The sequence below is a fragment of the Coenobita brevimanus genome, chromosome 26 (genome assembly GCF_032717465.1).
Source record: "Coenobita brevimanus isolate Jiangsu-jjx chromosome 26, ASM3271746v2, whole genome shotgun sequence".
In the NCBI taxonomy this organism is placed as follows: domain Eukaryota; kingdom Metazoa; phylum Arthropoda; class Malacostraca; order Decapoda; family Coenobitidae; genus Coenobita; species Coenobita brevimanus.
This window is the reverse complement of record NC_136979.1, coordinates 12,126,061-12,198,149: the sequence shown is the minus strand read 5'-3', so window position 1 is coordinate 12,198,149 and position 72,089 is coordinate 12,126,061. Positions and strand designations below refer to the sequence as shown.

The following is a 72,089-nucleotide window of genomic DNA, read 5'->3' as shown; positions in this document are numbered from 1 at the left end:
CACAGACAGGTATATGAGGCTGATTAACATCCAGGTAGCCAGTTTACTGATAACAGAGTTGCGTCACATTCTCATACAAAGCTGGTCTCCCCAGTGAAACATTGGCTAAAGAGTCACTCAGAAGTTCTAGTTCATTTGCATTGTCTGTAGTTTTTTCTTTTTTTATGCCAGGAAGAAGGAACCAAAGGCCACGAGCCCGCAATAATGTTCCTTCCAAGAGAAAAACAAAATACAAGAGAGAGCCAAATTTAAGATCCGATCATTTTGAGATGCCTGGACACACTGCATTTGAAAGACTGGAGATCACAGGAAGCAGGAAATACAGACAGAGGGAGACAGTTCCAGAGTTGACCTGTTGCATAAATGAAGGACTGGGAGTAACGGTTAACTCTTGCATTAGAGTGACGAATAGAAAAGGGATGAGAGTGTGCTGTTAGATGGGTGCTGTGCGCCCGTCGTAGAGGTGGAGGAATGCAAGCAGACAGTTCAGAGGAGCAGTGACCATTGAAGTAACGATAGAAAAGAGATAAAGATGCAACAGTGCGGCAAAGAGACAGAGGTTGAAGGGAGCCAGTAAGAGGAGGAGAGTTAATGAGATGAAAAAGGGGGATTTAATCCCCGAGCTAGGCAACTATGGCCATAGAGCCCAGCTAGGTTCCAGGAGCACGCTACCACTCCCGGCACGACAGTCCCGGGCGAGGCTCGAACTCGCAATCCCCCGATCACGATTCAGATGCTCTACCACTGAGCCACCGTGTCCCCAATGAGATGGAAAACATTTGACTCCACCCTATTGAGAAGAGCTGTATGTGGGGAACCTCCCCACACATGCGAGTTGTACTCCACACAGGGGCAGATAAAACCCGTGTGTAGAGTCAACAACTGTGCAGGGGTAAAGAAGGTACGGAGCCGGCTTAGCACACCTTCTTAGAAACAGATTTTACAAGAAATGTAATATGATCTTTCCAAGATAAGTCCCGAGTGAATGAAACCCCAAGCATGTTCAAGAATGATGCAGGATTAAGCTGAATATTATTAAACATTAGTGGGTACACCTGTGGAAGATTTTGTCTGGTTGATAGGTGTAAGAACTGAGTCTTTGATGCATTAAATACAAGATTATTTTTACCCCAGTCAGAGATACGAGCCAAGTCAGACATTAGGTGTACCATAGCCTCATCCCTTGTTTGCTGAAGTAACTGCTGAGATGGACGTTGCAGGAACCGAATGGAAAGGTGAAGGGTGGAGTCATCAGCGAACGAGTTTTATAGGATTAGACGTACAGCTTAGAAGGTCATTGATGAATAAAATGAAGAGAGTTGGTGATAGGACAGAGCCCTGAGGAACACTACTGTTGATAGATCTAGGAGAAGAATGATGGCCGCCTACAACAGCGGCTATAGAACGACCAGAGAAGAAGCTATAGATGAAGGCACAGATAGAAGGATAGAAACAGATAGAGGGCAGTTTGGAAAGTAAAGATTTATCCCAGACTCGATCGAAAGCCTTTGAGATGTCAAGTGCAATGGCAAAGCTTTCGCCAAAGTCCCGAAAGGAGGATGACCAGGAGTCTGAAAGGTTGGTGAGAAGATCGCCTGTGGAGCGTCCCTGACGGACCCCACACTACGATTAGAAAGAAGGTTGTGATAGGAAAGATGCTTTAAAATTTTTCTATTAAGAATTGACTCGAAAACTTTTGAGATACAGGATGTTAAAGCAATTGGACAATAAAAAGAGGGTCGGGAATGGTCACCCTTCTTTGAGGCCGGCTGAATGAGAGCAAACTTCCAGCAAGAAGGAAAGGTACAAGTTGATGGACAAAGGCGAAAGAGTTTGCCTAGGCAGGGTGTAAGCACAGAAGCACAGTTCTTGAGAACAACAGGAAGAACTCCATCAGGGCCATATGCCTTGTTAGTATTGAGGCCTGTGATGGCAGAAAATACATCAGCTGAAGAAATTTTAATGTCAGCCATGAGGAAGTCAGAGGGAGGAGGTGATGGAGGAACAGCACCGGAATCATCTATCTATCTATCTATTGCCAGACGCCACAATCCCGTAAGGGGTGGCCATTTGACTTTGAGTTAGTTGTTTTACGGGGAGGGGCACTAACCCTCCACCAACCCACTTGTTGACACGTAGGGAACACGTATGGTTTGGTTATATGGTTACCACCCAGCGTTGTAAGTGGTTTCCTGGCTTACAGGAAACCATTTGGCTTGTCACTCAATGTAAAGCTCCTGTAAAGGAAAGAAAAGCAATAAGAAGTGACAGGAAAGATGGGAGAAATAGGAAGAGAGGTGGACAGGCACAGAATAAGGTGGAATTGGAGGAGAAAGTCTGAGTGAAGAGATCTGCTTTATCAGTAGAAGAAATAGCTACAGAACCATCAGAGTAGAAAATTGGAGGGAAGGATGATGAGGTAAAGTTGTTAGGAAGGTTTTTGGCAAGGTGCCAGAAGGAGCGGGAAGAATTCGAGTTGGAGAGTTGAGAGCATTTAGTAGAAATGAAATTATTTTTAGCAGAGTGAAGAACAGACTTAGTACGATTCTGGGCAGAAACATAAAGATGATGTGATTCAGGGGTGGGTTGGCTCCGGTACCTTTTATAGGCCCTCTCCTTGATGTGGACAGCATTAGAATAAGCGTGATTAAACCAAGACTTTCTTGCGTTAGACAAAGGATATGAGAAAGAAATGTCTGCTTCCATGCCTGAGAGAATAACCTTCGTAATGTGCAAGGCACACTCAGATGGCTCCCGGCCATGGAAACAATAATTATTCCGAGGAAAATCAAAGTAGTACTACCTGAGGGCCTCCCAATCCGCAGCTCCAAAGTGCCACAGACGACGTTTCTTTGGAGGGTCCACAGGCCGTACCAGAGCGATAGGACAGGTTAAAGTGATAAGGTTGTGATCGGAGGAGCCCAATGGAGAGAAAAGATTAACAGTGTAAGCAGAAGGATTAGTTGTGAGAAAGAGGTCAAATATGTTGGAGCTCTCTCCAAGGCGATCAGAGATACGGGTAGGGTGCTGTACAAGCTGCTCTAGGTCATTAAGGATAGAAAAGATGTAGGCTTGTTCACCAGGTGGATCAGTGAAAGGAGAGGAGAGCCAAAGGTGGTGGTGAACATTGAAATCTCCTAAAATGGGTATTTCAGAGATAGGAAAAATGGATAGAATGTCTTCCATCGTAGAAGTAAGATAGTCGAAGAATTTTTGATAGTCAGTAGAATTAGGGGATAAGTAAACAGCACAGATATATTTAGTCAGAGAATGACAGGAAAGCCGAAGCCAGAGTGTAGAAAATTCAGAAGAATCGAGTTCAGGAACACGAGCAAGATAAGTTGTTGCGTATATATACACAACAGCCACCTTCGGCTTTGAAATGAGTATAGAGAAAGTAGGAGGATACAGAAAGGGGTTTGCTGTCAGTTGCCTCAGACAGCTGAATCTCAGTTAGAAAGAGGTGAGGTTTAGAGGAGGAGAGGTGGTGCTCAACAGAGCGAAAGTTAGAGAAAAGACAGCGAATGTTGCAGAAATGAAGAAGTCAGACAGTGGTTCCAGGCAGCTCAAGTCGTCACCGGGAGAGGGGCGGATGGTGGGGGCATTTATGGTCCCTCCCCCTGGGGACTCCGAGGCTGAGTGTTGAATACCCATGATTTTTATTTATGAATTTTGGAAAAGGAAGTGAAGTGTGTACTGTGCATGTAGTTTGGTTTAGATAGAGAAACTAGTATTGGAGAGCATGCTGGCCTACTCTCTGTTACTGAGACACTGAAAAGGTTCAGCATAGGGGGATAGTCAGGAACTAGTCCTGATGGCTGATGAAACGGGAGCTCCAGCACTCCCTGTCATCATCTTTCCATCCACCTCAGGAGTACTGCCCTCCGCACGATATAATTAATGAAATTATTCCTCAGATATCTGGTCTAAGGAAAATTATTGTGAAATTGTGTCGCCAGCCACTCGATATACCTCAGATTACCCCATTGCCCTGCTGGGAAACACGCCAAGGCCATGAGGCCACGGTCCCTTTTACGAACCACTGGTTTAGGATTAAATGATTTGTGGCGTCCACCCTTCTTTCACCTCGTCATTGACAAACATTAATATGAACTATAAGGTGCTACCTGGACTTGCGCACTGCTTCAGCACTGAGGTGATAGAGACAGCAGCCACGCAAAAAAAAAAAAAAAAAAAGTAGAAGCAAAAAGAAAATTACATTATCACTTTACCAACATTCCAACCGATCGTCCTCCTTTTCCTACATATCCTCCACACCTCTCAGGTCGATGGTTGTCACCCACCACACCAAGCCACCCACCACAACCAAGCCACCCACCACAACCAAGCCACACACCACAACCAAGCCACACACCACAACCAAGCCACACACCACAACCAAGCCACCCACCACAACCAAGCCACACACCACAACCAAGCCACACACCACAACCAAGCCACACACCACAACCAAGCCACCCATCACAACCAAGCCACCCATCACAACCAAGCCACCCATCACAACCAAGCCACACATCACAACCAAGCCACACACCACAACCAAGCCACCCATCACAACCAAGCCACCCATCACAACCAAGCCACACACCACAACCAAGCCACACACCAATCAACCCACTGCAACCAAGCTAGCCACTGCATTAAGACTTCAATGACAGGGCATGTGTTTGGTGGAGACTCGATGGCTTGGCATTCCGTCTGGATATGAATGTCCATCTCGCAACAATGTGTGTGTGTGTGTGTGTGTGTGTGTGTGTGTGTGTGTGTGTGTGTGTGTGTGTGTGGATAATAGAATCGGCCAATCAGTGGCGGCTATTACGCCAGAACTGGTCCAGGGGGTGGGGGAACGATAGCATCCACCTTTGAGTCATACAGATAGATAGATAAAAACAAAGACATACAGATCTTTTAAAACTATATTCCTGCTGTTTTCTCTACGTCTAAAATACATCTTTAATGAAACATATTTATTAGAAGTGTCTTCATCAACTGAGTTGAAGAACACATGGAAGAGGAGGAATATGAAGGGAATACAGAGACTGGGATGTATGGCGTGTGAGGCTAACTGGAGGCTCTTCGGCCATGTAGATACCTCTTGGAGGGAGTTCCCTTGAGGACTAATTCATCAGAACTAGAAATATAAAGTAATTGGGCTCCATCTACATCACCCTAGTATTTATCTGGAGATTCTTCACGTGTAAATGGTGACGACCCTAAAATCTGACAAATTGTCCTCATTCATTTTATTTTTTTGAAATATATCCAGTTACATATAGCTGAAATAATTATTTCGGCATATTACGTAAGCAGTTACTTGATTGATTATTACAGGAAAACTTTTTGTGGAGATTAACAGACCGCAGCATATGTATTCAGATTCATTTCATGTTGCCAGTGTTGCATAGTATACTTATAATGAGTTCACGACGAATTACTGGGAGGACAGGATACTCGGTTGCACAAAAAAAAAAAAAAAAAAAAAATCGAGAGCGAAAACTGCCCCCCATGCCCCACACTTGGCGCGCCCTTGGTGGCGTGGCAAGAATAAAATGGCTTAGATTTTTGTTGTCACGGGGTGAGATATGCAATGTTGTGTTGGGTGACGTAGAAGGGATCAACCCATCCACATAAATACATACATGCTAACTGTAATACATCTTGATAAATTGGTGTAACAGCATACGCTTTACATAGCATTAAATAAAAGACATTTTAATGAAGAACGTTAGGCCACCTTCTTGAATTTGATGATGTATTTTACTGATTTTTTTCTCACTACTTTCAAACTTTTTTTTTTTTTTTTTTTTTTTTCAACTTGGGAAAGACCTCTCTCACTGAAGGTGTTAATTAGGGCATTACTAACCTCTCCAGTTCGAGAAAGTTTCTCCTAAGATAAGGAAAACAGTTTGGAGGTAACCAAAATAATGGAAGGCATTAATATATATATATATATATATATATATATATATATATATATATATATATATATATATATATATATATATATATATATTTGCTCCAGGGTTATGATTTAAATATATCAGTTTAAAAAAAGAGTAAAAGTCATGATATAATTTTTAAACATTGTAACCTATAAATAAAATTCGTCAATTTTGTTTCGAGATTTTTGTGGGCAATATGGTTCACGTGGATATTACACACTTACTTAGGATGTAACATACTAGGCCTGTTTCATTTTAACTACTGTACTATTATACCGGTACATTTTAACACTGCCGGGTCAGTATTTTTAAACTGCCGGGCATGTATACAAATGGCCTTCTGCCCTGCCTGCAGTTTTTCTGTACCGATCGTGTCACACAGTTGCATCATGTGTATTTTTTTCTTGCACTGGTCTTGTCACGAGGTTATGTCATGTTTAGCTGCTCTAACCTAAAAGAAAATGTAATGAATGTTCATGGGCAATTATTTACAGCTACTGTATCATCAGCAGGAATTAAAGAATGTCAGTTTTTGCCTTTGTACACTAACGTAAGAAATCGCCTAGGATGAAAAGGCATCAAAACTAGTTACTGTACGTAAACATTTTATCAATCTTTCACCTCGGGGGCGTGGGATTTCCAAATTTCCCATCGAAATTAGCCTTTTACTTGTTGGTAGTATTCGCACCATATATCCTTGACAGTTGTATTATGTTACCTGTGAAAGCTTTATACAGTATACAGACTTAATAATACATACCGGGTAAGTACCCCTGAAATTTACCATTGGCACTTTGCTCCCTCTCAAAAGCTCCCAAAGCATTTTTTTTTTTTTCTAGTGGCATACCGGGGCTGTCAGATTGCTCTGGTGGAAGTGGGTGTTCTTTGCAGTAATTAGGTTATATTATAGGCTAAACTAGAGTTAGAACTGTGACTGAATTATGGCCTGATAGGTACTGGGGTTTTCGAGGTTAAATTTATGGCAAACCACTGGGGTGTCTGGAGGAGGGAAATTAATATATATAGGTGTAGCTTGCTTTTTGTCACCAAACAGAGAAATTTCTACTATAGATAGATAGACAGATAGATAGATATAGATATAGATATATGGATAGATAGATAGATATAGATAGATAGATAGATAGATAGTTAGATAGAGTGATAGATAGATAGATAGAGAGAGAGAGATGGCTGGCTGAACTATAGGCACAAACTCTGATTGTACATAGTGTACCTTACGTCCCTAAGCTGCATGTGCTGGTGCTGACGAGGGACCTACACGTGGTGGCGCTGTGCACCCTGGATGGAGCAGCTGCGGCGTCCACCCGGAAAGCCAGACCTCATTTTGCCCTACACCTCGTCTTGGGAAGGACCCAGGTTCCCATCCAGGTGATGCACTGCTTGTCACAAGGGGTCGCCGTACACTACTGTACCGGTAGGACGGTCTCACAGAAGCAGTTGCTTACCTGTGGTCGACGGGAATGCACGGCCGGACAGACCGGGGTTAAGCAACAACAACAATAGTACAGTATGTCTCTAGCTGAGACACTGTACCAGTACTGGTTGTAATGATGTAATAAGATCTGCGCATAAGATTTTAATTTACAGATTTCAAAAAATAAAGACTATTTGATTTGGAGTACAAGAATCAGTTTATTTATTTAATGATCTTAATCTAAAAAAATCAGTTCAAATTATTAAAAAAATAAAAAATAAATAAAAAAATCCAACCCTTGTACCGTCAGAGAAGTGGCTGGGAAAAGGATGAGGGGAATAGTGGACGTGTTAACCCTCTGAAGATGATGGCAATTACAGTATTGTATTCCAGTTAACATCACACGATTTTCCTCTATTAAGAATGACTCACCGGAGCTCGACAGTTACCAGTATTGTGTCCTGATGGGGGTAACTAGTATTCTGTTTCAGCTAACGCCAAACTCTTATTTTTCAGCTGACTGAGTCACAGAAGCGTCAGAGTTAACACACATAAATAACCCTCTCACTGTCGGCACAACACTCATAAATAACCCTCTCACTGTCGGCACAACACTCATAAATAACCCCCTCACTGTCGGCACAGCTGTAGTATTATGTTCCAGCTAACGTCAGACGGCTTCATGAACCTGAGTGCCGTAATAAGGTACGTGCCAGGGACGGATCCAGGAATATTTGTGAGGTGTTGTCCGTATCACTTTCCATTAGTAATGAGGGATTGGCATTATCTTTCTCTTAGCCAACTAAGTAACGTCTGTCAACCGTAGATGGTGTGCATGGCATTTGTCTATCTATCTATCTATCTATCTATCTATAGCGAGACGCCATAATCCCGTAAGGGTGGCCGTTTGACTTTGAGGTTATTGTTTTAGGGGGAGGGGCACTAGCCCATCGCCAACCAGCTTGTTGACACGTAAGGAACACGTATGGCTTGTTTTAATGGTTACTTGTCATTTAATGTAGAGCTGCCTGAAAAGGAAAGAAGAGTAATAAAAAGAGACAGGAGAGATGGGAGAAAGAGGAAGAGAGGAGGGCAGACACAGAAATAGAATGATGTAGATGAATGAACAAGTAGGCAGCACTGCATCAAGTGAGTAGATGGTGGTGAGTAACAGGAAGAGAGGAGGGCAGACACAGACGAAGAATGATAAAGGTGAAGGAAGATGTAGGCAGCACTACATCGTGAGTGGATGATGGTGAGAAGTAGGAAGAGAGGAGGACAAATACAGAAAAAGAATGATAAATGTGAGGGAAGAAGTGGGCAGCAAGCTAGTGGATGATGGTCGCCACCACCTACCACCAAATGACATTTGTATGGATGGAATAAACATGATAGCCAGTGAGGATTCAGTCTACGTATGTATAGTACAATATATTATATATTAATCTTCAGTGTGATAGAGCAGGGTTGTTGCTCGGGCATTATGGGCAACACCTCTGGATCCGCCTATCAGTGCTTGTGGGTACAGTGAGTGATGCAGGGGCAGGCGTGGGTGTGTGTTGTGGTGGAGGCTGGATGGCTTGCTGGGCCAGGCTTGGGTGTGTGTTGTGGTGGAGGCTGGATGGCTTGCTGGGCCAGGCTTGGGTGTGTGTTGTGGTGGAGGCTGGATGGCTTGCTGGGCCAGGCGTGGGTGTGTGTTGTGGTGGAGGCTGGATGGCTTGCTGGGCCAGGCGTGGGTGTGTTGTGGTGGAGGCTGGATGGCTTGCTGGGCCAGGCGTGGGTGTGTGTTGTGGTGGAGGCTGGATGGCTTGCTGGGCCAGGCTTGGGTGTGTGTTGTGGTGGAGGCTGGATGGCTTGCTGGGCCAGGCGTGGGTGTGTTGTGGTGGAGGCTGGATGGCTTGCTGGGCCAGGCGTGGGTGTGTGTTGTGGTGGAGGCTGGATGGCTTGCTGGGCCAGGCTTGGGTGTGTGTTGTGGTGGAGGCTGGATGGCTTGTTGGGCCAGGCGTTGGTGTGTTGTGGTGGAGGCTGGATGGCTTGCTGGGCCAGGCTTGGGTGTGTGTTGTGGTGGAGGCTGGATGGCTTGTTGGGCCAGGCGTTGGTGTGTTGTGGTGGAGGCTGGATGGCTTGCTGGGCCAGGCTTGGGTGTGTGTTGTGGTGGAGGCTGGATGGCTTGCTGGGCCAGGCTTGGGTGTGTGTTGTGGTGGAGGCTGGATGGCTTGCTGGGCCAGGCGTGGGTGTGTGTTGTGGTGGAGGCTGGATGGCTTGTTGGGCCAGGCGGTCATGGCTATGCTTACACGGATGTATTTTGGTCGCCGTGGATTTGAATATTTAAAAACATCTTTTCCACAGCAATTTATTCTGCACTTCACACTAATGTCCTGTTTTATGTCGTGGATGCAAACTATGTCCATATTAAAAGGATTTAAGGAGCATTCAAGAGAATGTTAAGGTGTAATATGTACAATGAATCACTAAGGATGAGGTGCTCTAGGAAGCCTCCATGTTACCTACAATACAACCTAAGCTGACGTAGGAGACTTGACAACATGTTTCTTCAGCTGTGTACTCGTATTTTGTGCATTACATCTTTTGTTCTCTTGTACCGAGGCATAAATGAGGCAAGAGAGGCCATAATAAATTGATCAGGTAAAGGCGCCACGAAGCCTGCACCGTTACCTAGAAAACGAACGTACGATAACCCCTTCCATACCACCCGCTCCTTTACTGTTGCTACCATTACACACTAGTATGCACTGTACACCCGTCAGCCAGAGGGCCTAGCATGCATTTTCTAGCTAACAATGAGCTAAATATACGCATATAATAATAATAATAACGAAAATAATAATAATAATAATAATAATAATAATGATGATGATGACGATGTTTCATAACATACATAACAATGTTATTATACGAATGTATACAGGATGATTCACAACTCTGAAGCCCCGGAATAACGCTAATATACCTGTTATTAATGTTCACATTGAATTGAAACTCCATACTTAGATAGTTCAATCCGTCACTCACGTAGTGTAGCCTGTTTGAGAAACTCACCAGCATCTGACCTTACGAAACATTATCCATGGGATAAAAAGTGTGACTTTCCCGTCCGTGCGGTGCTGCACGGACCTTGGTGATGATGCCATGATTGATAAATGAGCGCTTATCTTTCATTCGGCTTATTTAACTTCGCTGCATCATTGACTGCAGGTCACTTTAACGGAGAGCAACTGAACAACAATCCTGCCACACTTGGTTAATTAGTGCAAAACATTATTAGTGAATCTGCAGTCTTCCCAGAGGGTACTTTGCATCAAACAGTTGCTGGAAAGGTACACCGGCCTCAGTTATGTTAAAATGTTGAGGGAACTCATTTTCAGTATTTAATGGACGTACTTGTGGATAAACGGCAGTGAAATGAAGAAAGTAAGTCCTGAAAATCTATTAAGCTTGTTAATTAATAGGAGAAATATTGACATTATTTTGGTGCCTTGAAGCAGTGAATCACCCTTTTAAATGTTATTGTACTTGCCGGCATGCAGTAGTGTTGCCGTTTGTTTGCATACACACACACACACACACACACACACATATATATATATATATATATATATATATATATATATATATATATATATATATATATATATATATATATATATATTAACATGTAGGGGTGATAGTGCGCCCAGAACCAAGGAAACATGGTCGAATCAGTAAAACGATATGCAATCCCATCCCTACATTTTTTGAGTGGGGTTGGGGTACCTTTGTGCAATGCATTTTTTGCCAACAGTCAGATCATTATCATGGCACTTTTCAGATACACTTATATCACACCACAATGGCATGTACTGAATTTAAAAACAAAAAACTAGGGAAGGAATTACATGTCCTTTTACTGCCTCGACCTTGCTCCGGTGGATTTTGGCGCACTGCCATCTCTACATGATCATATACATTATGCGATGTCTTTATACTTGTTTTACTGATGTTTATAAAACCGTGTTCTGAAAAATCGTAAAGATATTTTTAAGTTATTCAACTTAGGAGCGTCATAGTAGTGAAGGGGTTAATGAAGGCTCTGACTAACCCGCTCTTGTTCGAAAATCTCTTGAGCTGAATAAAAACTAATAACAAGGAACACTGAGAGAGCAAGTTTTACCTTGCTCTGTTACCTTAATCGTTGTCAGATTTGAATTACTTTATCCTTGCATGACAATCATCCTTCTACTAAGGCTGATCTAAATTGATTTTTAAGAATTAAGCTGACCTTGCCGTCTGATCTTGACCTTTGACATATTGTTCTCAAAATCAAGTTATTGAACTGGATGACTCAAAATAGTTGTGACAAGATTATTCCGATTTGAATAAAACCTTTGAGTTAAGGGGCCCATAATTTGACACCGTCCAGTGATTTTAGATTTCGACCGATTATTCTGAAAACTGAACCACTTCACCCTTTGTTCGCCTACCAAGTTTGGTCAAAATCGGATCAAATCAGTAAACGTTAACCTACTCCCGACCTATGACTTTGGTCGTTTTCGGTCTACCGTGCTTCCGACCCAGCAGAGAATGAAATCCCTCTGTGAAAAGGGGGGGAGGGAGGGGTGATTGGTTTTGCTGTTTTGGAGCTGGAAGAGTCTAAGAAAAGAGAAGAAAGGTGGAGACATCGGGATTTTTGTCGCTTGCATTACCGTGTTGCCGTTATGTTTTAGTGACGTAAGAGATGTATTAGGCAGAGAAAAGTGGGATGTTAAGGCTGGTCGCTCAGGAAAACATAATACCTTTGTGTCTAGCAGTTGTGAAAGATTATATATGTTAAGGCTATGAGGCACGTCGGAGTTATCACTGTAGAGTCTCGACATTCTGATAATGCCATGAACATCGTGAAGCCATGGCATGAGACAGACATCGTGTGCAACAACAACAACAACAACAACAACAACCACTTCCAATATCACCACCATGATCACCATCATCATACCCATGATCACTATGATCATGGCTATGATGATGATGATGATGATGATGATGAAACAAAACATCCTTGACTGAGTATGCAGTATACGTACAGCATATAGCGAGACAACTCCAGGAAACAAAATTTTAAAATGTGTTTCCTCCTTGGCTGGAGCTGTGACGGGTAGTAATGGTAACCCAGTGTGCCAGCAGTGCGGCGTGCCACGACGGTGTTGTAATGTGTTATAGTATAGTGAAGTGTAAGAATATACCTGTGTATTGCGGTGTATAATATGAGCATAGTGTAAATGTGTGGTGCCAGAGTATAGCGTAGTGGTGTAGCAGCGTATATAGTGTAAGAGGTTATAGTGTAGTGGTGTTGCACCGGGTATAGTGTAAGAGTATAGTGTAGTGGTGTATTAGCGGGTATAGTGTAAGAGTACAGTGTAATGGTGTACCAGCATCCGATGACGTATTTTGCCAGCGTCGCACATCGCCAGACCTAAGAGACCAAAGCGGGTTTATCTTGTCATGTTGTTGGAGAGAACTTTGAGATAAGCCTTCACACCATTCCAGTAGCCATCACCACACGGTATTTTCTCAGCCCCTTGCCAGCCTCCACCAGCCTCACTTTACTTACTCCCTCTGACGGTTTCATGACGCGGCGCAGGTCAGGCGGTTGACGAGTGTGCTCTACTTTATTGCTGCCGGGCCAGACGATTTTATTCAGTGCAAGTGATATCAATAGAACAGGATGGGTCAGATACAATCACCATCAACCCTTCACAACCGCCGCGGCTGTGCTAAACTCGATAGCAAACCTCTGACACCAGCACCAATAACATAATAATAATAATAATAAAAGTAATAATAATAATAATAATAATAATATAATAATAATAATAATAATAATAATAATAATAATAATAATAATAATGATAATAATAATCCATCCATCCATCCATCCATCCATCATCCAATCTTACATTGCCCATGAGGAGCGTAGGAGCCCGGAGCTAGGCAGTTGGTCCCGACATTTAAGATGAGAGTGACCAGCCTCATTCATCCCTGAGTGGCTTTACATGAGCAATCAACACCAACCATCCCTTGGATATAAACCTTCACCGGCTCAATCCGATTGGAGCGCAATAATTACCCACTAAACCACCAGGTGCCAAAATTTGGTTATATGGTTACCGCCCAGCGTAGTAAATGGTTTCCTTGTGTACAGGAAACCATTTGGCTTGTCACTCAGTGTAGAATCACCCACAGGCTGAAAGAAGAGGAAAGAATGAAGGAAAGAAAGACAGAAGAGGGAGTGTAAAGTCATCCGTAGGCAGAAGGACAAGGAAAGAATGAAGGGAAGAAAGACAGAAGAGAATGGAATGAAAGAAGGATGGAGAGGAAAGGGTAGACACCCGAGAGCAGCCCTACATCGAGTGAGTGGATGGTGAGCGCCCCCACCTACCACAAATAATAATAATAATAATAAAAATAATAATAATAATAATAATAATAATAATAATAATAATATATTTTAACACGTCATTAAACTGAGGAGGCTACTGTAAGAGTATAAAGAATCAGCGTAGTGCAGTGCACAGTATAGCTTTATAATATAGGAGGGAAATGTTGTGTGTTGTGCTAATGTTGGCGAGAGGTAGCTTATGAATAGGGAGAATTACTGTGTACCCACATTTTAGCCAACTTGGTGATTGGCCACATACCTAAACAGTGGCCAGGTTGGGCCAAAACTGTTGTATCTCAGCTGTTAACAACTTTTACAGATGTGAATGTAGTTGTTCCAAAGGTAGACTGTGTGTGTGTGTGTGTGTGTGTGTGTGTGTGTGTGTGTGTGTGTGTGTGTGTGTGTGTGTGTGCTGTGGCAGTGTGGGGCGGGCGCAACACCACAGGCAGTGCAGACCCCACCACACACACAGTGCCGACGGTGGAGGAGCAGTGAATGTGGATCAGGAAAAACAGGACACCAGGAAAACTACCCCATTCAATCAGCCGACGTTTGTATGTTTTATTTTGCTGCCTCCTGACGTCTTTATGTGGGGGTAATTTCTTGTAAGGAGGTGGTCAGTGAAGGCTGTCATTAACCACGCCAGTAAGGAAAATCTCTCCTAAGTTCAGTAAATTTGTCTGTTGATAACAAGTATAAATGAAAATACGTCATCGGCTTGAAGGGGTCAACCGCTTCTCTCTCATGACCTATTATTTATATACCTCACTTCCTTTACATTTTGCTTGGGAAAGACGTGTTTTTCATTTGGAGGAGTTGGAAAACTCTTTCATTAACCCCTTCAGTCCGAGATTCAGCGCTGCAAATAGTATCAGACTGAAATATTGCCAAATGCAGTACATGTTAATCTCTCAATCCGTAACTTCCTCACACACAAGTATGAACGTATGTATACTGTATTTTATACTGACAAGTTAATATTGTTGAATCTACAGCGGGATCTCGCAGTAAAAGTATACAGACATTCAGTACGAAGATAGAGGTATTTTCACGTGCACCATAAAATCGAAGACCATAGGATGATCTGGTGTGGTAGTAGCGTTTTGACCAACAGGAAGGACTTGAACTGACTTGTGTGGTCACACAGAAACAAGACAGTGTGGCTGGGTGTACCGGGAAAACTGTGGGGTTTGATGATGTAGTGGCGAGCTGTGGTTGTTGTACAGATCTAGGTGCAAGCACGGACGTAACACTGCAGGTTGATATGTGGCCAAATGTTGACCCACTGAAATGTTAAAAAGAAATTACATCATCAATGAAATAATCTAATTGCTATTTGCTAATAGATTAACACGTTACCCACAGATGTGTGGGAGTGCTGACAGACATGCGGTGGCATCACAGGCACACCGAATCTCACGATACTGTATGTAAGCGTACTTATTGCAGCTGCTGATATCACATGTGTTGTACGTGCAGAATTCAGGTAGTCTACGTCCTCATTTTTTCCTACCGGCTTTGAATGGAAGGAACTTTCTTGTTTTGCTGTTCTTAACTTAGACTCACAGAAGAGATACCAGTCATATTCTCCATTGTAACAAAGAGCCTCCAAACGAGCAATAGGTCTATTATTGTTTACTTTCATTTGTAGGCCTTCGTGGTGACATGTGGCATTTACACACACACACACACACACACACACACACAGGGTAGAAAGACATAAGATGCGACTTTCTAAATATGCAAGTTCTCACTCATCTCTGACAACATACTCACACAGTCCAGTGCGGGACAGTTCTCAGTTATATCATACGGAAACTGAGCTCATCCTGTCTACACAGTACTATCAACATTTAGAAGGAACCACTCCACCATATTAAAATGTCAGTCTCTGCTTCAGTTCTCAACCTTTGCTTTGCGTTACACTTTTCTGGTCGACCGTCAAACCATCGCCATCTACCCCTTTATTGACTGTCAGCAGACGAATCTGTTTATCTCTGTAAGGCCCTGTCTTACCAAAGGGTATAACGCCTCTGTCTTCAGTCCATGTTCAGCTCCGGCTATTCCTGTACCGCAGTGTTCCATTACCTGTTTATTTCACGCCACCTTAGTCAATTTGTTCAACCTTTGTACCACACCGAATCAAATTTTTTCATGATAGACGTAACATTTTACACACACACACACACACACACACACACACACACACACACACACACGTTCCACTCCCTCTTGTATCCTCAGTTAGGAGTAATCCAGAGATCTTGAACGGTGGATAACAGAGGTTTATTCAGAGAAGAATTCGACAGGTCCAACTCACTCAGTGTTAACCCCTCAACTGCCTGAGGGCAGAGCTAGGGCAGACCCGGCTGCTTGCGTTTGCAATTTGTGAAATCAAATGATTCACTCTTGGTCACGTAGACAGGTTTACAACATTATGTATGTATGGTTATATATATAGGGTTACAAGGTATGGTTTTATATATATATATATATATATATATATATATATATATATATATATATATATATATATATATATATATATATATATATATATATACGGAGCCTCTGTGGTACAGAGGTAGAGTGTGCGTTTTCGGACACGGGTGAGCCAGGGTTCGCGCCCCGCCAATGTAATAAACTTTGGGAGTGTTCACCCGGCCGCGTACTACTTTGGCGGACACCAGGGGTGCTGTGGTTGAACCAGTGTCGCTTACTATAAAGTATGCTCGCACCCAGTCAGCTTGCGCGGGCCGACTGCACTTGGTTCACAGACTACACACACATCCAAAGCCACTGCAACACTACAAGTACACTTACAAGCACTTCTCACCTTACATACAATCTCTACTAGACAGCCTAAGCCACTTGGTAGAGATACATTGGCTGTATCGTCCCAATTTCGGTCGACATAGGCCGGTTCTGCGGTGGATACTCAAACGACTGATGATATATATATATATATATATATATATATATATATATATATATATATATATATATATATATACAGTATTACATGAGTCTGCTACGGTGTATCGATTAGTTGTACAGTGTTTAAGGCGTTAGGGTGACATTCAGGCATGTCTGCTGTCCTGTAGTGTTATAATCACCACGCTGACTGAGAGACATCTTACTTTGCGTAACATGTATATTAAATATATTATTTATTTAGTGTCCAGTCTTCAGAGCCAGTGGCATATATAGGTACCCCTAACAATAGGGCCACACTCATTGCCCTGATTCCTTTCTCGGAGACTGAGGAACCAATCACTGCAGCAGAGGTGTCCAGTGCAGCTTCACACACTCTGCTGCCCTCCGCCAACAGTGAGTTACAACATCGCCGCGCTGACTCGCTCACGCAAGGTTTCTATGCTGATAAGTACAATCCGGAGAGAGATTTCAACGTTGCTCAGGCTTAAGTAATGATCCTTTCTCTTATTATTTCAAATAATTATGTATTATCTGAAGCTTCAAATGTTAACACTGTGCTTATTAATGTATTACAACTCCCACTAGCAGTGCTAAAAACTTCTTGACCATGACCTCTAACAGTTAAGTAGTCTGATAACAGAGATGATATTCTTCGGGTGCCAGACGTGAGATCAACCAGAGGCTCTGATAGTGGCATGTACATTACCGCATAATTACAAACTGAACTTTTTCAGGAATACTGTCTCACTGAGATTCATTTTATAGCTTAGGCCAGTTTGGGGAATATACCTGAAAACATTATGTGACTGTAAAGAACATACACCGAACTTCCACTGTTAAAATGCAGCACGTTCTTTGTATGTGGTGGTAAGATTTTACGTCTGGTGTAATAAAGTGTGACCTGTGAGATAAGGTTGGTAGTGAGTGTATAAAGTGGCAAAACCATGTTGACAGTAGTACAGTGTTGATAACATAATAGTCGGTTTGCTTTCACTTGACGCAACAGGACCATTCCCACTACTTGAATAATAAGTCCTGGTTACACTAAATGATATTTTAGGAGCCTTAGCTACGAAGTACGGTTTAGTTTCCTTGGTTACTAGCCAGTCTGAAAACACTTGTTCATTAACTGAGTTGAAGAGTGTTAAGGATATCAGTGAGGTTATAAATAAAGGCGGTATAGTGTTGCTGGTGGCAGACAGGTGTGGTGTATGCTGTATAGATTTGGTGCAAGTGTTCTGTGACCCATACCTCCACCCCGCACCACCATGCCACTGACCCGCTCCCGACCCGCCCTGGCCACACTCTGCCTGCTGTCCTGCCTGCTCGTGCTCTGCTGCCCACCTACAGAAGGGGATGCACTAGATGATGTCTACCAACAGTGGCTTCACTCAGGTAACTCGCTCTATAATTACACCCGCGCTCGAGAGGCGAGCGTAGGTGTTGTGTTTTGATCAATGTGTGTGTGTGTGTGTGTGTGTGTGTGTGTGTGTGTGTGTGTGTGTGTGTGTGTGTGTGTGTGTGTGTGTGTGTGTGTGTGTGTGTGTGTGTGTGTGTGCGTGCGTGCGTGCGTGCGTGCGTTTCAAAGTAACTCAAAGTTTTTTAATTAAACCTGGTAGAACGGTTGAAGAATAGCCAATAAGGAAGCCCATTGCTTTTAAGAACAGTAAGTTAGAGGTCAGGGTGATAGGACAAGGTCAACGTTTGACCTAGTAAACTCAATTCAAATTTTTTAAAATCCAATATAGATTAAACTTGGGGGAAAGGTTTAAGGAAAAGGCAAGAATTCGGTTAATCGGATTTGAGAACAATCAGTTAAAGTTCAAGGTCACATGACAAGTTCCGAGTTTGATGTGTATGTGCGTTTGTTCACAAAATAAAGTTTTGATCTGATTTTAACCAAACTTGGTGGCATTATTAAGAGTCACCCAAGAAGTAAATTTCTTGTTAAGAACAGTAGGTCAAAGACCATGGCTGGTTTAAGATTAGTGCCACAGGACAAGGTCAAACTGCGACCAAACTTTAAGGAAAAGTTCACCATAAAATAAGGAGAATCGATTTTGAGAACAATCCGTCAAAGATTAAGGTCACAGGGAAAGGTCAAAGGTCAAAGTCACTGAACAAACTCAGTTCAAGCAACTCTGATCCTATTTGAACCAAAGTTGGTGGAAAGGTGAAGGGTTAGATAAAAATGAAAGAATTCGATTTTGAGAGTAATCTGTCGAAGGTCATGGTCATAGGGTAAAATCATATATTCGGTCCTTAGATCATTGGTCGCATGGGTGTTGAAATCTCTGAGTATCTCTTCTTGTTACTTTCTGTTTTTCTACCCCCATCTTCACCACATACAATTAGATATCCGGTACCAGGTTTTCGTGTTGTCTGTGTAACAAACCGCCTCGAAAAGGCCATTACCTTTATTGCTGTTTATTTTTCTTTGTACTTCCTTGCGTCTCACTCTCTGAACCTCAGTTTCCTCATACATTAGTTCTTTCATGATCACGAGAAATCTAGTATTTCAGTTCAGCTTCTGGTAACACCAAATGATTTTATTCAGCTAAGAGTAAGTCTTATGAATGATAACACTAATACTTTTAACGATCAAATGACTTGGAATACTTTAGTAGTGTATCTGAGCTGAGAGTGAGTTATACGAGCCTGAGAATGTTAACACCATACACGTAGCTCACTCTGCCTCAGTTCCACTTTGTTTCTTCACACCGCAGTACGATGCTTATGTTTCACTATCTCACCCTCTGTTTCTCCACACACCGGCACCATCTGTTTCTTTACTTATTATTGCCATATTTCAGCTTCACCATCAGTTGCTCCACACTTGTTTGTGTTTCACTGTCTCAGCCCCTTATTCTGCAAACATGAATACTACGCCTGTGCTTCACCCTGTACTTCACCACTACCATGCCTGTGCTTCACCCTGTACTTCACCACTACCATGCCTGTGCTTCACCCTGTACTTCACCACTATCATGCCTGTGCTTCACCCTGTACTTCACCACTGCCATGCCTGTGCTTCACCCTGTACTTCACCACTACCATGCCTGTGCTTCACCCTGTACTTCACCACTACCATGCCTGTGCTTCACCCTGTACTTCACCACTACCATGCCTGTGCTTCACCCTGTACTTCACCACTACCATGCCTGTGCTTCACCTTGTACTTCACCACTACCATGCCTGTGCTTCACCCTGTACTTCACCACTACCATGCCTGTGCTTCACCCTGCACTTCACCACTACCATGCCTGTGCTTCACCCTGTACCTCACCATTACCATGCCTGTGCTTCACCCTGTACCTCACCATTACCATGCCTGTGCTTCACCCTGTACTTCACCACTACCATGCCTGTGCTTCACCCTGTACTTCACCACTACCATGCCTGTGCTTCACCCTATACTTCACCACTACCATGTCTGTGCTTCACCCTGTACTTCACCACTACCATGCCTGTGCTTCACCCTATACTTCACCACTACCATGCCTGTGCTTCACCCTGTACTTCACCACTATCATGCCTGTGCTTCACCCTGTACTTCACCACTACCATGCCTGTGCTTCACCCTGTACTTCACCACTACCAGACCTGTACTTCACCCTGTACTTCACCACTACCATGCCTGTGCTTCATCCTGTACTTCACCACTACCATGCCTGTGCTTCACCTTGTACTTCACCACTACCAGATCTGTTTCACCCTGCACTTCACCATTACCAGACCTGTGCTTCACCCTGTACTTCACCATTACCAGACCTGTGCTTCACCCTGTACTTCACCACTACCAGACCTGTGCTTCATCCTGTACTTCACCACTATCAGACCTGTGCTTCACCCTGTACTTCACCACTACCATGTCTGTGCTTCACCCTGTACTTCACCACTACCATGCCTGTGCTTCACCCTGTACTTCACCACTACCATGCCTGTGCTTCACCCTGTACTTCACCACTACCATGCTTGTGCTTCACTCTACACTTCACCATTACCATGCCTGTGCTTCACCTTGTACTTCACCACTACCAGATCTGTGTTTCACCCTGTACTTCACCACTACCAGACCTGTGCTTCATCCTGTACTTCACCACTACCATGCCTGTGCTTCACCCTGTACTTCACCACTACCAGATCTGTGCTTCACCCTGTACTTCACCACTACCAGACCTGTGCTTCACCCTGTACTTCACCACTACCAGACCTGTGCTTCATCCTGTACTTCACCACTATCAGACCTGTGCTTCACCTTGTACTTCACCACTACCAGACCTGTGCTTCACCCTGTACTTCACAGTTACCAGACCTGTGCTTCATCCTGTACTTCACCACTACCAGACCTGTGCTTCACCCTGTACTTCACCACTACCAGACCTGTGCTTCACCCTGTACTTCACCACTACCAGACCTGTACTTCACCATTACCATGCCTGTGCTTCACCCTGTACTTCATCACACACCAATGCCATGGCCTAGGTCACCGCATACCGTACAGCTGATATCTTAACCCTTTCCTCACCACCACGCCTCTGGTGTATTCCTGCAACCACCACCTAATTTTATGCACCCTTGGAGAGAGACGCAGTGGGTGAAGGAGAGACGTTTGAAAATGCCTCCAAATCTGAGTAAGCTGGACAGAAAGCAGCACGAATAAAACAAAGCTGGTGATTCATGCTGAAGAGGTTTATATCTTCAATCCCATGACGAGTGTTGTACGAAATGCATGGTACATTAGACGATTTTATGCGGTTTAGAAAATATCTCTTCTAGTAGGGTGTTTACTGCTGACCCTGACTCGAACAGTACGCGTACTGCCAAAGATGAATACAGAGCACTGGGAGTGACAAGAATACACGCAAATCGGACGTCGCTGGCTGAGAGAGAGAGAGAGAGAGAGAGAGAGACTGTTCTAGCCACAGTAATATGTTGTCATCCCACAGGAGACAAGAGCATGAGGGCCATGGGCGAGGAGGACCTACGGCGCAGACAAGGTGAGCTCTCTCTCTCTCTCTCTCTCTCTCTCTCATATCCATAAAACTGCCTTAAGCCTCACCCTCCTGCCTCCCTCTTTCTTAATTACCGAAACTCCTAGTAATGAAATGGGCCAAAAACAGTCATTCCAAATAAGAATCCCCTCATTTGACTTAACCCCTTTAACCCAAGTACGTCTTTCTTATTTTATTCTAGTTGGTGAATGACAATTTTATTTGGGTAAATGGAGGCTTTGTACAGGAGGGATCAGTGAAAGCTTTGTCTTCCCCCTTAGTTCGGGCAAGCACTGTCTTCTGCCCTAGCCTGACAACTCTCTCCTAAGCTAAAATGAAACATCTGGGGACAGCAAGAATAGAATAAAGAAGTACATTATGGTATTCAAAGGAGTAACTGAATGTGTAAGTGTGGGTGTCTTATACAGCCTAATCACTTCCCTCTGCTCACTGCCGTCCTCAGAGCTGGCGTCGAGCACCATCAACGTGGAGGTCTTGGTCGACAGCCTTACAGCTGAGATAAAGATCGACGGGCGACAGGTGAGCTCATCCCTACAAGCAATGTTTGTGTCATATAACTTAGCCTTTTGACTACCATAGTTCCTCTCAAATGAACAAAATCGTCTGGTGGCAGACCGGTTTATACAAGCCGTGCGCGTTCGAATCCATGAGTCTCCAGAAGGTTTTTCCATAATGTAAAAGTTGCCAAGGAAGTGGTGTGATCGCTTACGGTGTTAAGGGTGTCCAGTCTCGGCCCCTCCGAAATGGGTAATATGGACTGATTGTTAACGTCATCAGTTTCCATGATGTAAATGTGTTTTAATATTACTGGCCAGTTGGACCTGTAAGTATTACCCCAGTGAGGTGGAGAGGTCACTCCTAAGCAAAATATATCCATCGGAGATACATGCAATTCGGCCTGAGAAGGGTAACTTAGTGAATTTAAGATTTCTCTCTCTAGTATGAAAGAACAGTGGTGTTTACAAAACACTCTTGACTCTTAGATGGGAAACTCAGATAAAGGTACAAAGCATTATACATTACACATTCCATTTTTTCCACAAAAAATGGACTGCCCTTGGGGATGTAGGAACCCACGTATCCCTTTCGTGTCGACAGACGTAATTAAAAACGAGGGGACAGAGGCACTGGGGATCCTATTACCATTTTACAAAGTGCTTGGTAGGCTTTTTTCGTAGTACTGTATAGATCTTATCGGTCTTTTAAAATCTTTGGAAGAGACGAATCAGACAAGGTTCAAGAGGTTTGTTACTTGTAGCCTATACACTATTTCACATTTTCTGTTCTCATTTTCTTTCCCCTTTCTTGCACAACCAAAGTTTACAAAATGATTAAAGTTTGAATGGGTTTAAGTACTTAACGAAGACAAATCTGCAGACTTTATATACAGTATATAAATGTATATACAGTATACACACACACACACACACACACACACACACACACACACACATATATATATATATATATATACCCCTGGGGGTAGGGGGGTTTCAAGAATACTCCCCCAGTATCCCTGCTTGTCGTACGAGGCGACTAAAAGGGTTGGTGGTGGGTTAGTGCCCCACCCCGTAAAAAGAACTAACTAAAAAAGCAAATAAAGCGCCTCGGACCCGGACGGACCATACGTTGACGACTAAGGAACGGACAAAGGACATTCTGAGAGTAGGAACGTGGAATGTAAGAGGAGTGAATGATGAAGTGAAAGAGAGAGAGATTGTCCAGGTGCTTGAGGATGCAAAAGTGGATATATGTGGATTGACTGAAACTAAATGGAAAGGTGAAAGGATGAGAGAATGGGAATACAGTGTAGGTATATGTGCGGGAGTCAGTGAGAATGAGAGGGCAAGAGAGGGAGTATGTCTGATGATAAGCAAGAAGTGGAAGAAGAATATAAGAGAGTATGGAACAGTGGGTGCAAGGATTGTATGGGTGAGGATGAAAGTAGGTATACAAGCATGGGCGATTGTATGTGTGTATGCTCCAACAGAGGATCGAGTGGCAAGAGCGAAAGATGAGTTTTGGGCGAGAGTAGAAGCATGTATGGACAAGTTTGAGAGGAGCGAGAGAGTGCTGTTGATTGGAGACATGAATGGCAAAGTCGGGAATGTACGAGTGGATGGAGTGGTTGGTCAGTGGGGTGTGCCAGCGGAAGTAGATGGGAATGGTAGTGCTTTGGTGGACATCTGTGCTGGTAAGGGGTTGGCAATAGCCAACACCTACTTTCGTCATAAGATGATCCACCGGTATACATGGAGAGTAATGAGGAGGATGGATGGTGAACTTGTTGAACGAAAGGCAATGATAGACTACGTGTGTGTGGATGAGCGAATGAGAAGACAAGTGTTGGATGCAAGGGTGTGGAGAGGGTGGGGGAATGGAGTCTCGGACCATCACTTAGTGATGGCCAAGGTAGAGCTGCAAAGAAAGTGGTTGAGGAGGCGAAGGGGAAGACAGGAGGAAGCAGCTCCTGTGAGAAGAGTGGAGAAATTGCAAGATAGTGAGAAGAGGACAGAGTATAAGAGCATAGTGGAAGAAAGATTGGGAAGGTATGAGCTAGAGCAGATGGAAGGGGTGGAAGACGTATGTAAGATATTCACGGAAGAGATAAGCACAGCGTGTGAGGCGGTTTGTGGAGTGAGGAGGAGATGCAAGGGTGTGCAAGGGACAGCATGGTGGAATGATGAGGTGAAACGAGCTGTGGAACAAAAGAAGAAGGCATATGGTGAATGGTTGGCGAGTAGAGGTAGGGGAGAAGATGAGAGAGAGAAGAGAGAGGTATATGTGAGCAGGAGAAGGGAGGTTAAGAGACTGGTGAAGGAGAGTAAGAAGAAAGTGGATGAAGAGTTTGGGAGGAATCTGAGTATGAAATGGAGGGAGAGTAAGAAATTGTTTTGGAAGGAGGTAAAGAAAGTAAGGCAGTGTGAAAGGGGAAATAGTAGGGGAGTGAAAGATAGGAATAACAGATTGTTGGTGGAGAAGAGAGAGAAATTGAGGAGATAGAAGGAGCACTTTGAGGATTTGTTGAATGTAGAGAGTGAGAGCAGTGTGAGTATAAGTGGTTGGGGAATGGCTGGGAGAAGAAGAGATGAGAGGAGGGAGGAAGAGATCAGTAGGTCGGAAGTAGTGGAAGCGATGAAGAAGATTAAGCTGGGAAAGGCCCCAGGAATTGATGGAGTGTGTGGTGAAATGCTTAGGTATGGGGGTGAGATTGTTGTGGAGTGGATATGGAAGTTGTGTAGATTGGCTTGGGAAGAGGGAAGGGTTCCAGAGGACTGGAAATCAGGTATAATTGTTCCTCTGTACAAAGGAAAAGGGGAGAGAGAAGTATGTGGTAACCATAGGGGTATTTGCCTTCTTAGTGTGACTGGTAAAATATATGGTAGAATACTCATTGATAGGGTTAGGCATATGACAGAGGAGCTAGTTGGAGAAGAACAAGGGGGATTTAGGAAGAGAAAAGGGTGTGTAGATCAGATATTTGTTCTAAGATGTTTAGTGGAGAAGTATCTAGAGAAAGGAAGGAAAGTGTACGCTGCCTTCATGGACTTGGAGAAAGCTTATGACAGAATAGATAGGAAAGGTATGTGGAAGGTACTAAGAATATATGGAGTGGAGGGGAAATTGTTGAGTGCTGTGAAGAGTATGTACGAGGGAGCTAGGGCTACGGTGCGAGTGGATGGTGAGCTGAGTGAGTTCTTTGATCTCAATGTGGGACTGAAACAGGGGTGTGTAATGTCTCCATGGCTGTTTAATATATATATGGATGGGGTCGTAAAGGAGGTGCAAGGTAGGGCAGTGGATGTGGGGGTGGCCCTAATGAATGAGGGTGAGATTTGGAAGCTTCCGGTGTTACTGTTTGCTGATGATACAGTATTGTTGAGTGAAGATGAATGGGAGTTGCAAGGTTTGGTGAATGAATTTGGGACAGTGTGTAGGAGGAGGAAGCTGAAAGTTAATGTAAACAAAAGTAAAGTTATGGTGTTTGAGAGGAATGAAGTCACAGAGTGTGCAGTGAGGTTGGATGGTGAGGATATGGAGAATGTGAGTGCATTCAAGTACTTGGGTAGTGTGATGAGTAAGGATGGAACTTTGGGGGATGAAGTACGTGAAAGGGTACAGCAGGGAAGGAAGGTTGTTGGCACACTGAAAGCAGTGATGAGAAATAGGGAGGTGAGTATGGAAGTTAAGAAGTCACTGCATGATGGTATTGTGATCCCTACCCTGACGTATGGAAGCGAGGCGTGGACCTTGCAAGAGGGGAACAAGTCAAGAGTGAGAGCAGTGGAAATGAGTTACTTGAGAGGAGCATGTGGAGTGACATGGAGGGACAGGTTGACGAATGAAGAAGTGAAGGAACGTTGTGGGGTAGATGTGGATGTGGTTGAAAAGATTAGGAGAAATACACTGAGGTGGTTTGGACATGTGGAGAGGATGGAGAATGAAAGACTAACTAAGAGGGTGTATGTAGGTGAGGTGGAGGGAGGGAGAGGGAGGGGTAGACCGAGGATGAGGTGGAAGGATGGAGTTGAGAGGTATATGAGGGAGGGGGGGGTGAGTTGGGGGGAGGGGAGTCAAATGGTGGGTGACAGAGTGACTTGGAGGCGTTTTGTCTGCGGCCACCCTTTGCGGGATTAGGGCGTCGGGCTATAGATAGATAGATAGATATTATGAGAGTATGAGGTGAGTGAAGTTCCCCTGACACCCCTTGTCCTTATTTTAAGATACATCCTTGAAATTTTGCAAACGGTTTACATGCTGGAGAGGGGGTGAGGGGCTCAAGGAATCCGGTACGGAGATGAGTTGTTGCAGGTGGGTTTATTAGACCTGCTGTATAAACGCTACATAATTAATGTCTTTAACTTTGCTAAGCTGAACACTGCACTCAGAGCTTGTTATTAATGTGTTGTGCTGTGGTGCAGGTGGTGCATCAACACAACGTGACGGTACAGATTGGTCCTCACGAATTCACCTCAGGTCACCGCGGCGTGCACATAGTGACGGCACACCCCGGCAGCGGCGCCACCACCCTGGTTACGTACTACCGTACCTGGCAGCCCCGCGCCGCAAAGGGACTCGTGCACACCCTTACATCATTACAGCCAGGATCACTGCTTGTCCTTGCTGCCCCTGTGAGATGCTATGTATTTTATTTAACGTGGTATAGCCTCCTTTACAGTCAAATTCCACGTGGGTTGCTGCCACTGTACGCATATCTTAATTTGTAATATAAAGTTGTATTAAATAATAAAGAGGTACTAGGTAGGGTAGTGGATGCTGGAGTGTCTCTAGTGAGAGAGGGTAGGACTTTGAACCTTACCGTACTGTACTATTGTAAGCTGACACTGCTGTACTGTTGTGTGGAGATGCATATGAGCAGCAAGGCTTGGTGAATGAGTCTGGGAGGGTATGATGGAAACGAATTCTAAAAATGAACGTAGATAAGAGTAAAGCTATGATCTTCGAGAAGAATCAAATAACAGAATCTACGGTTAGACTGAATAGTGAGGAAATGGAAAATGTGAGTGCATTCAAGTACTTGGGTGGTGTGATGAGTAAGGATGGAAATTTAGAGGAAGAAGTGCTTGGAGCGGTACAGCAGGGTTGGAAGGTTACTGGTTCACGGAAAACGGTGACTAGGATTAGGGAAGTGAACATGGAAGTAAAATACTTGTTGCTTGACAGTACTGTTATCCTCACTTTAACATGTGAAACTTTGAAGCCTGGACCTTGCTGGAAGGCCACAAGTCACGACTGGGAGCAGTGGAACTGAAATATTTGAGAGGAGCATGTACAGGTATATGGAGAGACAGACAAATGAGGACATAAAGGTGCGTTGTGACACTGATATGAATGTGAATGATGGTGTTAAAAAAAAAAAAAATGATGTGGTTTGACCATAATATGGAGAGGATGAATAATGAGAGACTGACTAAGAAAGTATGTGAATGAGGTGGAGGAGGAGAAGGGGAGGGGGAGACCAAGGATGAGCTGGAAGGATGGAATAGAGAGATTATGAGATAGGGATGTGTGAGTTGGGGGGAGGGCAGCCGAACGACAGAGGACAGAGCTTAATGCAAGCGATTTGTTTCTGGCCACCCCTTAAGGCATTGATGCGTCTGACAACAGATATATTAAATAACTGCTACAGCCTCAGAAGGTACACATACTGAAGTGACTCTCTCTCTCTCTCTTTCTCTCTCCACAGTTGCTGACGGTACGTCGGTATTTATCATTGCTGTGTGGAGTAGACCACTCATGTGTGTGTGTGTGTGTGTGTGTGTGTGTGTGTGTGTGTGTGTGTGTGTGTGTGTGTGTGTGTGTGTATTGAGAGGGGAATTGTGTGACAGGGTTATATTTAATTTATTCGTGAATATACTTTTGTGATCTAAGGGGGGGGGGTAGAATGCTTAGTGTAGTGACAGCTTTGTATAATTTCGATTCTCAAGAGGTGATTGCAGGATTTTAGATCATATATATACTGCCACCAGGGGAAGTAGGTTGGTCTCTTATTTTAAAATGCAGTGGCCAACGCTTGGTTGGTCTGGGGTGCCTAGACCTCGAAAAAGGTAAAATGGACTGGCTGTTACATTCTTCACAAAGAAACCATCCTCCCCCCCCCCCTCTGTCCAATGTCTTCTGTATTCAACCAGAAAGTATTCAAGTATCCAAGACCTTCAATCTCTGGATCGTCCAATGGGCAGGGTGGGTTATTTTGCAGGGTGACTGGCGACTGTTTTTGGACGAACGCACAAGTGAATTCCTATCGGTGTACCTGCGTGGGTGGTGGGTGGATGTGGTATGCCTGGGTGAGATGTGGGCGGCTGTAGCCACGGTGGGCGGGCGGCTGTGGGCGGAGGCGGCTGTCACCAGGAATTATAAATCTTCTGCTGCATCGCCGCTCAGGCTGACTGCTGACGTGCCGCGCAGACCACAAGGTTACAATTAAAATGCGACTTAACATCTATACATTATTTCTCTCCTACATTTAATGCTGCTTCATATGACCCTATGTTCTTAAAGGAAATGTAAACTCCTTGGTACTGGTGGTTACGGTTTTGTTTCAGTTTTAACATTTTAGGGTTCTTTGTTCACCCAAGGGTTTAATTTTGACTAACGTCAGGCGAATAAAGGAGACGCCTTGTACCCACAAATCAGTTTTTAATTTTGAAGGCTGCTATATAGTGTACAAATAATCAAACCCATGCCAGTATTACTGTAGTGCTAAATATACCGTTATGCCCTGAGACCGTCTGTGATGCTATGTTCTTAGCTAACAAATGACCCCGAGACATGCTTACACGATATCCTTTGAGGAAAGCTTGCCTTCAGATGAGGTATTACTGAGGATGTCTTTTAGAGGTGAACAGTAGCTTATTGCATAGCGCTGCTGACGGTAGGTTAGAGTATTCGAGGATAAAATTAGGCTATGGAACTGGAAAAAACTTCCCTCAAAAATAAGACAGAAAACAAAGGCTCATTTAACTATATGGTATGTTGAGTGTACTGTATATATGGCAGGGGCGCCTCGGGAGTGTGAGTGGGGCAATGAGCCAGAGCAACGGGCACGAGCAGAGTTCTGCCAGACGTACGAGGGTTATGGCGACTGGTGCAACTGTCATCGTCCCCTCACACTCTCACCACACAACGCGGTGAGCCACTCCCTCTTGTTGTCAAACCTATCCCACCATCACAGTTATTGAGTTTAATAATTATTGATGTCAAGAACTAGTATCATCTCAGCTTACCTGATTAAATGAGAACGTTCAGAATTTATATTTTAAAAATAGCCTATCTATATGGATTAGTGGGTCTGTTGTTTTTTATGCACTCAGCAACCCTCTTCAGTTACTGGAATGGAAAGCATAATGTGGAAAGTGACTGTCATATATCAAATCACTGTATACTAACTGCACCCCTTCTTTCATCAGCCGAGCCTAGTGATGAAGGAGCAGATCCCCATCGTTATTGTCACCTCCCGCCGCCAGTACAAGGTGCTCAGGTCGGTGCACACGTCATAACTTGCTACAACTGTCCTAGCTGCTGTCCCCAGCAAAAGTATTCAACTGTTAAAGTTCCTGTTTTCCTGTCCATGGAATCACACAATTATCTCATGAATTCACAACATCCGACACTGATAGCTCATTTGCTTGGCATTAAGCAGACTAATCGTTGCTCAGAGTGAAAAGGAGAGGCGGCAGTATTGCTGTGGCCCATGGTACTGTACACTCATGGCGCGGAACATCATCTCTCGACATTCATTCACACTTGCTATTGATTACACATGAGTTTGTTTTTATTATCAGCAGCATTTTGTTGTCACCTGAGATTACTTCAGTTTTTCAGTAGGATGGATACAGACGATTCTCTTCATCTTAGGAGAGATCCCTGTGATTAAAGGAGTTACAAAACTGTAGCTCCCACGAGCCTTACTGAATAATAGTATTGTCGTTGATGATTGCGCTTACAGACGTATTAAATTTCTTCTTGTAATTATTATGGCATTATATGTATATAGTCATGCAGATATGTGTGTATGTATGTGTGTGTGTATGTATGAATGTAAAGTAGGTATGTACTGTAATGGTCGGCATGTACACGCCAGACCTAAGGGCAGGATTGAGGGTAAGGAAAAAATGAGGTAGGTCAGTTTTGAGAACAATCTGGCAAAGGTCAGTGTGTGTGTGTGTGTGTGTGTGTGTGTGTGTGTGTGTGTGTGTGTGTGTGTGTGTGTGTGTCTTAAAATAACTCAAACAGTTTTGATCCCATTTTAACCAAACTTGGTGGAAGTATTTAGGATCAGGCAAGGAGTAAACTAATTCATTCTGAGGACAATAGATCAAAGGTGAAGGTCACAGGACAAAGTTAAATGTTGTTTTATCCTATTTAGACCAAGCTTGTAGGATGATTGAGGGTAAGGTAAGAATATAACGATGTAATTTTTTAAGAATCAGTCAAAGATCATGTCCACAGGGAAAGGTCAAAAGCCAATGTCACAGGACAATGTCAACTTAAAGCAGTTTTTACATGATCTGAGTCAAGCTTAGTGGAAGGGTTAAGGATTAAACAAGAACGTAGGGGTTCAATATTCAGAACAAGAAGTCAAAGGTCAAGGTCACACGGAAAGGTGAAAGTTCGACCCGTGTGTTTGTGTGATTTTTTTTTTTTTTTTTTTTTAATAATCTGATTTGGATCAAACTTTGCAGATAAGTTGAGGATCACCCAAGAGATAACCTATTCAAAGGTCAAGGTCACATGAAAAGACGAACTTAAAATGTTTTCATCTGATGTATAATGAACTTTGTAAAAAAAAAAAAAAAGGAAGGATAAAGAGATTCGATTTTAAGAACAATCTGCAAAGGCGAAAGACACGGGGAAAGGTCAAAATTCAGGGTCACTGGGGAAAGTCAACTCAAACTGTTTTGATCTTATTTGAACCAAACTTGGTGAAAGGGCTTAAGGAAGAATGAAGTGATTCGAATTGGAGAGTAATGTCGAAGATCAAGGTCACAGGGCATAGTCAAATATTCTGCTCTTAGACCAGTTGGTCGTGGGTGCTGCACTCTTGGAACGCTCCTTTTAGGTATGTGACTGGGACATTAATTTGGCATGCAGGCTGGTGACGCATTATTATCCTCTGTTCTTACTGTCTCCAAACGATTTTGTTCACCTTAAGGTATACTTTTCTTACAGTCTTCATTATTCAATTCACTTTAGCGTGTTTGTTCAAACCTGACAAATATGCCTACCTCTTTCAGCTCAGCTGATGAGCAAGTGTTGATAGACTGAGTCGATTTGACTATAATAGTTTGTCACATAACGAAGGCTCATGAAGTTAAATGTAATCAAGACTTGTATTGAAATTGTGCAGGCGGCTCAGGTTCGTCAGGTAAAAACAACCCAACTGTGACAGAAGTCCTTCCTACTCTGAATAGGTTTCTGGACGCAGAAAAACTAAATGAGAAGTACGTCATCTGTCTGAGGTGATTATCCTCCTCAGCCTGGCGATTTTGTACTTATTCTTGTTTCTATTTGATGATTTTATGCAGCTTAGGAGAACGTCTAAGTAGTGGAGAGATTAATAAAATAGATGTATTTAAGCCATCCACTTCAAAAGGTGTCTTTTGAACTGAAACCGTCTGTTCTGGACAGTATAAAAAAAAAAAAAAAAAACGGACGGAAGACGTTAACCCCTCCAATTCGGTGACAGTGCTTACTGATTTATTCTTGTAACTTCCAGACTAGGTGAGTTAAATACAGCTTTCATCAACCCCTTCACTACCTAAGGCCTCTCCTAAGCTGAATAATACTGTGTAGAGGTGGCGTGAACAAGGTAAGAAGTATGTGCTCAGGCTGAAGGCTTACTGTATGTGTGTGCAGGCTGTTGCGTCAGCTGTGGTCTCAGGCTGGCGGCGGCAACACGCCGGTGCTGTTGTCGGTGGATGGGTTCCAGCAGGAGGCGGCCGACTTCGCTCACCTGGTGGGGCTGCCCGCTGTCTTCCACCATAACCCCGCACCGCCAGGCTACAACGTCAGGATAAACGAACACATCAAGTTCTCCATCTTCCACGCCTTTAACACATTCCCGCACGCAGACAAGATTATTGTTCTCGAGGACGACCTTATCCTCTCGCCAGACTTCATCAGGTCAGCCTTCATTAAACCCCCTCATACCACGCTTGTCCCCTGGACATTTGACAATTTTTTTTTTTTTTTCAGTCTGATAAATGGAACATTTTACGTAAAAAAAAAAAAAAAAAAAAAACTATGATTCTGTTTTGTCCCTCCGACCGTCAGTCACGCTAAAAGAAAAAACGCCACTGATTCAAAGATAATATTAAGCTTAAATTCATATAACATGCAAATATAACTTGAACAATGAAAAAAACAGTCCATTCCTATTGAATATTAAATGATGTACTATTACTGGTAATTACGAAGAGGAGTCTGTATTACATGGAAGTGTACCATCAGAACACACACACACACACACACACACACACACACACACACACACACACACAAGTTGTCTCAGGTGTAGTTGATATTACCTTGTAGTCAACTGAATGACTGGAGACGAACTCTGAAACATGGAAATGAATGAAAGCCAGTCAGGTAAAAAAAAGAAAAAAAAAAAAATGGAAATCCAAAGCGGATATTTACCACAAGTACGCTCCTAAATCTCTAATATGTCTTGTCACTGACGTGTGTTCTATTTGTGACTTGGTTTCTGTTTTCATTTATTTCCATCATTCCAATGTGTTATAGTTTTTGTTTTGGTCGTCGTCTTCTTGTCACTTCCTTTGTTTCTGCATCATACCTCACCCCGTGGTGGTAGGTGGTGGCGATCATTATCCACTCACCTGATATACTGCTGCTAACTTCTTCCTTCATCTTTATCAGTTTTTTCTGTGTCTGTCCTCCTGTCATCCTATTTCTCCCATCCTTCCTCACTTTTTCTTACTACCCTATTCACTTCAGGTGACGCTATACTTAGTGACAAACCTAATGGGGGGTTCCCTGCAACCCAGGAAATCATTACAACGCTTGGTGGTAACCATACTGTATAACCAAATAACGAGGGCGATGTGGAACTTACTATGATACCCCTGTTAACTGGGTAGAGACGCAATTGTAGTATCCATCCTAAACCAAAACTTCATACTCTTCCCCTCGCCTCGCTGTGGCAAGGCGTTGTCTACCTCAAGCGAACATCAGTTTGCTGCACGGGACAGCCCTGCAGGGTCGGTTGTTTACATGCGGTAGATGGGTCTGCTCTGCCAGACAAACCGGGATTAATCAACAACCTCATTCCTTTCCTGGGAAAGGGAAAAGGTCAGCATAATGATGACGGTCATAGTTCCTGCTTACATTTATTTCCACCATCAGTGTACTGTGTTTTATTTTATTGACTGGTCTTGGTCCTGATTTCCCTTCGGTTGTTTTTGGAATCTTAAGAAGGAAGAAAGGTCAGGGTGATGATGATAATGATGATGATGATGATTTCAGCTACTTCCACCATGACTGTAATGTGTTGTTATGTTTCTTGCTTCCTGTCTGCCATTAATTCCACCAGATAGCCCTCCTGCTTGACGCTGGCAAGAGTATACTGTGCGATGATGATGATGATGATAGTTTGTCTTTCCAGTTACTTCCACCAGACAGCGCCCCTGCTTGACGCTGACGATAGCATCTTCTGTGTGAACGCGTTCAACTACAACAGCTTCCGTCCATCAGCAGTGGACGCGACACGCCTGTACCGCGAGGGTGTGCTGCCCGCGTATGGGTGGATGGTCACACGACGATGGGCTACACAAGTATTACCACAGTGGCCTAAGAGAAGTCATGTTAGTAATTTGTTTTGATTTTTACTGAACACTATTTTTCAGCCTATGACTGTGGTGTACGCGAAGTTACCTTAGTTATGTTATCTACTATCGATTTCTTTTTTTACCTGCCACTGCGACCGAAGAGGAATCATGGTGCAGGTAGTCGTTCTTTTTGTATTTCTTGCTAGCAGTAGATGATACGTATTTAGCGTTAGGGAGAGGTTTCAAGTCCTACCACCGTGACATAAGAGGAGTCATATAAGTAATTTTCACGTCTTCTTCAGTATATCGCAGTTAACGCCAGAATGTTCAATTCAGCTGTGAGATCCACTGGCGCCTGAGTAATCTGAGGGTCAGAGAAGTAAAGTTAGTTGTAGTCTTTAACTGTTACCCATTGACGACTTTTTTTTTTCTCTCTCAGGCGACACAACTGATGTAGTTAGGGAAGGCTTTGTACACAGTCTCTACAGTTATTTTCTGTACTATTGTTATCTACTGACCACTGTTTTTATCTTTTTAAGGGCGATGTCTTCAAATCTTAGCACTTACGACACAAGAGAAGGCATGTCAGTCACGTTCACCAAATTAACCCCAACAACCCTGGGACGTCAGCTTGGTATCATTCTTGCTATATCCAGTGTAGACCTGCCTTTGTTCACCAGCAGCCCTTCACCACACCTCACCTCACACTAGATTACTCTGTCTTCACCAACTTCAAAGGCAACACATAGGAAACAACTTCCAAACTCACGGCCAAAAAATATTTCTGTTCAATCTCTGTTCTTTCTTCTATTGCTCCATCCTTTACTGCCCGATGAGAAACGTAGGAGTGTAGGGCTTGACTACTCAGTTTAGACATTTAAGGCAACTGACCAGTCGCTTCTTCCTGAGTTGTATTACGTGACCGATAAACCTTATCCATTCCTTTATGGGCCACATCCTACTGGAGCACCTTAACCCACCAGACCAGCAGGCGTCCTCATGCAGTAATGAGTAGCATGGGAGATGTGTCAGATGTATGTGTGGATGGCTGGGAGTGTAAGTGCTGGGTGTACAATCTATGGTGTATGACAGACGCATGTGCAAAATTATGAGTAGGTTACTGTGCTGTAGGTCATTGTACAAAAAGGTAGCCTATACAGTGGGTGAGAATGGAAGGTAGGATGACCGATATGTGAGTATACAGAATACACTGCAGGGTAAATATGAAGTGGATTTAGCATACATGTGAACTGGGTATATACGAAGTGAACTGGATATTTAAATAAACTGAGTATACATGATATGAAGCTGGTATACAAGTGTTGAAGGTACACAGGAGGTGGACTGGGACTGGTACCTGCGGGCCATGGTACAGCCAGGTCGGGACATCATAACCCCTGAGGTGCCCCGTACCATGCATGACGGCAGCGGGGGCGTGCATGTCACCGGATGGGAGCAGGGGGGATACTTCGACAGGCGACCTCTCAACCAGCTCACCCACGTCACCCTCAATATATCATAGTAAGAAGCGAGGACTTGTTGTGGTTGTGGTTGTGGTTGTTGTTGTTGTGATGGTGGCAGCAGGGCGGGTACTTGGACAGGGTCCCTCTCAACCAACGCATACACATCACCCTCAACACACTATAAATAACTTAATGGGTGGTAATTGTGGCTGAGGCAGTGAGGTGTCGGTTATGGCAATGTCTTGGGTTGTATTCTCATGAGATTAAGAGTTGCACGTCTTCCGTAGTAATTTATATTTTAGACTGATTTAGATCTAATCTACATAAATAATATAAAATTCAAAAAATATCATCATCATCACCATTATCATCATCATCACCATTATCATCCCAATCACTTTTCCCACCTATGGATGTGGTGAGGTAGGATTCAGAAAGCAAGACAGAACCTAATAGTGGGAAAACTAACAAAACTCTGACCAACCAAATGGACCACACTCTCATTCACACGCTATTCAAGTCCTCGAAATCCTGACTTCATCCCACCGCCATAAACGTCCTCTTACCTACCTATCAGCCAAATATAATCCGAAAACACAGAGGTACCAAATCCTTGTCATTACTCCTCCGTACAAAACTCTTCCAACCATTTCGATTCAGTGACCGTTCCCTAGCCTCATCAGGTTCCACACTTCGCTTTCTCGCACATCATTTATCATATCTATTGTCCTACCACACCTCTTCCCATGTTCAGTCTCTTTCAGATTCAATCGTTTCACAACTTTATTCACACCCTTTCTCTGCACATGGCCATATCATTTAAGTACCGGTACACTCTCTTCCACTCTTGGTGTCCACAGATTTCTTTACTCACACCTATCATGAATCACATTATATATCTTATCCTATTCATTCTTCTCACTCCATACACATTCCTCAGAAATCCCATTTCCGCTGCTCGTATTTTTGAACTTTTATTTTCATGCCACACCAGTCTTACATCCAATGTTAATTTTTTCATTCATTCATTGCCAGACGCCATGTATCCCAAACGGGGTGGCAAAGGGCTTAGAGTTAATTGTTTTACAGGGAGGGGCACTAATCCTTCACCAACCCCACTTGACACGTAGGGAGAACGTTATGCCAACAGCATCTGGTGTTCCCAGGCGGTCACCCATCCAAGTACTAACCAGACCCAACGTTGCTTCATATGGGAAAAATATCAGTCTGCACTCATCCTCCATGTCACCCTTTTGATCCTCGATTTCCTACTTTAAGTGCTGAAGGTGAAACACAGTGTATTAGCAATACATTATACAGATACAGTACTGTATGTTATACATCTACTCACCAGTGAAAGATGCCAAATGCTTTACACTGTTAATGCAGGCACTAAAATTCCTTCATGCAAACTTCTAGCAGCAGCCACACCCAGACTTTTTTTTTTTTTCGTATCAAGGCCTTCATAGCACCAACCATTTTCCTTCCCTTTGCTACTCTACTTTCTACTTCTTTTGCACATTTGTCTCTCTGTCGTTGTATACTTGAACAGAACATAAGCTCCCTCACCAATTCGAATCTCGCTCCATTCACCATCACATCACACTGTCTCCTCAACATTCAACACTTTGTTCTTACCCACATTTAACTTTCAAAGCCCGACGCTCACAGACATCCACAAATACTGCATCAATAAGCCAAGCCCAAGCATGCATCAGATTTGAGATACTCCACCCTTCAGCATTCATTACCAGTCAGTAAGGAAGGGATTCTAGGCGCCTCCCAGGCCCACGTAATACAGCCCCAGCCCCTGAATTTTAAGTCAAGTTCTGAGAAATTAATAGCCGAACGCTTGATTCTGATAGAGATGAAGGTGCATGCATTCCCTCCCCCCTGCCCCATTCCCGACGTTCACTTATGGAATAGTTGTCAGCATTATGTACACCTGGACCTAGTTAGCCTGCATACCATAGTGAAGTGGTCAATCAGCGACAATGTACGATACATATAGAAACCAAACATACTCTAATTTCATCATGAGCTATGGAATGACCGTCAGAAGGCGGAGGGTTGCCGACATCTCGCCATTTTCATTTTAGGACTACAGGTGTCAGACTTCCTCCCATCTTAATCTCATCCACTGAGTATGACTGACGATTTTATATAACGGAGAAGAGACCCCCTCACACTGAATAGATTAACTGATTGAAAGGACAGCTGTTGATGACCTTATAAGCAGTGCTGATCAACCCTATAGGAACGTGGCAGGCTGCAGCACTATTTGATTATAAATATATTGTCGTTAAACTGGTATTAGCTCTCTTTTTCTTTTTCTTTTTTTTTCTCTCTCTCTAGCCTAACCTCTGAGGCCTACGAGTCGTTCTTGCAGCACGAGCTCCGTACAGCCACCTTACTCCTGATCCGCGAGCACCCCTGCACCAAGGAGTACATACCCAAGTACAAGGTGGGTCCAGTAATTATACCCATTATCGTTATCACCACCGTCATCACCATCATCATGGACTGGTGGGAGGGGGAGAGCCTACTGTATTATCCTATCATATTCTAGTAGTTTACTGCAGTTACTCATATAGGAGCTGCCTAGCATGTGCCAACTGGTCTACTGTAGTAATCCTCTCTTCTTATGTTCTTATCATTATTATTATCATCATCATCCATATTTTCGCACTGTGTGGGTGTTGACATTATCATATTACCACACACTTTTTTCATACTGCGAGTAACTTGGTGCTGGGACTGTACCACCAGTCGAACAGGGCGGTACTCCCAAGGTGGATGGGATGCTGATGATAGAGGGAGCTGGAGCTCTCGTTTTATCAGCCTTCGGAACCAGCTTCTAACCATCTGAGTTTGCTGATATTTTTCAGTGTTTCAGTAACATAGAGGGTATGCCAGCATACTTTTCTATACAATTTCCTCTAACTGCCAACACCAAACTACGTGCACATTACACGCCACGTTTCCTATTCCAAAAATCAGCAAAAAAGGCATCTTAACACCTACAGTAGCCTCGGAGTCACCCCGGGGGCGGGTCTTAAGCCCCCACCATCAGTCCTTTTCCCGGTGATGGCAAGTCAGATGCATGGAGCCACTGTATGACTCACTCCTTGTTCATTTCTGCAACATTCGTGGCGTTACCTCTAATTTTCTTTCCGTCAAACACCACCTCTCTTCCTCTAAATCTCACTTTCTCTTCCTCACTGAGACTCAGCTGTCTGAGACAACTGATAACAAACCTTTCTCTGTTTCCTTCTACTTTCTCTATACTCACTTCAAAGCCAAAAGTGGCTGTTGTGTCTACGTATGCAACAACATATCTTGCTCTTGTGTTCCTGAACTTGAATCTTCTGAACTCTTTACTGCCTGGCTTCGACTATGCTGTCATTCTCTGACTAAATATATCACTGTTCTGTACTCATCCCCTAATTTTACTGACAATGAAAAATTCCTTGACCATCTTACTTCTAAGATGGAACACATCGTATCTATTTCTCCATTCTCTGAAATCTCCATTCTAGTTGATTTCAATGTTCACCACCACCTTTGGCTCTCCTCTCTTTTCAGTGATCCACCTCATGAACGAGACTACATATTTTCTACAGCATCGTATTTGTATCCCTGACTGCCTTGAAGAGTGTTCCAACATGCTTGATCTCCTCCTTACAACTAATCCTTCAACTTACCTTGTTAATCTTTTCTCTCTGTTGGGCAACCACAACTGTATCACCTTAACCTGTCCTATTGGTTCAGTAAGGCCAGTGAACCCTGCAGAGAAGTGGCGGCTGTGACATTTTGGAGCTGCTGAGAGGGATGCCCTTAGGCAGTACTTTGATTTTCCCTGTAATGATTATTGTTTCCATGGCTGAGAGCCATCTGAATGTGCCTCACAGTGTATGAAGGTTATTCTCTCGGGCATGGACGCATGCATTCCTTTCTCTTACCCTGTGACTAACGCAAAAGCTTAGTTTGATCACACTTGTTCTAATGCTGCCCACTACAAGGAGAAAGCCTACAAAAGGTACTGGAACCAACCCACCCCTGAATCTCATCTCTTTTATGTCTGCCTGAAAACTGCACCGAGTTCATTCTTTGCTCTGCTAAGAATAATTTCAATCATACTAAATGCTCTGAACTCTCTGACTCAAATTCTTCCTGCTTCTTCTGGCACCTTGCCAAAAACCTCTCTGACAACTTTACTCGTACTTCATCATCCATCTCTCCTCATTCCTCTCTGATGGCTCTGTACCTGTTTCTTCTACTGAAAAAGCAGAACCCTTTGCTCAGACTTTCTTCTCCAATTCCACCTTAGATGATTCCTGTGCTGTTCCTCCGTCACTCCCTCCCCCTCTGACTTCCTCATGACTGATGTTAATTTTTTTCTTTTTTCAGCTGATGTACTTTCTGCTCTCACTTGCCTCAATACTCACAAGGCATTCAGGCCTGATGGGGTCCCTCCTATTGTCCTCAGGAACTGTGCTTGTGTGCTTACACCCTGCCTAGGTAATGCTTTTTCCTTGTTTGTCAACTTGTATCATTCATTCAAGCTGGTAGTTTGCTCTGATTCAGCCTGTCCCAAAGAACGATGGCCATTCCCAGCTCTCTAACTATCGCCCAGTTGATTTAACACCCTGTATTTTGTAAAGTTTTTGAATCTGTTCTTAACAAAAAATTGTAAAGCACAGTTCCTTTTAAAAGTTTTCTGATCGTCTGCACAGGTTCCGCCAGGGAATCTTCATTGGTGATCTTCTCACCATCCTTTCAGATTCCTGGTCATCCTCTTTAAGGTCAGTGGCAAAAGCCATTGCACTTGACATCTCAAAGGCTTTCGATCGAGTCTGGTATAAATCTTTAATTTCCAAACTGCCCTTTTACAGTTTTATCCTTCTGTCTGTGCCTTCATCACTAGCTTCTTTTCCGGTTGTTCAATAGCTGCTGTTGTAGACGGTCACCGTTCTTCTCCTAGGACTATCAATAGTGGTGTTCCTCAGGGTTCTAGCCTGTTACCAACTCTTTTTCTTCTATTCATCCATGATCTTCTAAGCTGCACATCTATCTCTATCCACTCATACTCTGATGATGCCACCCTTCACCTTTCCATTTGCTTCTCACAGCATCCGTCTCAGCATTTATTTCAACAAACAAAGGATGAGGCTATGACACATTTAATGTCTGACATGACTCATATCTCTGACTGTGATGAGAGTAATCTTGTTTTTAATGCATCATAAACTCAGTTCTTATATCTTCTTACCCGTCAGAATCTTCCGCAGGAGTATCCTCTAATTTTTAACAATATCCATCTCCATCTTGCATCATCTTTAAACATACTTCGGGTTTCTCGGGATTTATCTAGGCAAGATCACCTTACATTTCTTGTAAAATCAGCTTCCAAGAGATTAGGTGTGCCAAGCCGACTCCGTGCCTTCTTTATCCCTGCACTGTTGTTGACTTTGTTTATTAGTCCCTGTGTAGGGTACATCTCTCATGAGGGGAGAGGCTTCCCACATACAGCTCTTCTCAACAAGGTGGAGTCAAAGGCTTTTTATTCTGTCACTATATCAATGGTCAACGCTTCTCAGAACTGTATGCTTGGATCCCTCCACCACTACGGCGGACATGTAGCACCCGTCTGACAGCAAACTCTTATCTTTTTTTCTGTCTAACTCTCTAATGCAAAATTTAACAGTTACTCCCAGTCCTTCATATGTACAACAGGTCAGCTCTGGAACTGTCTTCTTCCATGTGTATTTCCAACTGCCAATAACCTCCAGCTTTTTAAGCACAGCGGGTCCAGGCATCACGAATTGAAGATCTTGAATTTGACTTCTTTTTTTTTCTTGGAGGGAGCAATCTTGCCAGCTTCTGGCCTTTGGTTCCTTCTTTTTTGCATGAAAAAAAGTTTCTTTCTAGCACACCGACCAGGCACTATTATCTAGCTTTTTTATGGAAGGAAATAAGAACCACGGCTAGAAGCCTGCAAACCTGTTCCTTCCCTCAGAGAGAGAGAGAGAGAGAGAGAGATAATAGTCCAATAATTTCACTCTGTCGTCTTCAAGGGAGTGGTGGATGGGGGGGACAATTATGCGCCCCCTCCCACCCCCACGAGACTACAAAGGCTGGGTGGTGAGACACCATTTTTGGAAGTTTTGGAACAGGACGTGTGTAGGTAATTTTGTATTGACAGTTATGGGAAAATGTACATGAGAGTATGATGGCCTACTCCCCGAGTTAATGAAACACTGTAAAAGTTCAGCAAAGTTGGTCCTGAGGGCTGTTGAATCGAAAGCTCTAGCTCTTCCTGTCATCAATTTTCCATCCATGTCGGGAGTACTGCCCTGTTTAACTGGTGCAAGGAAGAAAGATCCAAAATCTAGAAGCCTGTAAAGTTGTTCTTTCCAAGAAAAAAATAAACAAAAGAGAGTCAAACTCAAGACCTGTTAATTTCGAGATGCCTAGACACATTGCATTTGAGAAACTGGGAGTCAGAGAACAGAGGGAAGTACAGATTGAGGAAGACAGTACCAGAGATGACCTGTTGCCTACATGAGGATATGAGATGTATCGGTTAACTTTTGCATTAAGGAGTTGAACAAACAAGAGGTAAGCGTGTGCTGCCATATGGATGCTATAAGCTTGTCATAATGGAGGAAGAATGCAAGCAAACCGTTTAAAAGAGCTGTGGCTACATGACGTAACAATTGCAAAAAGAGATAAAGATGCAACAGAGCGGCGGGAGGACAGAAGTGGTGGGGAGTAATTGAGAGGAGTTAGGCTGATGAAAAGAGAAACCTATGATTCATATTGTTCAGAAGAGATGTATGTACTGTACGTGGAGAGCCACCACACGCATGAAAGCTGTACACGCAGAAGCAAACAGGCCCCCTGCCCAAAGTCAACAGCTTTACGCGAGCAAGGAAGAAAAAGAGTCGGCTTGACATACACAATCTCTTGGAACCGGATTTTGCACGAGGGAATGTGATCTTTACATGATAGTCTACTTGCAGACTGACAAAACTTCAAAGGCTCAGATACGAACACAACATTTAATCTGGTTAATCTGAGTCCTGCTTTGATCAATTATGATATACAGTGACAAAACTGATACTGTATTCTAAAGGACTGTTATACTTAAGTCTTCATTTTTTCCCTCACCTGAAAAGAAAGTTAGTATGTGCTTCCCTCCCCCTCCCCCAGGAATCACGCCTGGTTACTTACTTATAATGTTTACCTTACGCCATACTGTTTTACATAGATAGGGCAAACTGTAGAAAGCTGGAGTAGATAATATTGCATCAGTACAGATTAGACACCTATGGCAGTTCAACTATATTTTATCAGATCCTTGTGAATCAATTTATTTTTTTCTTCTGTGTGTGTGTGTGTGTGTGTGTGTGTGTGTGTGTGTGTGTGTGTGTGTGTGTGTGTGTGTGTGTGTGTGTGTGTGTGTGTGTGTGTGTGTGTGTGTGAGTGAGTGTGTGTGTGTGTGTGTGTGTGTGTGTGTGTGTGTGTACAGGTGGGCAGCTTCCTGATCTACTACTACGGTGAAACAGAGAAGGACGACCACCTCAGCTACTTCACACTTGTTGGGGTTAGTATTTTAATGGTTTATATTTGATTCTTGCTGCTGCCTGACAATTCTTTTCAGGTTGGACTGCGCCCTTGTAGTGAAGATATATATATATATATATATATATATATATATATATATATATATATATATATATATAGAACTTGCCTCTCCCGACATTGTTCCACTTAAGATACAGACAAGATACGTGAAATCCATTCTAGACAGTTTACCTACCAACAAAGCTCCAGGCCCAGATGGAATTCCGCCAATTGTTTTGAAAAAGTGTTCCCCAGAACTTGCCTCTGTTCTTGCAAAATTATTCAGACTATGCAAACGTACTTCTTCATTCCCTAATTCATGGAAAGAAGCCAATATCCACCCAGTTCCAAAGAAACGAATTTCCTCTGACTACAGACCAATAGCTGTCACATCTTCTCTTGGTAAGGTTTTTGAAACTGTAATTAATAAGCACATAGTTAAACATCTTGAATCCAACAACTTAATTAGTGACAGACAATATGGTTTTCGCCAAGAAAGATCCACCATTGACATACTTAATCTCCTGACTCATACCATCCATCAATAAGTTGACCTACATGGTGAAACTCATGCAGTAGCCCTGGATATTTCTACTGTAAAGCTTTCGACAGAGTGTGGCACCGTTCCCTGTTGTCCAAACTCCCTTGCTATGGACTAAACTCTTTTGTTCCTTTGATTTCCTCATATCTCAGCAATAGAAAAATAAGAGTATAAGTAGATGATGTATATTCCACTTCCCACTCAGTTAATACCGGCATGCCGCAGGGATCAGTTCTGGCACCAACCCTGTTTCTCATTCATATTAATGATCTCTTATCTGTCACCCACAATCCCATCCATTCATATGCAGATGACTTAACACTTCATAGTTCATTCACACTCAGACATCCATTTGCAAAGTCCGATATCTCTAACTCTCACCTCAGTACAGCCATCTCTTTAAATCAAGACTTATCCACGATTAGTGAATGGGGACAAAACACCCTTGTCTCATTCAATTCTAGTAAAACCAAATATATACAATTTACTAATAGGCAGGTATTGCCAGAATCGTATATTACCTTCAATGCTACGAATATTCCCATTTCCAAAAGTATTGAAATTCTCGGCGTCTCGCTTAACAATGACCTCAGCTGGACCTCTCATGTCAGATCACTTGCTAAAACCGCCTCAAAGAAACTTGGAATATTGTACAGAGTCCGTAACTTCTTCACTGACGAGCAGTTAGTTATAATTTATAAGAGTCATGTGCGCTCTCAGCTTGAATACTGCTCACCCTTGTGGAGCGGATGTGGAGAGGTTGCATTAAAACAAGTAGACAAAATTCAGAACAAAACTGTTAGAATTATTAATAACCTTGCTATTACTAATAAACTACCTCCCCTACAAGTAAGAAGGAATGTTGCCTCCCTTGCGTTATTTTACAGATATTTCTACAGCAAATGCTCAGACGAATTTGCGTCCATGGTGCCATCTCTCCATGCCTTCCCTCGTGCTACACGGTCAGCTGGCAGCGCTCATGACTGGACTGCCATTCAGCCATACTGCAGAACTTATGCCTATCAGAATTCTTTCATTCCCCGAACTGCATCTCTCTGGAACTCTCTTCCCCAGAGTTGTTTCCCTCCAGACTTCAACCTGCTGCTGTTCAGGTCTAACTGTTACAGATATTTTATGAACAGAGGACACCAATAATCTGGTGCATGGATTTTTTTTTTTTTTTCATTTGTTTATCCTTCCTCTGTTCTGTTATTAATATATATATATATATATATATATATATATATATATATATATATATATATATATATATATATATATATATATATATATATATATATCCATCATCTAATCCTACATTGATCCATGAGGAGCGTAGGAGCCCGGGGCTAGGCAAGTTTGTCCTGGCATTTAAGATGAGTGATTATATATATATATATATATATATATATATATATATATATATATATATATATATATATATATACTGTATATACATACACTGTCAGTCAGTGATATATATATATATATATATATATATATATATATATATATATATATATATATATATATATATATATATACACTGTCAGTCACATCCTTGCGCTAATATTTAGTCCTATCCTCCAAATGTAGATTTTATTAACTGAATCCTAACTGTTGATGTTATTTTTACTTTACTCTTAATACCGCCATCTATCATTAGCCAGATGTCTTAAGTTCGGAAGGAGTGGCCACTAACAAACTGCCTCCATGCCGCCGTGTCCGCGCCATACCATCCCTCTTCTTCTCTTATTCACTCAGTTACTGGATTCTTTAGTGTAGAGGGCAGCTGTAGGTAATGCAGCTCCTGTCGACTGAAATGTTCGGTTTGTTTGGCGAAAACGACCTCCTCGAAGACATTGATGTTCAGTGCGGAGTTGAGTGATGCTGAGAGGCAGTGACTCTGTTATGTTACCTCAGTATTGTAGCTAAGTATTAGAAGACAGATTAAGTTTTTTTGTCTTGACTGGGAGAATGCAGTTTATATGTGAGCTGAGTACCCTACATTTCTGCTTTCGCTTTTGTCTGTTTTTTTTTTCCAACAAGTGTGTGTGTGTGTGTGTGTGTGTGTGTGTGTGTGTGTGTGTGTGTGTGTGTGTGTGTGTGTGTGTGTGTGTGTGTGTGTGTGTGTGTGTGTGTGTGTGTGTGTGTGTGTGTGTGAGAGAGAGAGAGGGGGGGGGAGACGTTATGACGAAGTGTTATAGTTATGGAAAATGCAAGGAAGCAAAGGCGATCAGAGCAGTCTCAGCACTCTTATATCCTGGGATGTAGGAGGAACAAGAGACAAAGGATAACCCTATCACATACTCACAAAACAAAGGGCTGTCTAAAGACACACAAGAAACAAAGGATAGTCTAAACACACACGTATCCTGTGCTGACATATGCGGAACAAGATCCGAGATCATCAGTAGTCAAAACTTCCTACTCATATCTGTCTATCTATTCAATTCTATTTCTCTAGTTTAGTACAGTACTAATAATTACGTCACGCAGTTCAAATATAATATTTTAATAAGCATAAATACATCCATTATACACTGACTGTGAACATAGTATAGGAATAAATAAATAAGCTAAACAGGAAAAGGTTTAACATATCACATTTTATCCCCGGCCTCCCTCTCTCCCTCCACCACACTCATATACCACAGTGTCGTGGTCAATCTCTCAGTCTCAGTTCTGTCCACATGGCCAAACTGTCGCGGGGTAATTCGCCTAACGCCATCCAGCACATTCACATGAACACCTCAACGCTCCCTAGCTTCCTATATTGTTTGCTTATCTTCTCACCTCCGCACGCTCCTATGAATTACGGCACAACTCTGTTCATATGTCTTTCCTTCCATAAAGTATAATTTAAGAACATTTGTACCTTGCAGTGTTACATATTTATCTCTGATCATTTTGAGAGCAAGTTTGGATATCAGTGTCTGATATGGGTGTTGTGTACAGTGTCTGGGAGGTTATGAGCGAGGACGCATGGAGCATCACCACCTTATGCACACGTTGGGCTACTACGGCAATGCAGTGTATCTCGTTGCTTGCCCAGGCTCTCTCTATTGGTACGTTCATACAATATACGTTTAAAATTGACAGTCTACAACAGTGTTTTGTATGATATACTTGATAATTGAGTTTGCTGAACAGTTTTACCATTCATAATCATGTATATTTGATGCATGGGACCTGCATACCATGAAGTGATACAGATCTTCTGGTTTAATCTGTTCCTAATGTTATCAGTTTCTTTCATTACACAGCACTATACCAAAGGAAGACTATGGGAGGCTGGTGTACCAAGCCAAAGGAAACGACACACTTATCACTCAACTCCACATGGATAAAATAATTCAGAAGGTACTGAAACCAACGCTACTAACAAGAGTACCACCCTTGTCACCAGAAGAAGAGTTCCACATGGAAAATATTATGATAATGAAAATGACGCCAACATACAGGCAAATAAAAACTTAGCTCTCTACTGTATTTGTAAAACTGTTGTATTCTACTCTCATTACGTTAAAATGAACCTATCGCCTTTGTACAAACAATTGAAAGTATTATTGTATATTCTATTTATTTGAAAGACAAATCTCTGTTAGAAAAATTTTCCTTGCAATATATTTTAATTCAGCCAAATGCAGACAATTTTGTTCAAGTGAAGGAAATCTTACAGTCAGTGGGTGAAAAATTACTTTCATTAACCTTTGTGCTGCTTAAGATATACATAGGTATTTCACTTCTTCGTTGCTACCCTTATCCCATTCTAGTAGTTCAGTTACTCATTTAGGACCTACCTAGCATGGGCCAACTGGCGTACTGCAGTTATCCTCTCTTCTTATGTTCTTAACACCATACCATTTTATTAATCTTCATCACCATTATCCAAAATCTGTTTTCCACCAAACAAGCGCTCTCGTTGACTGTGTGGCCTGCGTCGCACCATAAAACCATATAAAAAAAAAAAAAAAAAAAAAAAAAGCGTGGTGCACAATGGAATGAGTGGGATGGCCTGTTATGAGCGGTGGAACTAGGATAGGAGTGTATGACATGCGAAAATGGGTGTCGTGGTGCAAGTGCAGTGAATGTTAACTTCAAAATATCGTCCCCTAAGTGAAGGAGGCCTGCTTCCGGCTACATTCCCTTGGGGTCAGTCAGCTCCGTAGGGAGTCTTGGAAGGCCCTCCCCATCACAGGTTGCCCCCCACTGGGGAGTACAGCCTACTCTGACACCTACATTTGACATACGTAAACACTGACTTACACACTTAAAGGCTGAAAGTTAATGCCTCGTGTTCTGTGAAAATCTTCCACACATAGGCGATCAGGCAGGGAAAGGACATTGACCTGTCTCTGGTTACACACCCCTGGGGATCAACCTGTCTAGGATCTCTAGGGGGTCTAACCCAAACCACTCCATAGGAGCCATCCCTTCCAGTGGAGCTATGTTCCCATCCCTGAGGACCAAGCCTCCAGAGAAATTGTCTTGTTGTTGTTGTTGAAGATTTTCCCCTCCTGTGAGGGGACCGGTCCCTATAAGATAGCACTGTCAGGGGTGGAATGTCAGAGTTAAAGGAGGGAGGCATCAGACTGTGATGTACAGTACAGTACTACAGGACTGCAGCTTTTGGTGGGAAGGAACTGGCTACCTGTTGGATGCAAATTTCATTGTCGGGAGTCAGCTTATTTCTCCCATAGGCGCAGATGATTGTATATACAAGATAATGAAGCTCGTTGTTGCAGATGTAGGAGTCTTGGAGGTCTTTTACTTCTTTGTCAGCGAGGGAGGAGACGTAAGTATTTGTATCCAAAGGTGGTGTATTTATGTTACAGGGAAATTGTGTAACCAGTGATTTCATGAAACCTCTAAGGAATTCGTGAAATGAGTTTAAATTAACATGGGTTATTTAAGGCAGGGTTAATTTAGGCTGCAGTTAGGTTAGGCTGGGATAATCTAAGTTAAGTTTAGGCTAAGTTAGTTAGGTTAATTTATTTGAACGCTTAACATAACTTAGCATTTATCTAAATTAACCTAACCTAACCTACCGTATCTAACCTAGCCTAACCTAACCTAAACTTAACCTAGCTTACCCCAGCCTAACCCAGCCGCAACCTAAATTAACTTTAAACCATCCTAATTTAAGGTCATTTCACAAATTCCCTAGGGATTTCATTAAATCACTGGTTACAAAAATAACCTGTAATATATATATATATATATATATATATATATATAGATAGATAGATAGATAGATAGATAGATAGATACATGAACTTGCGAATGTAGTATATCGGGCATGAGAGTAACTCCGTAGGTGCAAGTGTAATGGCAATACCTACAGTATGTGGAGAGGACCTTGTTAGGTACATGATAAAGAGGTGAAATAGAGGAGAATTCAGAGGTAATGATTTGAAGACTGCCTATTTAAGCAACGGTAACTTGAGGCTCTTCTGCAATGCGTCCACCCACTGGAAGGAGTTCCAGCTTTAATGAGGCATCAGAGTGGGGGAAAAAAAAAGTAACAATGCTACATCTACATCATTCCATTTATCTTTAGATTTATGACTATATAAATAGTGGCTACTCTAAAAACTAAGATTGACATATCGTCCTTATTTATTTATTTTTTTCAAGTATGCCATTTCGATATATATATATATATATATATATATATATATATATATATATATATATATATATATATATATATATATATATATATATATATATATATATATAATTACAAGCCATTGCAATTTCATTGCTGAACAAAGGCCTCCCGCAACCTTCTCCCCAAATTCCTTGACTGAGCCAATCTCTGCCACAGGGGCGTCATTTTAATTTTCCTTGGGGGGGACATAGGCTATTTAGGAGGCCCCCATACTCCTATTTCCCCACATGGATGGGGTGGCGAACAAGTATTTTGAAGCCACATGCAAAGCTATATGTAGGGAAGTAAAGCAGTAAACAAAATATATATATATATATATATATATATATATATATATATATATATATATATATATATATATATATATATATATATATATATATATATATATCTTTGATATTAAACCAATTACGTCTTGACACACACACTAATGGATATTCTAGCACTGGCAAACGTTTGAACTTTTAAACTCCGACTTCGAACCACAAAATAAAACCGTGCTTTCGTGTACAATTCTATGTTAATTCTATTTTTGGTAAAGCATACATGGCACTTAAGTGTTTTTGACTTAGATTTTGCCACATAGATTTTGTATAAAATAAAAATGCTTACTTGGTTCTGATGCCAACCTGCCGCCCCACCACCGTCTCCTTTTTCCTCATGGTCCCACGGTACCTCACCGCCCCCCTGGATCTTTCCGGACCACCAGCCACTTTGGGAATTACTGATCTAAATGAACTCTTAAGACTCCTGCCTACAGGTACGTACTTCCTATGATGAATAAAAACTTTTAATGACAGCCAGAATACAATAAAAAATGCAGCTCGATACTGAAGTTAACGGAACAGCGGGCTAGGAACATATTTTCATTGACATCCTTTAATTTACCTAGTAAAATATTGTGATTATTACACACACACACACACACACACACACACACACACACACACACACACACACACACACACACACACAAATGGTCCTGACGAAAATTCAGGTTGGGTGCTACATGAATGTGCAGATGAGTTAAGCAGACCATTGTATTTAATATTCAAGGAATCCTTAGGTCAAGGTCAACTACCTGATATTAGGAAGAAAGCAAACATTGTTCCCATATTCAAGAAAGGGAATAGACAAAATCCACTTAACTACCGACCAGCATCACTGACCAGTGTTGTAAGATACTGGAAAAGCTGATATGAAATGTTTGGATAAACCACCTAGAAGAACACAGTATGATAACAGAAGGGCAGTTTGGTTTTAGAAAGGGAAAATCATGTGTTAATCTATTAAGCTACTATGACAGACTTACTAAACATTACAGAAAAGAGAGGGATGGGTGGACAGTATCTATTTAGATTTCAAGAAAGCATTTGACAGAGTACCGTACAAAAGACTTGTATGGGAACTACCATCAAGGAGGTATCCAAGGAAATCAGTACTGTTGGATGCAAGATTTTCTCAGAAAAAGGGAAATGAGAACAGTATTAAGGGGAAATTAGTCATCATGGAGGGAAGTACCTAGCAGAGTTCCATAGGGCTTAGTGCTGGCCCCAGTTATGTTTTTAGTATATATATAAATGAAACAGACAGTAACATTACAAATGGAAGCTATCTAACTATGTTTGCGGATGATGCAACAATACAAAAGAAATTTACTAACACAGATTCTTGCAAAGAGCTGCAAGAGGAAGTAAATAAGCTTCATGGATAGAGCAATAAATGGCAAATGGAATTTAGTGAGGACAAGTGTCTTGTTTTAAGTTTGGTAAAAGTGAGAAAAGACCAGATAGGGATTATAAGTTAGGAAGATCAACCCTTCACATATCAGAAAAGGAGGACCCAGCTGACCACATCAGTGAGAATGTACGAAACATGTATACATTGCTTGCTGATATGAGAATAGCATTCACATAATTATATAAATGAAGACATGCTAAGAAAGTTGAGAACATCATTCATTAGACCAACCTTGGGTTATACATCAGTAGTCTGGAATCCTTATCTCAAAAAACACTTAGATAAGACTGAAAAAGTACAAAGGGCAGCTAAAAGATGGGTACCAAGCTTAAGGGATCTAAGCTACGAAGAAAGACTAGACAAACTTAATCTATCAACACTACAGGAGAAAAGGAAAAGGTTATGCTATATAAATGCATCTCAGGGAAAGAGAAAATAGACAAATGAATATATAACCTATAGGGAAGCACCAGCACTGAAGAAAATTACATAAAACGAGAGGCGATAATGAGGTAAGGAAATTCAATTTCCCAAATAGGGCAACTGATCAGTGGAATGCACTACCGAATGATATAGTGTGTGTCAAAATTATTCATAAATTTAAGGATATGTATGATAAAAAGTGTTTAATACATGGGATAGTACGAGCTTGACTCATTCCGGTAAAGATACAATTAGGTAAGAACAATTAGGTAGGTAAGAACACACACACACACACACACACACACACACACACACACACACACACACACCGCTCGCTGGTGCAGTGGTAACGTTCCCGCTTGCCAACTGGTGGACGGGAGTTCGCGCCTCGCTCAGGTTGCGAAAAGTTTCACTGACGAAGTGGGTGGTTACTGTCCCCCTTGAGCAAGGGGACGGGTGTGTGCGTGTGTGAAGGTCACAGCCTTGCCCTTAGATCGGACTATATGAGCTCTCAGCTCCCTTCCGGGAGGGTAAAAAGCTGACGATCACGACCATCAAGTGATCCTGACCGACCTGGTGAATTACACACACACACACACACACACACACACACACACACGATACAGTATATTTCACTCAAATTGTATTGAGGCTAACTACAAATTAGTTATAATATCACAGTGTTAACCTTATATATTTTTTTCATTAATTATAGCCGATTTGGAGGCCCCCTCAGGAAGCTTGAGGGGGGGGGGGACGAGCGGACCTCACTGCCCCCCCCCTCCCCCAAATGACGCCCCTGCTCTGCCAGGCTTTGCCTGCAAACTTCTCTGTCTCACCTCTCCACCACCTGTCTGGCTTTTTTCTGCAAAACTTGCAATCTCTTGGATTCTATCAGTCAGCCTCTTGCTCCATTGAACTGCCCACCTTCACTTTTGTTCTTTAATAACTTAATAATGTCTTTGACTTTAGTCTGCTTTCTCATCCAAACCAATATTGACCTTTCCATTGCTCTTTAAGAATGGACTGGTTTCCCATCGATTTTGTCAGTTTCCTGGTCTCACAACCGTACGTCATAGCTGGGATTAGTACATTCGTTATATACTTTTCGCTTTATACTTACTGACAAAATACTTTTCATGATGTTTCTGTGTTTACTGAAAGCCTTCCACACAAGTGTAATGCGTTTTTTTTTTTTTTCTAATTCGCTATCATGATCTTTACTTAGTTTTAGTACTTGCTCCAAGTAACTGTACTCCTCAACTACTTCAAGATTTTTTTTTCGTTTATTTTGATGACGCTCATTGGTTCACCTTTGGTCTTACTCTGAGACCGTATTTAGCCCCTTTAGTATTTCTTGCTAAGTCTCTGCTGTTTCTGAGATTAGGACAATGCTATCTGCAAATCTTAAACTCCTTTGTTCGCCCATTCTAACTTTTCCGAAAGTACTTTCTAGGCATGCTGTAAATAATATTGGAGAAACTGTATCTCCCTGACGCACGCCTTTCTCAGTCTTAATTTTTTCTGTCTTCATGTAACTTACCTGTGGGAGTGCCTTCTTTATATATGTTTTCGACTAGTTTTACAATGTTCTCGTTTATTCCTTGTTCTCGCAAGGAACTTCTATTTTTTTATTTCTTTAACAAGATGAAGAGAGAAGGAAACCAAATTAAGTAACAAAAAAATCCGTACACCAGATTGCGGGTGTCCTACATTCATTCGAAAAAAAAAAAAAAAAAAAAAAATTGGACCTGAACTACTGTTAAGTTAAAGTTTGGGAGGAAACTATTCTGGGGAAAGGAGTTCCAAAGAGATGCACTCCGGGGAACACAAGAATCCTAAAAGGCAGAAGTTCTGCAGTATGGCAGTGTGACAGTCCGATCTTGAGCACTACCAGATACCCGTGTAGCACGGGGGAAGGCGTAGAGGTGGCACAATGGAAGTAACTTTGTCTGAACATTTGCCACTGTACAATAATGCAAGGGAGGCAACATTCCGTCTTACTTGTAGGGGAGGTAGTTCATTTGTAATTGCAGAGTTATTAATAATTCTTAAAGCTTTGTTCTGAATTTTGTCCAGTTGTTTCAGTGCAACCTCTCCACGTCCACTCCACAAGGCTGAGCAATACATTTCAGTTAAGAGGAAACATGACTCGTGTAAATTATAGCTAACTGTTCATCAGTGAGGAAGTAACGGATTCTGTACATTAATCCAAATTTCTTTGAAGCGGTTTTAGCAGGTGATCTAACATGAAAGGTCCCGCTGAGGGTGTTAAGTGAAACACAGAGAAATTCAATACATTTAGAGATGGGAATTTTAGTAGTATTGAGGGTAATACAGATCAGGCAATGCCTGTCTATTAGTAAATTGTGCCTGCTTTGTTTTCCTAGCATTAAATGAGAATGTTATTTGTCCTCAATGAGTGATCTTAGACAAATTTTGATTTACGGAGACTGCCGTACAGAGTTGTGAGCACTGAGCTCTATAGAACGGAGAGGCTATCTCCGCCGCAAGCGTGTGACTTTGGCCACCTTTTTGAAAAACCCGCACTCGTCGCTTACAATACAAAAACATATGGATTATGATTTTTTTTTTTCTTTTTTTTTTTTTTGCGTAGTTCAGCGGATTATATGGGGTACATTTAGCCAAAAGTATCAAACAACGTCACAGGTTGCTGCAGTTCAGAACTTACCCTTTATGGCACTAAGTCAGAGAAAGGTAATGGCAGAAAGGGAAAAGATAGTGTGGTATTGACACTGAAGTGATAGTGATGTTGAAGCTGTTTTACATCGAAGTAGTGGTGTTAAATTGGTGTGGGAAGTCCTTAGACTATCCATGTCATGAAACCGAAGGTCCAAATTAATAAAGACCAGAAGAAACATGGAAATATCAACAAGAGAGTGTGAAGAGAAGAGAAGAGGACATGGAGAGAAAGACTAGAGATAAATGGGTCCCTTTTAGTCACCTCATACATGCAAGGATACTGGGGAAGAATCTTCCCGCCCCTCCCCAGGGGACAGTAATCTTACACAGTTATAGTCGGATTCCCGCCTGTTTGCGGCGGGGGTGTGGCCAGCACCTGTGGGCAATGGTGCCACGTTTCCCCAACTTGCGATGTGAAACGGAAGCTATTTATGTACAAGGCATCACAAATTCGATAAATTCAGATGAATAAAACTTACACTTGTGTATTTTGATGGATGAAACAACAGTAATCTTATTATGCATAAAATATTTATACAGTAACACAAAAACATGGCACACATATTGTACAGTGTTGCTAAAAGATATTGTAGTCACTTTTAATGGTTTTTAGCGTAGTTTTAGGGTGGGTAATAATATCACAGTTATGGATATAAGATAATGAGCCTGAAAAAAGAAGAAATATGCCAATATCCAAAGTAAAAGAAATAATTCATGTAATTCTTGTGAGTGGCAATACTTACACATCCATCTGGCCTAAAATAAATGTCCCAAGGGAGAATGAGGAGATTCAATGTCCCAAGAGAGAGAGAGAGAGAGAGAGAGAGAGAGAGAGGGAGAGGGAGAGAGAGAGAGGCATGCATTGAATGCATTGTCGGCATCACTTAATATAACGAAACCAAATTAACAAATGAAAGCACAATTATAAATAACTTATAAAAGAATCAAAAGTACTCAGGGTGGCTCACATTTCCCGCCAGGAGAGAGAGAGAGAGAGAGAGAGAGAGAGAGAGGTCTGTCACTGCCTTCTTTGTATTCATTTGTTCCTTTGTACATACTGCACACACTGATATACATTGTTCCTATTGATGCACATATATCTATACACGTAATTTTTTTCTCTCTCTCTCTCTCTCTCTCTCTCTCTCTCTTCTAATACTGACCACGTGGTAGGTGAATCCAGCCCCTCCTTCCCCTCTCCTCCCTTCTTAATCCCTCCTGGGTGTCTCAGGTCAAATCCCCCTTCACACTTCCCCTCCCCCCTGGACCACCACCCCAACAAACCCACATCTCAGCAGACAGTAACTTTGACACTCCATCTACTACTAAATATGACAAAACCAAATTAACAAATGAAAGCACAATTATAAATAACTTATATAAGAATCAAAAGTACTCAGGGTGGCTCACATTTCCCGCCAGGAGAGAGAGAGAGAGAGAGAGAGATAACGGTATAGAAAACGTGGCAACACTGTACACAGGTGCGGGCCGCGCCACGGCCGCGAGCGTGCGCGAGTCCTACTATAGCAACAAGATAATTACATATCCTACTTGTGAAATGTAATACCATCTCTCTTCGATGACTTCCTGTGCCCACTTTTGCATCCATAAGCTGCACAGTTGACTATGGCACTATATTTTCCTGAATCAAGGGCTGCTTTCAAAAACCCACAGAGCAGCTCATTACAAAGACCGCGGGTATCAGGCGTGGTGTAACATGGCTGCCACTACACCAGCGCCGCCCTGGCGGCGGACACACAAATTACGCGGTGCTACCCATGAGAAAGCCGCTCCATACTATACAGCTCAGTGGTTCCAAGTTAGACACTAAACTTTGTGAATGGATGTTTAAATGTGAAAAAGCTGTGAAGTGTTGAGTCATCTGCATATGAGCGAATGGGATTAGGGATGATAGATAAGAGGTCATTAGTTTTAATTAAGAATAGTGTTGGGATCTAAAATGCAGTATAGTGCCACAGGGGGCGACCTAACACCCCCAGAAGGAGCCCACAGAGGAGCAACGACAGCAAGCTGGGACTCAGGGCGACAACAACATAAGTCCGCCCGGGCCACGTGCCCCTATGACCCGGAGCTCTCCCGCTGCCACCATAGCAGGAATACAAGACTGCCTTCCGGGTGAGCCTTCCCCAACCAACATCGGGGTGGAGCTGTTACTCCAGCTCCAGTCAGCACCCCTGAGACAGCCGGTAGCCGTTCAACCCTCTGGAAGGAGATGGCCTGTAGCTGCTCTGAGGGAAAACAGGAGACGGCCTGCAGCCGCTCCCGCCTTCATCAGGAGACGGCCTGTAGTTGCTCAACCCTCCTGAAGGAGACGGCCTGTAGCCGCTCTGAGGGAAAATAGGAGACAGTCTGTAGCCGCTCTGAGGGAAAACAGGAGACGGCCTGTAGCTGCTCCCACCTTTGTCGGTAGATGGCCTGTAGCCGCTCTGAAGGTGCCCTTCCCGAGACAGCCTGTAGCCGCTCAACCCTCCTGAAGGAGATGGCCTGTAGACGCTCTGAGAGAAAACAGGAGATGGCTTGCAGCCGCTCCCGCCTTCATCAGTAGACGGCCTGTAGCCGCTCTGAAGGCGCCCATCCCGAGACAGCCTGTAGCCGCTCTGAAGGTGCCCATCCCGAGACAGCCTGTAGCCACTCAACCCTCCTGAAGGAGTCAGCCCGTAGCCACTCTGAGGGAAATCAGGAGACGGCCTGTAGCCACTCCCACCTTCGTCAGGAGACGACCTGTAGCCGCTCTGAAGGTGCCCCTGAGTCGGCTTGTAGCTGCTCCCTTCCCCAGGCCACAGCCAGTAGCCGGGCCTTAACGATGGCCTGTAGCCACGCCCCTAGAAGGCCACGGCCATTAGCCGGGCCTTAATGATGGCCTGTAGCCGCGCCCTTAGAAGGCCACAGCCAGTACCAGGGCCCTACGGCAAGAGACGGCCTGTAGCCGCTCCTCCATCAGGTGCTGACTCCTGTTCACCAATCTACGACTCAGAGGGAGTCCCCCAGCCTGGAGGAGTACTGGAGAGGCCCCGTGACTTCCCCTGGCCTCTTCTCCCTGCAGCCGGATCTGGAGAGGACTCACCTGATGGATCCCAGTGTAGGCTGGCGCCACAGCCCCTTCCTGACGGCGTCACCAAGCACTGGGGACCACAGCCCTTGGGACCCCCAGACCGTCCCCAGGATCCCCAGGCGGGACCTCTCTACACCCAGACACCGGAGTTCTTCGTCCTCCATCAGACGCCTGAGCGAGAAGTTCAGGCAGTTATTCGGCTCCAGCCCTGAGGGCCGTACTCCCGCCCCAAGCCCCAAAAGCGCGAGGCCCTTTGCCACCCACAGCCCCGGACGAGAGAGGACGAGAGGATGCCCCTACGTGTGATCCCGTGGCCCCTGAACACAGAGGCCCCCGGCGGAACCCAGCCCCGTCAGTAGTGAGGCTGGGTCACCTCCGCCGTCCTTGTACTTGACCACCACGACGCCCAGACCTGAAAGGAGCGACAGTGAAAGCACAGTGTACGTGACTTAGTGACGTGAAGGCAGAGCAGTGAATTAACCATATAAAGGAAGTCAGTGAGAGAAGCACCAGTGGCAATATAAAAGTGGTGGAGTAAATAAAAGTAACAGAGAAATCGTACACAAGGCCAAGCAGTGAAATACGGGTCTATTACAGTGAATACGCTACCATCTGATAACGCAGCATCATGCTAAAATCATACACAGACCCCAGTGTTAAAGTAATAATTACCAACGGTGAAATAATACCACCCACTCCACAAATATATAACTTGGAATTCCTGCAATAATAGTATATAAACCTCTGCCCTAAGTGTTATTCACCTTGCCCGACCTTGACCTGAGTAGTATCCTGCCCGATACTAATAACCCATATCTAGGCCTAAGAATTATAATTGTCGAGTGTATCTGTATTCGTGACATCTACCCGTTCCACTGTAAAATTTAGTAATACACGTGTAAGGTTGTTGCCTTAAGTTTTTGTGTCCTGCCTCTCTGCTATTAGTCTAAGCTCTGGTCTAGAAAGAGAACCCAGCTACACACTAGGCATTAGAGGGACGGGAAGCCGACCCTAAAACACCGAGAATTACAGGATCCTTGTGGCATGCTGACATTAATGGAGTGGAAATTGGCATATACTCGTACATCATCTATTTCTATCTTTCTGTTGCTGAAATATGAGGAAATCAGAGGATCGAAAGATGATAGTCCATTAGTCCATAGCAAGGGTGTTTGGATCGTAGGGGACGGTGCCACAGTGTCAAAAGCTGTAGAAATATCGATGGCTACAGTACTGCATGAGTTTCTCCATGTTGGTCAAGTGACTGATGGATGGTATGAGTGTAAAGATTGGATATATCAACAGTGAATCTTTCACGGCGCAAAATATACTGTCTGTCACTAATTTATCTGTTTGATTCAAGATGTTTAAGAATGTGCTTATTAATTACAATCTCAAATACTTTACGAAGAAAAGACGTGATAGCTGTTGGTCTATAATCAGTGGGGTGAGAGGAATTTCCTTTCTTCAGAATTGGATGGATATTGGCTTCTTTCCAAGAATTAAGGAATTTGAACAATTTAGCCAGAACAGGGGCAAGTTCTGTGGAATAGGCTACTTCTTCAAAACGATGGGAGGCATACCATCTGGACCTGGAGTTTTGTTGGTAAATTGTCTATGATGGATTTAAAGTATCTAGTCTGTATCTTAAGTGAAATTATTTCGAGAGAGTCAAGTTCTAGTACAGGGATGTTCTGACTGACTTCCTTTAAGGTAGAATTTCTGTCAAACGTAGGCTACTGACAACGATTTTCGCGTTTCCACGCGAGTCATTTATTGTTTCCATCTGAAGATTTTAGTGGGGTAATGGATGATGAATTGCTAAAATTGAAAGGATTGAGAGTTGGCCTGAGCATTAGGCTATATTGTCAATAGGATTATTTAATAGTTCTGATGCTTGGTTGTAAAGAAAGTGTGATTTGGCGAGATTTATTAGTGCTTTTCATGGCTTCTAGCAATTTTAAATTGACTAAGGGATTCACATGCTTTTTGATTTTACATAAAAGTTATATGGTAAGGATTTGGGGTCGTTGGTCTCAGACCAATGATCTGGCACAATTGCGGTCAAACTATTTTAGGAAGCCTGATCTTTTAGCAAATTTTTGACTGGGTATGAACAATTTCATTTCAGCTTTTATAAAGTCAATGTGGGACTGGGTAGAATTTATGTCAGTGGAGAAGAAAGACTGCCATGGAATATAGCAAGATAATTTCTAAATCCATCCCAGTCTGCCCTGTCAAAGTGCCATCTGGTCACTCAGACTGGTTCAGAACGGGGAAGTTTGGGGCAACTGACTAATAAGATTTTGATGTGATTGTGGTCGGAGGATTCAAGTGATTACAGCACCTCAGTCCTGTGCTAATGTGGATTATTTGTCAGGAACAGGTCCGTCCAAAAGGTAAATGCTGTGGTCAGGATTATCTGGTTGGCTGGTTTACCAACTAGGCCTACGTAAGATTAAACGATTCTGCAAACAGCTCGCATTCTAGACCCGAATCGCCAGTCTTGGCAGAATGCAATGACCACTCTACATTATGGACGTTAATATCACCCAAAACGGTAACTTCAGTGGCAGCCTAAGGGTGAAGTTAAGGTTGGTCAACTGCGTCGATTTGGAGTCAGATACGCTGGATTCTGAAGAAAAAATGGGGAAGAGATAAACTATACAGATACCGGTATATTTGGTAATATTTAAGGTAATTTAGTTTGTACAATGAGTAATCAAAGATAGCTAAGTGAAGTCCAAAATAGTGTGAACTTCATATTCAGATTTGATATAACAACAGGTGCCACCCTTGTTACGGACGTTTGTGAGATGGTAACCAGGAAAACTAAATGGGAAAATATCAGCAGAGGGAGAGATTTTGGTTTCTGTGAGGAATAGGGCTAGTGAGGATACAGATCAGAGGAAAAAGTTAACAGAATTTAGACTGGTACCACTGGTGTTACTAAAATATAAAGTCTAACCCGCACATCTCCAATGACGAACATGAACTGTTTGCAATAACCACTGTCAGCACAGTCACTTGATGCGACCAGGAGTGCCCTGTGCAGCCAGCCCTACCCTGCCGGTGGTAGTAATCCGAGGTACTAGTACCATTGAATATGCTGATAATACTGCACCGGCCATTGCTCAGGGGGGTAGGGGAGGAAATAGAAGGTGCGATGTCTAATGTGTAGGTAGGTGTGGTGCGGAATGTTGGATCGAGGTAGAGGTATTATGAGAGCATGCTGGTCTACTCCCTATATATTAATGAAACACTGAAAATGCTCAGCAAAGGGAGATGGTCAGCAACAGGCCCTGAGGGCTGGTGAAACAAAGCCCTATCTCTCCCTGCCATCAATTTGCCATCCACCTGGGAAGTACCGCCCTGTTCGGGTCATGACTGGTGCTGCAGTCTACTCCCTTATAATTGCTATGTGCTCCACTGAGTCAAAAGCCTTTTTGTAATCGACACAACCAAAGCACAATGGTTTATTATATTCTGCAGTTTTCTGTTAGCTGATTCATTGCGTGTAGATGATCAGTGGTCGAATACCCACTTCGGGATCCTGAATCCTACTTGCTCACTAGGTTGGTTTTCTTCCAAAATCTGCTGTTATTCTGTTTGCAAGGACTTCAGTGATGTTTTTATATAAATGATAATAAGCTAACAAATCGATATTTACTACGATTTTTTGGGCCACATTTCTTGTAAAGCAAAATAACTATTGCATTACACTACGTTTTGGGAATTTTCTTGTACTTAAATACATGAGTAAATAAGTGGGCAAGTATGTCGGATACTCCTGCATCCAACAGTAAATCTGCTACTATTCCATCTTCTCCTGGGGCCTTCTCTCCTTTCATACTTTTAAGTGAAATGTTTACTTCGTCTGGTGTTACCTCTGGTATTTCACTTGTGTCAACTGAAAAGTTAGCTGTCGGTACTGTGTCTTTGATGAATACAGTTCTTTGTAAGTTTCCTCAACTTTCTTTACTACCTTCTCTCTGTATTTAATGACCACCATTTTTTCCTTTCAGTGATATTATTTGTTGTTTTCCTGGTGACATTTTGCTTCGGAGATGTTTCAGACTTTTTTCATTTTGTGACGGTTCCCTGGATCGCTTCCATGTTGCTTTTTCATTTTTCTTCTCTCTGCTTCTTGTTGATATGTATATGTATATCTATATCTATCTATCTATCTATACATACACACACACACACACACACACACACATATATATATATATATATATATATATATATATATATATATATATACCCATATATATATATGAGAGGGGGGGATGGGGTGGAGAGGTATATGAGAGAGGGGGGTGTGAGTTGGGAGCGGGGCAATGAAATGGCGGGGGACAGGGCGACGTGAAGGCGATTTGTTTGTGGCCACCCCGAACGGGATTGAGACGTCTGGCAATAGATAGACAGATAGATATATGGTGCGTCCCCGGGTGGTGGATAAGGAAAGGCATTGTAGATATATGGGGTACCGTCTTGACGGCGCGGACCATGGAACCCCCTGTAGATATCTAGGGCTCCACTGAATATAATGAATAAGGTGACATCTCACCAGAAACTATGTGGCAGGGAGGTGAGATTATTTGCCACAATCCTTCTAACCAAATATGAGTTCTATTGCAAATGATTTGACGGGCGTTCCTTTTGGATCATTGTCTACTAAAGGTCCAACCGCACTGTTTCCTGTGCTTACCGGCAGTGTGCCACAGAAGGTGAATAGGCACTGTGTTGGCAAGCTAGAGACTGGGATATTAAGCAAACTGAAATCCATGAAGATCTATGCACAAAATTCAAGAAGCCTCGCAGAAGATTACAAACTTGATAACTTAATGACTGAACTGGAAAACATTAGTTGGGATATTGTAGGTTTGAGTGAGACCCACAGAAAAGAAGAAAAAGCAATTCAGCTCGAGAACAGCAACCACCTATTTTATTAGAGGAAGGCAAAATGAAAGTTAGTGGTGTAGGATTTCTAATTAATAGAAGCTTGCAGACAACATTGTTAATATCAGCTGCGTATCTGACAGAGCAGCACTGGTTGTAATTAGACTAAGCAAAAAATGTACCCTGAAAGTAATACAAGTATATGCACCAACTTCTCAAAGCCCAGGAGAAGAAATAGAAACATTCTATGACTACATCTCCCAGATTATGGAAGAAGAAAAGACCACCTATACTATACTCATGGTAGACTTCAATGCAAAGCTGGGAAATAAAAAAATGGAGAAGCATGTGTGAGAAAATCTGAAGTGGGAGAAAGGAATGAAAGAGGAGAAATGGTGGTAAGTTTTGCTGAAATGTATAACATGAGAATAATGAATGCATTTTTTTCACAAAACAACAGGGAGAAAATGGACCTGGAGAAGCCTAAATGGAGAAACAAAAAATTAAATCGACTTCATTATAGCAGATAAGAATAACGCGATCACAAATGCCACAGTTTTCAACAAAGTAAATATAGGAAGTGACCACAGAATGGTTGGTTGCACAGCCAGATTCAATTTCAGAAGCGAAAGAATGATGATTAAAGATAAAAAGATATGCCCAATAAAAGTAAACAAAAACAAAGCAGCCCTTCAGTTGGAAACAAGAAACAGATTTCAGGCACTAATGTGACATTGATGAGCTGATTGACAGACTAACTGAAGTACCGAATCAGCGTAGGTAGTAGGAAACCCTAATACAACCAAAGCCAAGAAATAATCAGAAAAGACACTCGAGATTATGGGGAAAAAAAAAAAAAAGGAAGTGAAAGCAAAAACAAAGATGAAACAGAACTAGCGGAATTAAACAAGCTTATCAACAAGATACAAAGAGAAGAAAAAAGAAAGAGAAACATGGATCAGATCAAAGAAACCATAAAAAAAGGGAAAAGTTGAAACGGGTCCGAAGTAAAATGGCACTAGGAAAGCAACAAATTACAGTACATCACTGAAAGGCAAAAACAGTGAAGTCATTAAATGTAGAGATACGAGTTTTTCCCCGCCCTTAGCCTTGCGGTCACCGTACGATGGTGGGAGAAATGATAGTACATAGCAAAACACCGACTATCGTACGGGGACCGTAGCGGCGGCGCCCTTACGGAGACCTTACGGGGACGTGTTAGTGCATCCGCCCCAAGATCAGTGGCGTCACCAGGGGGTGCTAGGGGGGGGGCTTAGCCTCCCCAAATCGAGGACTCAGCCCCCCCAAAAATTGCAGCCCCCCAAAATAATAATAAACACAGAAAATACATCGCCAACATACAGTATATGCTTGCAGCTCGGCACTGACCCACCTCTCCCCCATCCACTTTTTATCCGTGTATCCATATGATTTAATACGATCTTTTTTATAGATAATGTGAATTATTTATTCAAATTTACGTAAACCTTTGGCTTAAATCATAATAGTAGTAATAATAATAGTTTCCCCTATACTTTGACCAAGCTTGGTTTTCTTTGAGATATTTTATTTATTGTACACAAATGCAACACTGTGTTGCTTTTATCACTTTTTTTATCTTTACAATATAAAATATAGTATATGTTAATCACGCGGCTTTAGATTTGATTATGCAGTCTAAAGATACTAAATGTGATCTATTTTTATTATATTACGCGTTTTTTAATGTTCGGAGAATCGGAATGTTTACGTTGAGAAGTGTTTGTGAACTGTGGCTGTGAACTATTTGTGTCGAGTTGTTTTCGGTTTTATTTGAATGTATCGCTTTCAGTGGCTGTATATACGTACATTAAAATAATAATAGATCACTACCGGTATACAGCTAGCCACCTATGCATTATTGTCTTTACAGTTCTGGAATGTATACAACTTTCAGCAGTGATTAGTGGATTCCATCGGAGCAGAATATCATTTCCTTTTTACTCCACTGACTCCCGTCAGGACTGCCGCAGCGTGCAGACGTCAGTCGTGGTGCTCTGCCTTGCTGACAACCTTTTCTGTCCCCTACCCACCAACTGCTCCTTGATCACTCATTCTAATAGTTGTACGCAAATTTGTGGTTATTCTGGTATTGCTACCGCTACTATCCGGCCGTGTTTAGGCGCGGTCGAGGTGAGTGATCGGTATGGCGAAGACACAGCCGGCTGCTCAGCTGGTTCAAGTCCTGGAAAATGACGACGAGGCTATGATAGAGGTCGGACTCCCCCAAGGCAAGCGTGGATGACAGCAACCCCAGGAGGAAGAGGAGGATGGTGGACAGGATGGCACATCCCACTCAGGGAAGTATTTCAACCCCATAGTATTTACAGACAACACCACAGGTGAGCGCTTGATTACTTTCCTAGTGCGCACTCTGGACGGTAGTGCGGTCTTTTCTAATCCCAGAGCATTGTCCAAGGCCATTAATGCTTGCTCCTGGAGTAATTACGGTGTGTAGGGCGAGCTTCGGGTCCTGGGACGAAGGGCTGCCTTTCGCTTCTGCATAGCAGAGACGAATGTAGTTAAGTTGCCTGCCCCTCCTGAATCTCTAACTTCCCTGGGAGAATGGAAGGTTAAGTGCTGGAGGGCTACCACCCCTACTGATAGTGCTTACTCTTTTGGTAAAATCAGCCCAGTGTCACTAGACCTCTCCACTGAGGACATACTTTCTCAGTTTCATTGCCTGGGGTCAGGTAGCCGCCTAGTAGAGGTTTCACGTCTTACCTCCCGATCTGGACAGGACGGCACACGGGTACAGTCTCGGGTTGTCCGACTCAAGTTCGAGGGCCCCCTGCCAGAGAAGGTCTTACTAGGAGATTCCTGTTATGTGGTAGATACTTACACCTTTCCTCTGCTACGCTGCTTTATGTGCCATCAGTTTGGGCATGGATCCCTCTCCTGTCGCAACAAGGTCCGATGTGCACGCTGTAGCCGCTTTCACCCCTACCGCTCCACCACTGGGGAGCCGTGCACAGAGGACCCTTACTGCTTTTTCTGTGGTGACGCCCACACTGTCACATCACAAACATGCCCAATATATCAGCAAGCCCTTGCCATTCATGTGACAACCTGAAACTACCCATCCTCCCTCCAATCTGTGAACACAAAGCTACGCTCCCTCAACCTGGCACCACGCACTGCCACACCCCCTCTACCCGCTCAGTCAGCACCATCTGTGTCCTCTCATCCACCCAGCCGCACCGTGCAGAAGGGCCTCAGTTTTGCAGCAGTCACCTCCAACCGTTTCTCTGCCCTACAGGACCTGCAACCACCAGAGGCGGACATCACCGACAAGGAATCAGACACGGACATCCATCTCTCCCCTCCCCCCGAGATCCTATTCCAGATCTGAAGCCCCAACGTTATTGTCCTCGTCCCACCCATAGTGAGAAGCCAGTTACTGATCCGCCACCCCCCTGTGGTTCCCCCTCCCAGTCCCTCTCAGTCGCACCCCTTTTCCTCAGCACCCCGTCCTGCCACTGCACAGCGCTCATGCTCTCGTCCATTTGTACTACCTCCTCATCAGGATGACTCTCTGCCACCCTCAGGCCTCCATGAAACACCAATAACTGATTCCTTCATCAACATAATTACAGATGCTTTATCCTTGTACCAAAGTGGTCTGTCATTACTGGATATCATTACCAGACTCTTAATGCGTGTGCTTTCCCTCCTCACCCGACAATAATGGCACCCCCACATATCAACCGTTTCATCCTCTGGAATGCCCGTTCCCTCCTGCGTAAGACGCACGACCTGAAGATGACAGTGTCAACCCTTTCCCCTGGGGTTGTTGGCATTTGTGAGACCTGGCTTTGGCCTAATCTCCATCTGTCTGTCCGGGGCTATCAAGTTGTCCGCGCGGATCGTCAAAGAGTGGGAGGGGACGTGGCAATTATGGTCCATGACTCCATCCCTTGCTCAGAACTCACAATCCCTAGGCCAACCCAGGGTGTCATGGAATTCCTTGCCGTCCGTCTTTGCCTCTCTGTGAGCTGGATCACAGTAGCTATCACATACAACCCCTGCCAGGACTTGACCCTGGAAGAGCTCCGATACTATCAAGACCACCTCCAGCCACCATGCCTCCTTATGGGAGACTTTAATGCCCGCCATCCACACTGGGACCCGTGTGTAACCAGTGGCTTTACAAATCGATTAGGCAGATCCATCTCTAGTTTCCTTCTTGAGAGTTCCTGCTTTGCCCTCCTCACACCTATGGGCCTCCAGACTCGTTTCTACCCACAGACTGGTCGTCCCTCCACCCTAGATCTCTGTGTTGGTGATCCACTTTTTCAGCATGCGGCTGTGACAACTGACCCTTACCTCGGGAGTGACCACCTCCCGGTTCTCATTGATATTGCTGGCCTGTCTCCCCCACCTGAGTATGCCCCACGCCCCCGATGGCGGTTGGCCCCAGATCGGTGGCCACAATTCTGCGCAGCCCTTAGCATCCCTCCCCCCAAGTCAGACTTGTCCCTAGACGAACGGGTGGCAAAGTTCTCTTCATCCCTCGTGGAGGCAGGACGTTTTGTTTTCAAATTATCATCACGTCGGTGTGCGAACCGCCCACCGGTGCCATGGTGGACGGATGACTGCACCCGTGCCGTCCGAGTTCGTTGCTCAGCCTGGAATGCTTGGAGACGTAACCCCTGTCTCGGCCTCAAGATTCAACATTATCGCCGAGAGGCAGAATGCAAACGCATCATATCACTGGCACGACATACTGCCTGGTCAGCCTTCTGCTCCTCTCTGTCCTTCTCCAGCTCTACATAGAACGTGGAAATTCATCCTATCCATGAAGGGACTCCCCAACGTACACTCATACCCTCTGATCAAGGACGGTGCTACCCTCCTCACCCCTCATGACAAAGCAGAGTTCCTGGCACAGTTCTTCCAGTCACAGCTTGGTGTTCCCTTCCCCCTGACGATATTAGCCCGCCTCCAGCAGGTCATCCAGGCTGGAATCTCATCCCCCACGCCGGAGGGACTTGCCTCTCCATTCTCCCCCCCTGAACTCCAACACGCACTGCATTCTACTAGGAGTGAAAAAGCTTGTGGCCCCGATGTGGTTCCTAATGAATTCCTAAAACACCTCCCACCCCTATTCCGTACCTCCCTACTAGGCCTGTTCAATGACAGCTGGCTGTCAGGCACATTCCCTTCCTCATGGAAGGAATCCCTCCTTCTCCTCTTTCCCAAACCAGGACTGGACCCCTCCCTGCCTTCCTCCCATCGACCTATTGCCCTATTATCAAATGTAGGCAAGGTGCTTGAATGCATGGTTACCAGGCGCCTTACATGGTGGCTAGAACACCATGGTCTCCTCCGGGAGGACCAGTGTGGCTTCTGACCAGGAAGGAGCACTGCGGACATCCTCCTCCAGATCGAACACCACATCCGCTCTGCATATTGCCACCATCGATATCTCCTGGCAGCTTTTGTAGACATTCAGAGTGCATTTGACTCAGCCCCTCATGCTGGTATAGTATATAAGCTCGGCACAAAGGGGGTGAGAGGTTAGGGAATATAAAATCATCTTGTTCTGTGATCCACAGGGGCGTCCCACAGGGCTCTGTTCTCAGCCCCCTCCTTTTTAACGTCTTACTGTCAGACATCCCCCAAGTCCCGGGAGTTTCCTTCCTTATCTATGTGGATGACGTTTCTTTCCTCTGTAGTGCAGATCAACTACACGATGCCCAGTCAGGCCTCCAGCAGGCAGCAGACGTCTTTGTTGCTTGGGCCGCGGCATGGGGTCTGACAGTGAGAGCCGGCAAGAGCTCTCTCATGTGCTTCACCCTGCACAAACTCCCCACCCTTCCGCATATTCGGATAAACGGCTCTCTTGTACCCCCACAGTCTAGGCACACCTTTCTTGGACTGCGATTAGACGGCCCCAGACTTACTTGGAAACACCACATAGGCTACTTCCGATCGTCCTGCCTCCTACGACTAGACATCATGCGTAGCATAGCAGGAGTGCGTTGGGGTGCAACAAGGGAGACATTCCTCCATCTGTACTCCACATTCATCTTAAGCCGACTCACTTATGGCTCATCAGTTTATGGATCTGCCTCCTCATCTCACCTGCAGAGGCTGGATGTAATCCAAAACACTGCCCTCCGTATAGCCCTAGGAGCCTTTAAGTCATCCCCAGTTGGATCCCTCCATGCCGAATCAGGAATGCTCCCCTTTTCCTCATTGCGTATTGGTCTTCTCCCTACGTGTCAAGTGGGGTTGGTGGAGGATTAGTGCTCTAAGCCCTTGGCCACCCCTTTTGGGATACATGGCATCTGGCAATGAATGAAAAAAAAAATGAAATGTATTGGTCTTGACTGTCATCTCCTCCACCGTCTTCTTGGACATCCCCCCCAGCACCCGCTCTCTATCCTATATTCTTGAATCCCTCTTGTCAGTCCTCCCCCTCGATGGCCTTGTGCAAACCCACCCTTCATCTTTCGTGGCCTACAGGCCTGTTATACCTTATCTATCCCACCCCGTCTTCCTCCCCCACTCCCTTCATCTCACCTGTCCCTCCGTGGTTTGACCTCTCCCCCATGGTGTCCCCAGACCTCCCTGTCCCATTTCGAAAGTCCTCCGACGCTTTGTTGGCCAACCAAATTTTCCACCTTATGGATACCTCTCTCAATGGAGGCTTCTTCAGAATCTTTACTGAAGGGTCATACTTCCCTCCTGCCTCCTACGCCTCAGCAGTGTACTTTGAAGACCTCTCTCTCTGCCAGACCTGGACCCTATCTGGACCACACTCTGTCTTCACTACAGAATTATATGCCATCCCCCAAGCCCTGACTTTTGTCAAACGCCACTTGCCACCTCAACCAATAGTGCTTTACACTGATTCCCAGTCATCTTTACACCTCCTCCTCTCCAGTCGGCCATCCTCTCATGTGCGACTAGGCCGTACGATTCACTCCCTCCTTATATATTTTGCCTCCCCCCCCTGGACTGTACACCTTCAGTGGGTTCCTTCGCATGTAGGCATTCATGGCAACGAAATTGTGGATCATGCAGATCAGCAAGCCCACCACTCCCAACATCTCACTTACCTTGATCTGGATCCTGCTGCTCTCCGCTCTCATATCCGACAAGCCTGTACATCTCTTTGGGAGCAGTCCCTTTCTCTTCAGCTAGACGCAACCTCTCTAGGACTCGTCCGTGCTGATGCTGCAATCCACCCCTGGGCCCGCCATCCCTGCCGCCAACTGGATGTGGCACTCGCCCACCTGCAAATTGGCCATACGGGCCTGAATGGCCACCTACACCGTCTAGGTTTGGTAGATTCTCCATGGTGCCCCTGGTGTCCCCGTGCCGAGGAGACTGTTGAACACTTCCTCTTGTGGTGTCCCAGATTTCACTCCTACCGGGTGGCCTTCCAAGAACACTTGTCTACCCTTGGATACCCCCGCCTCTCCCTCCCTCTACTACTTGGTGGCTCCGGTGACCCTGATACACGTAAGCAAGTCATGTACCTGCTGTGTAGATTCCTGCGATCATTGGGACAGCTCACCCGTCTGTGACCTAAGACTTTGCACCTTCGGCTGAGGAAGGGCAGTGGGTTGTGTCCTCGACCGTTGCCCTCTACACCCAGAAGAAGATCATTTCCTTTTATAATCTATAATTAAATGTAACACTTGCAGATACCAGCCACTCAAGTGATGAAAAGATCACCTAAAGATTCTCAGAGTGACATAAGGAAATTCTTTTGCACCCGCATTTCCAAAGATGAGTGCCGAGTGTTATTGGGAATGAGGTACTAGAAAAAAAATAATAATAAACTCCAAGCTGAACCCATCCAGAAATGTGTAAGTAGCCCTAAATCAAACTGTTCCAGTATTCATTTTATGAAGCTTAGGCCAGGTTTTTTATTTTTTTATTGATTTATTTTTAAATAGTAACCTAAGCCTTGTTCAAGTTGTTATAGATAAAAAGGTATAGTGTGGGAAAGTAGGCTAAAAGAACTGCAACCCTGGTTTTATTCAATTATTTTCCAATGTCATTAAATCATCTAATTAAAGTGGGGGTAACTTTTTAGTTTTGGACATCTCGGGAATTATGATGTTTTGATCCGTTTTTTCGGTATTTTAGACAATTCTATGACACTTTTCTTCTATGGCATTTTTGTCAGAAATTAGTATGGATGAGGCAACCCCTGCAACTAGAACGATAGGCAAAGGTTGGATTTGGAATGGTAACTTGGGTTGTTAGGCTAGATTCGTACAATAACCGAACCCCGTCACAATGCATATTTCGTTAGGTACTATAGGCTACACAGTAGGTTTTTAGAACAGTTGTGTACAAAATATAATTTACGGTACTTTACAAGATAAACTAATCCTCAGTTTCTATTATTAATTTATTTTACTTGGAAAGTAGCCATATATAATAACCAAGAAACAGCAGTTTCCCAACCATGGTTTGGACTATACCGGTACATATAACAAGTATGTCTGTAGGTTAAATTGGGAGGATATTGGCATTGACTGAAGGACTGCTGCTTTTAAATACGATTTTTATCCTACTAGCAGGGTAGGACCCAGTGTCGCCCGGATTTGAATAGTTCAGTTTTCCAAACCCCAACAAGAGTGGCATTAAAACACCCGGCTGGTCATGTAGATTACTAATATGTGCTTATTAGTTGTCTAGCTCAAGTATTTTTCGAGTTATGTAGACGCAAACGTTACACATTTCCCTTTATGTATAAGATAGAGGCCTCTCTCTCTCTCCGTGTATTTTTTTTTTTTTTTTCTTGGGTTCACCACACTCTGGACTTTGATGCATTTGGCCCTCACTTTCCCTGTCAGTAATGTCAACGTGAGCAATCATATTCTGTCTTAAAACCGATCAAAACATACCTTAGGGCAACAATGGGCCAGGACCGGCTGACCAGTATAGGTACAATTTCTATTGAAAAAGCTATGGTGGATTGACTTGATTTAGTAGTTGACAAATTTGCATCTCTCCCAGTACCGTCAGTCAAGTTCAGGTGGATCCACCAAAAGGTGTTTATCCCATACTTAGGAAATCTTCACCATATAATACAAGTATTTGAAGAAAAACTATTCTATGCATATAGGCTTTATACAATTACCATAGGCCTTGTAACTTGCTGATGCCTGGTATCAGGCCAATCAATATTTTTGTCCTATAAGTTTCTTACTAATAAACCTACCGTATGACACTCGATTCCACTTTTTCTTCCTCCATAGGCCTCAAAAATGCCCCTGAAACTGCTCAGTTTTAAAAAAAATTTTGGACTCCCCAGCTGCATAGGCTTCATTCGCCCCTGCCCACCTACCTACACCAGGGCTACAGCCACCCTGAAATTTTGCCCCTGGTGACGCCACTGGATAAGATGGTGAAGAGAGTTGAATTTTACAAAGAACTGTATGCATCAAAGACAGTAGTACCAAAAGCTAACTTTTCAGTTTACACAAGTGAAATACCTGAGGTAACATCAGACGAAGTAAATATTTCTCTTGAGAATATGAAAAGAGGGAAGGCTCCGGGAGATGATGGAATAGTAGCAGATTTACCTTTGGATGCAGGAGTAGAAGAACAAAACTGGCTTGCTTACTTATTTACTCAGTGTATGAAAAAGAAGAAAATTCCCAAAACATAGTATAATGTAATAGTTATTTTACTTTACAAAAAAGGTGACTCAAAAGATCTTAGTAACTATCGACCCATTAGCTTATTATCAGTCATTTACAAACTCTTCACTAAAGTCCTTACAAACAGAATAACAACAGATTTGGAGGAAAACCAACCTCGTGAACAG

The 72,089-nt window shown here is 43.3% G+C and overlaps 1 protein-coding gene across 1 annotated transcript; it reads left to right on the top strand.

The window, feature by feature from the left end:
• The first annotated feature begins 18,039 nt into the window (after window positions 1–18,039).
• LOC145393968 (protein O-linked-mannose beta-1,2-N-acetylglucosaminyltransferase 1-like) lies at window positions 18,040–47,210 on the top strand. Its single transcript, XM_080267945.1, has 14 exons — window positions 18,040–18,166; window positions 21,721–21,771; window positions 22,229–22,305; window positions 26,709–26,918; window positions 28,508–28,724; window positions 29,308–29,438; window positions 29,718–29,788; window positions 32,167–32,433; window positions 33,935–34,133; window positions 35,434–35,618; window positions 37,916–38,024; window positions 43,095–43,169; window positions 46,689–46,798; window positions 46,997–47,210. Exons 1-14 carry the CDS (start codon window positions 18,040–18,042, stop codon window positions 47,208–47,210), a joined length of 2,043 nt encoding a protein of 680 aa, XP_080124071.1.
• The last annotated feature ends 24,879 nt before the right edge of the window (window positions 47,211–72,089 follow it).

Excerpts from the sequence above, each read along its gene's own strand:
- LOC145393968 (XM_080267945.1), top strand. The coding sequence starts at position 18,040 with ATGCCACTGACCCGCTCCCGACCCGCCCTGGCCACACTCTGCCTGCTG. Across the intron at positions 29,439-29,717 it reads CACTCTCACCACACAACGCG|CCGAGCCTAGTGATGAAGGA; the intron begins GTGAGCCACTCC and ends TTCTTTCATCAG. Across the intron at positions 35,619-37,915 it reads GTCACCCTCAATATATCATA|CCTAACCTCTGAGGCCTACG; the intron begins GTAAGAAGCGAG and ends CTCTCTCTCTAG.